Source organism: Zingiber officinale, chromosome 2B, assembly GCF_018446385.1.
Source record: "Zingiber officinale cultivar Zhangliang chromosome 2B, Zo_v1.1, whole genome shotgun sequence".
In the NCBI taxonomy this organism is placed as follows: domain Eukaryota; kingdom Viridiplantae; phylum Streptophyta; class Magnoliopsida; order Zingiberales; family Zingiberaceae; genus Zingiber; species Zingiber officinale.
The window spans coordinates 109677029-109749117 of NC_055989.1; the positions used below are offsets into that span (position 1 = coordinate 109677029).

At 40.9% G+C, this 72089-nt stretch overlaps 2 protein-coding genes across 2 annotated transcripts; one reads left to right on the forward strand and one right to left on the reverse strand.

Moving 5' to 3' along the window:
• Positions 1–24883: 24883 nt before the first annotated feature.
• LOC122048561 (ARF guanine-nucleotide exchange factor GNL2-like) lies at positions 24884–29119 on the forward strand. Its single transcript, XM_042610114.1, has 2 exons — positions 24884–25881; positions 25941–29119. Exons 1-2 carry the CDS (start codon positions 24884–24886, stop codon positions 29017–29019), a joined length of 4077 nt encoding a protein of 1358 aa, XP_042466048.1. The 3' UTR covers positions 29020–29119.
• LOC122046759 (alpha-1,3/1,6-mannosyltransferase ALG2-like) lies at positions 29057–34985 on the reverse strand. The gene is made up of 9 exons (XM_042607614.1): positions 34811–34985; positions 34597–34675; positions 33751–33867; positions 33128–33321; positions 32942–33047; positions 32660–32807; positions 32385–32515; positions 29677–29843; positions 29057–29458 (listed from the first exon to the last, which is right to left on the reverse strand). Exons 2-9 carry the CDS (start codon positions 34664–34666, stop codon positions 29165–29167), a joined length of 1227 nt encoding a protein of 408 aa, XP_042463548.1. The 5' UTR covers positions 34667–34675; positions 34811–34985; the 3' UTR covers positions 29057–29164.
• Positions 34986–72089: the final 37104 nt, after the last annotated feature.

A 72089-nucleotide genomic window follows, 5' to 3' on the forward strand; every position in this document is an offset into this window, starting at 1 on the left:
GTGTGGATATCACTAGAGAAGTATCTACCTTGATACTTTGGAGATCCGACACGTACCTTGGACGAGCGGGATTTGCGAGGGCACGCACCAAAGGTATAAAGTGTTTTCCTTTGTAGATCTACTGTAGATCGTTGTTTATAACTCATACTTGTGTTTTCGAAATTTTTCCTTGCACGGATCCTACGGCTTTGGGTGATTCGGGGTTTCCGCGACGCGAAAAGCGATTTTCGCGGCCCGAAAAACCCAACATAAAACCCATGTAAGTGGCATATCCCAATAATATTCGGATGGACTCTAATCGGGCTACCGGAGCATATGTTTCATCATAATCAAGTCCTTCTACTTGATTGAAACTCCTAGCTACCAACCTAGCCTTATTTCTAGTGACTCTCCCTTGATCATCCAACTTGTTTCTAAAAACTCATTTTGTTGTAACGATTGTACTATCATTAGGTCTTGGAACCAACTCCCACACATCACTTCTTTCAAATTGGTTCAACTCTTCTTGCATTGCTAAAATCCAATCCGTATCAAGTAAAGCATCATCAATTGTTTTTGGTTCAAGTTGTGATATTAGAGCAATTTGACTAGTATGATCCCTAAAGTAGGATCTAGTTCTTACCTCTTGTGTCACATCTCCAACTACTTGATTAATAGGATGATCTTGATGGTGCCTTAAGGTCCTTGAGATAATCGAATCATCATCTTTGGAAAGGTCATTGTTTACATTGTTTCTTTCATCATCCGAACCATCTCTTCCTCCCCCTTGATTAATACCCCCTAAGTGTAGACTTTTCATTTCTTGAGTAATGGTTTGGTTATGTTCAATTATATCCTTGTCAATAGAGAACTTCCTAGGGTAAGTCTTAGTGGACTCATCAAACTCAACATTTGATGATTCCTCAACGGTTTGAGTTCTTTTGTTGTATACTCTATATCCTCTACTAGTAGATGAGTATCCAACTAAAATTCCCTCATTGGACTTGGCCTCAAACTTTCCTAAGTCATCTTTGGTATTGAGAATATAAACCTTGCAACCAAAGACTTTAAAATAGTGAATTGTAGGGATTTTATTATTCCATAATTCAAAAGGTGTTTTCCCTAAGAACTTGTGAATCAAGACACGGTTTTGAATGTAACAAGCAGTATTAACCGCTTTGGCCCACAAATAGTTTGGTAAGGAGTATGCATTGAGCATGGTTCTAGCCGCCTCTTGTAAAGCTCGATTTTTTCTCTCCACTACACCATTTTGTTGAGGTGTTCTTGGACAAGAGAATTCATGCTTGTAGCCATTTTCTAGACAAAACTTAAAAAAGTTCAAATTCTCAAACTCTCCACCATGATCACTCCTAATTCTATCAATTTTGAGGTTCTTTTCATTTTCTACTCTCTTGGCAAATCCCATAATTGTTTCTAAAGTTTCTCCCTTATGTTTCAAGAAATAAACCCAAGAATATCTAGAGTAATCATCTACTATCACCAAACAATATTTGTTACCTACCAAAGAAGGTGTTCTATGACAATCAAAAAGATCCAAATGCAATAATTCTAACGGTAATGAAGTGCTAGTTAAGGTTTTACCTTTGTGTGATGACCTTGATTGCTTACCCTCTTGGCATGCATCGCACAATTTGTCCTTGATGTACTTGATCTTTAGTAGTCCCTTTACTAGATCCATCTTGGCTATCTTGGCTATGTTTCTCATGTTGATATGTCCAAGTCTTCTATGCCATAACCATTATCCTTCCTCTTCTTTTGATATCAAACACTTAATAGGAGGATTAGAAGTATATGAAAGATCAATATAATAAAAATTCGCTTTTCTAAATCCTTTTAGCACAACATTCTCAAGATTTTTGTGCTTAACTAAACATTTTTTGGGATGAAACTCCACATTATATCCGGCATCACATAATTGACTAACACTAAGCAAATTAAATCCCATACTTTTAACCAATAGGACTTTATGAATGGTCATTTTAGATGATACCTCAATTGTACCTTTACCTATAATCTTGAGTTTTCCACTATTCCCAAATGATACCGTTCCCTTCTTTATATAATTTATTGTAGAGAACTTGCTCACATCACCGGTCATATGTCTTGAGCAACCGCTATCCACAATTCACATACTTGCATCCTTCTTCTCCTCTACCTAAGAAACATAAAACACACAACTCTTTGGTACCCATGCACTAGATTCGGAAATATCATTCAAATATTTCTTAGGTACCCAAGCTTGTTTTACCTTCCCTTTAAGATTTTTCGTAACTTTGTTTCTAAGTGCATCATTTCTAGTACCATTGATTAGAGACATATATGCAACTTCCTTTTCCTTAGGTCTATACCCTATTCCGGCTTTGTTGTAAATGTCTCTTTGATCTCTAATGATCATATCTAGATACTTGGATCCATTTGTGAATTTTTCTAAACATGCCCTTAATTCAATCACATCATTCTTCAATTTCTCATTTTCTTCCTTGAGCACATTTGACTCACTAGACATGCATGTATCAACTTTAATGGCCCTAAGTTTTCCCTTCAAGGTTTTTACCTTAGATTATGATTTGACATGAGCATTTTTGAGGTGAGCAATAGTTTTATAGAGAAATTCTACTTTGGGAGATTCTTTTACCTCATCATCATCACTTGACGATGATTCCTCACTTGATGACTCTTCATTTGATGAATCCTCTTCACTTGACACTTCTTCTTGACTTGACTCTTCTTTGTCATCTTTAAAAGCCATAAATGTCATATGTCGAGTAACATGGCATAGCTCATCTTCATCCGATGAGTCAATGCTTGGTGTATCCCATGTAGCTTGTGCCACCATGGCTTCCTTCTTCTTTTTCTCCTTTTCTTCTTTCTTCTTTAATTCCGGGCAATTTGGCTTGATATGTCCTTTCTTATTACATCCATAACAAATGACATTAGGATTAAAACTTGAACTTTAATTACTTTTACCTTTTGAGGGTTGAAACATTCTCTTCACATCCTTCCTTGTGAATTTCCTTGACCTTCCCATCATCTTCTTAACATAATGTGTCACTTCACTTGCCGACATTTCATCATCACTATCCGATTTTTTTTTTCTTTTCCTTCTTTTCTACAACAAGAGTCATACCTTTCTCTTTTGAAACCACATTAGCTTGTTCATGTAGTTCAAACTCACAAAATAATTCATCAAGCTTAACTAAAGAAAGATCTCTAGAAACCTTATATGCATCAACCATTGATGCTCATAAGGTGGTTCTAGGAAAGGACTGGATAACATACCTTACTAAGTCTCGATTGTCAATTTTCTCACCTATTACATGAAGTCCATTCACTATCTCTTTGAATCTACCGTGCATTTGACTCACGATCTCATTGGAGTTCATAGTGAAAGTTTGAAGTTGCCCCAACAAGAGATCTCTCTTGGCTCTCCTTGATTCGCTTGATCCTTTATTTAACTCAATGAATTTTTCCCAAAGCTCTTTGGCGGAGTTGAATGGTCCTACTTTGCTTAGTTGCTCCTTTGAGAGTCTACATTGTAGGGTTGTTGTAGCCTTTGCATTTGCTTGAGCCTTCTTTGTCATCTCTTTTGTCCAATCCTTGGTTGAAAGAGGAGCTCCTGACCCATCCTTTGGTATCTCGAATCCATCTACAACACTAAACCAATTTTCAATGTCATTCATTAAGTAATACTCCATCCTACCTTTCCAATATGCAAAGTCGTTCCCATCGAAGAAGGGTGGCCTTGCGGTGCTATATCCCTCTTGAAATGTCATTTTGATGCTTCGGTTGACGGTGAGGTCTTCCGATGCGAACCTTGCTCTGACCAATTGATAGGACCTTTACTATTGGCTAGAGGGGGTGAATAGCCTTTCTTCGATTTTGCCTACAATCTTGTTAGCGGAAGCAAATAGAAATAAAGAAAATACAAGAAAACAAGAGAACAATGCTAACTCCTTAGTTTACTTGGTCTCCACCTCCTTGAGGTGACTAATCCAAGGCACACACCCACACAATCAAGCTCCACTATAAACTTCTCCTTCTCGAATCACAATCGAAGGTGGAGAAATCCTTGCACAATTTTCTCTTCCTCTTTACAAAAATGGAGACTAGAATCAGAAGGAAGAGAGTGAATATCTGTAGACTTGATGAGCACTTTTTCCAGTTTTTGAACAGTAGTCGTTCTTCAAACTCTGACCATAGCTTTTATAGTTTTCCCGACATCAGTCGACTAGTATACATATCAGTCGACTGATGGGCTTCAACGGCACTAAAGATTTGATGAGATTTTGAGCCGCCACTTCATAACGGTCGTCTACCAGTCGACTGGTACTAGCATCAGTCGACTAGTGCTTGACTCCAATCTGTCTGCTGACCTTCTGTCCATTCTGTATCTTGGTATCAGTCGACTGGTGTGGGTACCAGTCGACTGGTACCTTATATCTTTGAAATTTACAGCAAACGTCCAGTTTAAGATATACATTATTTTACACACTTGAAATACTTCCTTAGCTTAGACTTCATGCCTCCAAGCACCTTTCCTCAGCCTTGCGCCCTTAGGATGCTTCCGTCTCCATGACTCCTCATCCTTGCGCTTGCCTTCAAGGGCTACCGTTGGCTTTGTCATGCTAAGTCTCTATTTTGCCAATAGATCATACCTCCGGAACTTTCCTTGCCAAGTCTTCATACTTGGTCTTTTCTTCATATCTGCTTACTCAATACTTATGTTAGATCACAATTAATACCTAACTTAAACTAATTTAATCAAACATCAACAATGAGTAATGTCTTGAGCAAGATTGCTCCAACACTATCTGCTAGAAAATGTAGCTACTACATTTTACATTATTTAACCAAAAAATTATTTAAATTTATTAAAAAAATTATCCACAATAATATGGGAAATTTTCTAAATATTTTTTAATAGGGTTTATCCTACAACAACATGACGTACAAGCAATAGCAGATATGTTTAGTAGATAGTTGGATAGTTATCTGCTACCAGTTGAAAACTAACATTTTAATGTATGATCAAGATTTTCACTATGATCTGGAGAACTTCTTATCTTATTGTATTGCAGGTGTAGAAGTGTGAACATTGGCATCTAATTGAGCCTTACAGACACCACCATGACATTCCATGAATATGTTAATCGACTAGTTGATCGCCCTTGTCTTTTCCATTTACCTCGTATAGTGGTCATAGAATTTTGGGTGATCAGATCAACATAAGAGGCTTCTAGAAATTCATAGAAGCACATCATCTTGAAGACGAAGTGCTTCTAGAACATGGAATACACAAGCAGATTTCGGACAAAAATATTCCTTTCTGAACCACAAACTGACAGCGTACAGCCATATGAAAGCTTACAATACACTGCGGAAGACAACATGACCGTCTTGTTATTTTCATTTTGGGAGGAAGACACAATACCATATTTCAAACAAAGATAGTGGATGGCATGAAAGGAATGATGAAAGTGGTGTACGGAAGATGGTGACATAGTTATGCTACTCGTAAAAGTTTCATGAAAGTATGAATGACAGTGAGAGTGAGAAGGCTCATAAAAGAGTAATGATGTGGAAGCGATAATGGCAAGCGTCCCTCAGTGACACCATCATTTTATAGGAAAATAAGGTCGTTATAAAATCCAAGAATAGGAGTATCATGCGCTCATAGTTTCCCTTCTACCAAAGTCAGATTCTGCCTATGTTCACGGGCCATGGCTTATAACAAGTATGAGTGGTCATTCTATGGAAGTGACAGATCAATGATCCGGAGTAGGTAGGTCTCCATTAATATTAATTGATGACTCATCATATATTAATTGGTGTCCACTAGCTACTAAAAGATGAATCTGTTATTGTAGGGTAGCTGCTATAATGTGGAGCAACTATTGTAGGGTAGCTGCTACATTGTGTAGCAGCTACTGTCGGATAGCTACTACAAGTTTTTGCAGCTACCCGATAGATAGTTGAGACACGTTGTAGCAATTACAAATTAAATCATAAAACACTAAAATGTATCAACCATGAAAACTATAATACTAGATATAAAAAATGACAACCCAAACAAATATAAATGTCTATTAACTATATAGTAACAAATAGGTAGCTAACTTAAAAAGACTTACCATTGATATGGAAAATGATATTTGGCAAGTTTCTTATAAATTATAGAACAAAAAAATGGTAAGAAAAGATTGTTTGGAGTATTAAAGTAACTGCTACACCATTGTAATAGCTATCTGTCGAAGTAACTACTACAACGATATAGTAGCTAACGTCAAATTAGCTGCTATAACGTTGTAGTAGCTAAACGTTGAAGTAGCTACTATAACGTTGTAGCAGCTAACATTTCAAGTAGCTGCTACAACATTGTAGTAGCTAACATTGCAAGTAACTGATACAACGTTATAGCAGATAGCTGTCGAAGTAGCTGCTACCACGTGTAGAAGCTAGTTGCCGAAGTAGCTGCTACACGGTGTAGCAGATAGTGCAGGAATTTTACATTTTAGCATAAATCCTAATATGTTATTAGGATTTGAAGGAATAAAGACTAAAATTTAAATGTCTTACCATCGAATGAAATGTGGGAAATTGAAGCTCCCTAAATTGGCAAGTTTGCTGCAAATTATACAACTAAAAAAATATAAGGTATTATTTAAAATAAAAAAGATTAATAATGTTGTAAGATAGTACGTTGTAGGCTTCAAAAGCTCTTATTACATCTTATTTATTCTCAAAGGTCTGGTGTATAGTGGCCTTAAATTAATTAACTTGTGTAGATGTTTCTATCCAGGTGTCATAAACACCCGGCTGACGTCTAATAAAGACAATATATGGTTTTCCCTATATTAATTAAATGGATCATTAAGAATCACGTATAAACAATACATATTACAAATAGAGTGAATTACAATTTAAAATAAAAACGACTTAGCAAGTAGTTGTTATACGTTATAGAAGTTACCTTTCAAAGTAGCTGCTACACATTGTAGCAGTTAACTATCGAAGTAGCTGCTACAACATGTAACAGTTAGTTCTTGTACATTATAGTATAAATCTTAATAATATCTTAGGATTAGAGATAATTAAAGATTAAAATAATTTTAAATAAATTTTTACCAAGTTTATATACATAACAAAAATATTTTTAGGTGTATTATCTACTAGAAAATGTAGTTGCTAAATTTTACATTATATAACCAAAAAAATCATTTAAATTTATTTAAAAAAATTTTATTCACAATAATATGGAAAATTTGTCAAATATTTTTTAATAGGGCTTATGCTACAATGACACGACATAAAGGTCGTAGCGAATACAACGTGTAGCAGATAGTTAAACAGTTATCTGCTACCGGATGGAAACTAATATTTTAATGTATCATCAAGATTATCACTATTATCTAATGTATTCCTTTAATAGAATTTAATGGCGAGTCGGAGAATATCTTGACTTATAGTATTGCAGGTGTAGATATGTGAACATTAGCATCTAATTGAGCCTTACAGATATCATCATGACATTCTAAGAATATGCTAGTCCACTAGTTGATCGCCCTTCTTGTCATTTTCATTTACTTCGCGTAGTGGTGGGAGAGGTTTGGCCAATCAAATCAACACAATAAGATTCTTGAAATTCATCGAGGTGCATAGTCTGGAAGATGAAAGATTATAACAATGAATGTTGGTGCAATTTCCACTAGGTCAAGGTTGACCTAGTTGACCAAGCGTAAACCTTGGTCATGGTTTCGATGTTTGACAATACAGAAAGACATGTAGACATGGACAATGCAGGTGCAGTTGTCCATGCGGAGAGATACTGATCAGGGTCTGATCAGGTTGGATGAAGAAGAGTCAAGTAGGTCAAGGTTGACCGGATACTTGACTGGGAAGTCCTAACTGGGATGTTAGGCAGTTCGGAAAGTCCTGGTGAGTGAAACCAGGCAGTTCGGAAAGTCCTGGTGAGTGAAGTCAGGCAGTTCGGAAAGTTCTGGTGAGTGAAGCCAGGCAGTCGGAAAATCCTGGTGAGTGAAGCCAGGTGAAAATCCTAGTGAGTGAAGCTAGGTGAAAGTGAAAGTCCTGGTGAGTGAAGCCAGGCAGTTGGGAAGTCCTGGTGAGTGAAGCCGGGTAAGGGAAAGTCCTGGTGAGTGAAGCCAGGCGGTTGGAAAGTCCTGGTGAGTGAAGCCGGGCAAGGAAAAATCCAGATGGATCAAGGATGATCAGAAATCTAGTGTTGAGAAGGTCAAGTAGGTCAAGGGAGTGACCGGATACTTGACACAAAGAGAAAAGTCCAAGTGGGTCAAAGGGATTGACCGGACACTTGGTGGGGAGTCTTAGCAGGTCAAGGGAGTGACCGGATGCTAAGCATGATGTACCAACAGGTCAAGGTTGACCGGATGTTGGTTTGGAAGGCTTGGGACTTGGTTTGGGCAAAAACCAAGCTCTGGATCGATCAGTGGATCGATCCAGTGATACACTGGGTATCTGGATCGGTCTGGTGACCGATCAGTAACCAAACAGTAGCCTACTGAGTGTTATCTGATCGGTCTGCAGACCGATCAGGAAACAACGATCAGAAGGCAAGAAGTTCGGGAGAAAAGGAATCTGATCGGTCCCTGGACCGATCAGAGGAAGCTCTGATCGGTCCCCAGGACCGATTAGACTGGGGCCTGATCGGTCCCCAGGACCGATTAGAGGTGCTCTGGACCGATCAGGCTTCAGCCTTATCGGTCCAGAACTATCCGTTGGCTCACAACGGTCTTCTATCTTCTGCTGTCTTCTGGCTTCTTCTTCGCAGGTGGATGCAGGTATAAAAGGAGATCGAGGGCGACTCACTCTTTCTTATTCTTCCTCCTCTGAACTGAGCTGCTGTTCTTCTGAAAGCTGTGCTCTTGAGCTTTGCTGAGCTCCAAAGCTTCGTGTGAGCTTCTTCGACTGAGTTGCTTGTTGGCATTCGTCCATGAAGTTGGTGCTTCATCCGGGACTTCAGTCGACGAGAAGGCAAGCGAGTATTTGTACATTCATTGTGTATTTTGTTCTTGCTCTTCTTTGTATCTCCATATTGCTGTTGCAAGCTATTGTGGTGAGGTTTCTCCACCCACAAGGAGTAGTTATTAGCCGGTTCTCCGGGGACTCATCCACCGACGAATTGATAGGCTTCGTCCACCTTACGGACACGCCGAGGAGTGGGAGTATATCTCCGAACCTCGTTACATCATCGCGTTGAGGTTTACTCTTCCTTATTTTCGTTTCTATTGTTTTATTTCCGCTGCGCTAACCTGATTTGTAGAAAGAAACAAACGATTTGGGGTCGGCTATTCACACCCCCCCTCTCTAGCCGAGTACATCGATCCTAACAAGTGGTATCAGAGCGAGGTCGCTCTTCGCCGGATTAACACCCGAGGGAGCACAAGCTAGAGAATGGATCTACTCGGAGAAGACATCACAATTCCACCCTTCTACGATCGCGACGACTTCGCGTATTGGAAGGTAAGGATGAAGTATTTCCTTATGACTAACATTGAAAATTGGAGTTGTGTACAATTAGGTTTCACTCCTCCGATGGATAAAGAAGGAAAACCTCTTGAGAAGAAGAAGTGGACGAAGGAGCAAAACCACCAATCCACAATCAACAACGAGGTAATGAAAATATTTGAATTCTCATTACCTAACGATATATTGTGTAAGATAGGTGGTTACAACAATGCCAAGGAATTGTGGAACAACTTGGCCAAGTTCCATGAGGGGAACTCCACTTCGAGCCATGAAGAGGAGTCAAGTGAGCCAAGGAGTTCACTTCATGGAGGAATGGATTTAGAAGTTGAGGGCCACTCAACATCTAAAGAAGAAGAGGAGGAGAGTTCTTCTTCAAGTTTGGAGCAAGAAGAAGAAGCTTCTACCTCCGGAAGGGATGAAGAAGAAAGTCTTCATCCATCCTCAACCCTAGGTAACTCAAGCATTTCAATTTCAAATAAATTACACATAATGTGTTTTGAGTGTAGGGAGTATGGACATTACAAGAGTAAATATCCAAAGAGGATTAGAAAAACTCCACCGACGCCAAAGATCAAGGAAGCCGGAGTCCCAACACGCAAGGGCAAGGAGCACGTGGTGTGCTTCCAATGCAAGCGAAGGGGACATTATCGGAGCCAATGTCCGAGGGGGAGGCAATCTCACAAGGACAAGAGATCGAGCACATGTATAGGGGGAGCTAGGGCAAACCCTAAGGTAATCTCTAAGGCACATTCTTGCAATTCTAGTAGGATGCATGCTAGTAGCCTTATTGCTATTGTCAAGAATGATAAGCATGTTAACTTTAGGAACCAATACATGAGCTTAGGAGCCAAACATGTTAACTTAGATAAGGATAATACTAGAAATGTCAACCCTAGAATTAACTCATCTAAGGTTAAGGATAATCTAGGTAGAAACCCCAAAACAACTAGACACATGCCTAGGAATACCTCAAAGAAAAATTAAAAATTAAAAATTGAGGTATTAGAGAAGGAGAATCAAGTCTTGAGGTCAAGACTTGATACTTTGGAAAAAGCTCTTAAGAACTTGGAGAAGTCATCTCTAGGGTTTAAGGGTCAAAAACCAATGTCCAAGGACAAGAAAGGTTTGGGTCACAAAACTAAGTCCCAAGTGGTCAAGCCCACTTACCATGATGTTCCATTCGATTATGGAACAAAACCTAGGACTAGGAAGACCATCACCAAGGTCACAAGGGGAGTCACCCCTAGAGTTGATCTTGATGAGTCCCAAATGACCAAGGCTTCAAAGCCTAGGAGGGTCATTAGGAGGGTTGCTAGGGAAGTCATCCCTAGTGAATATTTAGTGAACCCAATGAGCTCAAATAGGTATTGGGTTCCTAGGAGCGTGATTTCATCACGCTAGATGAGTTAGGGTGTGCCAACCTTACTTGAATAGGTAGTTAACCTAATCATGGCAAAAGGTGGTACCTTAGGAATTTTCAAGGTCTAATCAAGCCTTGAAAATGAAAGTGAAAATTATTCCTAAGATAATTAGGATGTGCCAACCACATTTGAGGAATTTTCTAGAGTCAATCTAGTTGGCACATAGTGATCTAAAAGTCTTGAGGATATGATTTTAGGTCTATTACACTTAGGAATATAGAATTTTTGGCAAAATGATCAAAATTATCAAAAATGACAACTAAGGCTAGAATTAGGTATTTTCTATACCTTTATATGCTATTTGCCATATATTGTTTGTCATATGCCATGTCATGACATCATATTTATTTTATGATCATTTAAAATGTCATGATAATGCTTAGGTTATTTATATGTCATGCTCTAGTTAAGTTTCACACTTTATGCCATGACATCATGACATTGGCACATGTTTTCATTTATGATACTATTTTATGCCATGTCATCATCTTTTGTATTTATAATCAATTAATTTGATTTAAGGACAAAAACATAATTTGATATGGAAATCAAATTGTTGTTTAGAAAATGCATGAGAACTTAGCTTAAGATGACCTAAACCCATATCTCACATCAAAATTGACTTGAATGTGTTTGATACACCTTAGATGTGTGTGAGATATTAGGATGATGAGTTAGGATCAAGGTGCATAGTTCTTGTACCTAGATGAGCCTAATTCTAAATTGGGGATCATAGGGAAAGCTTATGTACAAGTCATGTACATTTAGCCCTAAAATTGTGGTCCTAAATTAAAGGGTTTAAAATCATTTCAAAATTGATTTGAAAAACCTTGATGAAGCTTTTCTAGTGATAGCATTCATCATTGAACAAGGTGATACAAAGATGAGTTAACTTTGAGCTATTTCAAAGACTTGTGAACTTTGTATCAAGATTGAAAAATGGAAGCTATTTTCATAGAAAACTATTTTTCTATGATAGTATATGTTATGAGGAATGTATCCTCAAAATTTCATAATTTTTGAAATTTTCTGTAATTTTCTAGAGGTTTCTGAATTTCGTGGAGAGAAATCAGAACTTATCAGACCTTTATCAGGTTTGTGGACCGATCAGAAGGGTTTCTGATCGGTCCAGGGGAGCCTGGATCGGAGTCCTGATCGGTCCGGGGACCGATCAGTGCGTGCCGAATTTCTGAAATTCACCGTTGTCTGAAATTTCAGCTCGGGAAGTGGTGTTTTAGGTTTCTAAAGGTTTGAAACTCTCCAAGACATTGTTGGTGCAATGGTCAAGGGGGAGTTGACCTTTAGGGGGAATTTTACCTATTAGTCAAGGGGGAGTTGACTTTTAGGGGGAGTTTTTACTCCTAAAAGACTTAAGTGATATGGGATTATCACTAAGTTAATTGTTGACTCTAGTGTCAAGGGGGAAATTAAGGGTTTCAATGAAAGGTATGAGACTTTCATTAGGAAGAAACTCTTGACCTTGATTCACTCTTTTTGATGTGTGTCAAAAGGGGGGAGAATGGAGAATGTCTAGAGAATGTTCAAGGAAGAACATTGGAGTTAGTGGGAGAGTTTGTTGATCACAACGAGTGAAGTTGTGAATAACGATAACTTACTCTTCAGGGGGAGAGTTTGTTGATGTGTGCCAATAGGGGGAGAATGAAGGGTTTAAGTTAGGCCTTCATTATCTAAGAAGGAGGTTGCCTTCTTAGAAGGAGAATGTAAGGTTGTAACTTATGTTTCATTACCTAGTGGCATGAAGAAAGTTGAGGCTATTGGATTAGCCTAACTTAAAGGTATTGTCAAACATCAAAAATGGAGAGATTGTTGGTGCAATTTCCACTAGGTCAAGGTTGACCTAGTTGACCAAGCGTAAACCTTGGTCATGGTTTCGATGTTTGACAATACAGAAAGATATGTAGACATGGACAATGCAGGTGCAGTTGTCCATGCGGAGAGATACTGATCAGGGTCTGATCAGGTTGGATGAAGAAGAGTCAAGTAGGTCAAGGTTGACCGGATACTTGACTGGGAAGTCCTTGTTGGTGCAACATTCCTCAGGTCAAGGTTGACCTGGTTGACCAAGCTTGAGTCTTGGTTTGGATTTCGATGTTTGACAATGCAAGGTTGATTGAAGAAGAGTCAAGTAGGTCAAGGATGACCGGATACTTGACTGGGAAGTCCTAACTGGGATGTTAGGCAGGAGGAAAATCCTGGTGAGTGAAGCCAGGTGAAAGACCTAGTGAGTGAAGCTAGGCAATTGGGAAGTCCTAGTGAGTGAAGCTAGGCAGGAGAAAAATCCTGGTGAGTGAAGCCAGGTGAAAGACCTAGTGAGTGAAGCTAGGCAATTGGGAAAGTCCAGGTGAGTGAAGCCAGGCAAGAGAAATCCAGATAGGTCAAGGTTAACCAGACATCTGGTAAGAGTCAAGTAGGTCAAGGATGACCGGATACTTGACTGGGAAGTCCTAACTGGGATGTTAGGCAGGAGGAAAATCCTGGTGAGTGAAGCCAGGTGAAAGACCTAGTGAGTGAAGCTAGGCAATTGGGAAAGTCCTGGTGAGTGAAGCCAGGCATCTGGTGAGTCAAGGCATCTGGTGAGTGAAGCCAGATGTCTGGTGAGTGAAGCCAGCCTGGTGGTGAGTCAAGGTTGACCAGACATCTGGTGAGAGTCCAAGTAGGTCAAAGGGATTGACCGGATACTTGGCAAGAAGAGAAAAGTCCAAGTAGGTCTTAGGGAGTGACCGGATACTTGGCAAGAAGAGAAAAGTCCAAGTGGGTCAAAGGGATTGACCAGACACTTGGTGAGAGAGTCCTAGCTGGTTAAGGGTGACCGGATGCTAGGTCTTATGTACCAACAAGTCATGGTTGACTAGATGTTGGTTTAGGGGGCTTTGGGCTTGGTTTTGGGCAAAAACCAAGATCTGGATTGATCAGCCGATTGATCCAGCAGGTTTGGATTGATCCGTGGATTGATCCAGCAGGTTTGGATTGATCCGTGGATCGATCCAGCAGATCTGGATCGATCCGTGGATCGATCCAGCAGCCGATCGATCCGGTGAGTCCTCGCGAACAGAACCCCTCTGGATCGATCGGTGGATCGATCCAGAGGTCTCAATCGATCAGTGGATCGATTGGGACGCTGCTGCTTCGCGCGATAAGCACTGGATCGATCCGTGGATCGATCCAGAAGTTTTTCCATAGCACAGAGGCGCTCTGGATCGATCCGTGGATCGATCCAAAGCCTCCCCGATCGATTGGGAGCATTCCAATCGATCGGGATTCGACCGATTTAAGCTGTTGGCATGCGATTCCTTCAGCGATTTCACCGATTCATTCCAGATTCATCACAGCTCCTCCCCAGCACTCTCTAAGCTCCTCACCGCCAGTTCTTGAAGGTTCTTGGAGGTTCATCCAAGTCAAGAGGCGAGTTGCAACGAGAAGAAGAAGAAGTTAGGATTTTTACTGCATCTCTTGTAAGCTTTTGCTTATTCTTTACTACCCTTTCTTCTACTTGTATTGAGAGTCTTGTAGGGCTTCTCCGCCTTCGGTAGTTACCGAAAAGGAGTGTTTATTAGTGGAGGTGTGTGTGTGTGCGTGGATCCTTGGACTAGTCACCTCTTGTGAGGTGGATACCAAGTAAAATCCTATTGTTAGCATTGTTGTAGTTTGTTTCTTTGTATTCCGCTGCGCATCACTTTGAAGAAACAAGCAACGAAGCTCGACGAGCACACGCGAAGCTATTCACCCCCCCACCCTCTAGCTACTTTTCGGTCCTAACAAGTGGTATCAGAGCGAGGCTGCTCTTCACCGGAATCATCGCCGGAAGGGGCAAACATATCAAGAAAAGCTAGAGGGCGAAGAAGTTGGAGCAAATTCATCAAAGTCAAACAAATTCAAAAGCTCAACTTCTACAATGGAATTTCGAGATGGGCTCGGATTCGACACGAGGGTGGCTCCACCATACACTTCTACAAGTTTCGATTCTTGGAAATCAAGAATCGAAAATTTCCTTATGATGGAGATAGAGCAATGGTTTGCTCTTATGGAAGGCTTCAAGACTCCAACAAACTCAAAGGGCAAAGTTCTCAAGAGGAGCAAGTGGAGCCAAGAGCAAGTCCAAAGGTGCGAGGCCAATGACAAAGTGACCAAGCTTTTGGTCAATTTATTGCCAAGCACCATCCTTTGCAAAATTGGAGAATTTGAAGATGCAAAGGAATTATGGAGCAAATTAGCCAAGCTTCATGAAGAGATCCCCTCCACTGTACCGAATCAAGAGGAATCCAAAGAGGGAGACTCATTGGAGCAAGATCAAGAGGAGGACTCCGAAGTTGAGAGATGCTCAACTTTCGAAGAAGAGGAAGTCCAAGAAGCTTCATCCTCAAAGGAGTGCAATGAAGAGAACAAGGAGGGAGCATACTCCTTGTTCCATGTACAAGATGATGAAGCCTCCACCTCTAGGATTGAGGGGGAGTATAGATCAATGAACCCGGAGCAAGAAGAGGCCTCCACATCCGGGTCAAGTGAAGAGGAAGAAGATGGTGCCACCTCCAAAATTCAAGAAATAACAAATGGAGGAGCAAGTGTCATCCCTACACGAGAAGGTATAAATGTTTCAATTAAAAATAAAAATCATATAATATATTTTGAGTGTAGGGAAAGTGGGCACTACAAGAGCAAGTGTCCCAACTTGGCAAAGAAGAAGGGTCAAGTGGCACCTAAGGGCAAGGAGAAGCCAAAGGAGATCATCCCCAGAACAAAGAAGAGCAAGGAGCACATTGTGTGCTTCTCTTGCAATAAAAAGGGGCATTACCGGAGTTAATGCCCTAAGGGGAAGAAGATGGTCAAGGCTCAAGGAGGAAGCTCAAGTCAAGGGGGAGCCTCTAAGTTAAAAAGGAAGGTAACTTTTATTGAGCCTACCCCTTTACATTATGGTAAAAAGCATGCTAGCTCTAACTTATATCATTTTAATGCTATTTACCATGAAAATAGGAGGCATGATAAAATTAAAGAAAAACATGTAGCTTATCATGCTAAGACTACCACACCTAGGATTAGGAAGATAGATAAAAATCTAGGCAATCCCACTAAGGATCATAGTTATAAGTCTAGAAACAAAAATGCTCATGGGTGTAATGAAAAATCAAAATCTAAGGATTTAATGATAGAAAATCAAGTCTTGAGGTCAAGGCTTGATAAAATGGAAAAGACCCTAAAAAGAATGGAGAATATCCTAAAAGGGCAAAATGAGCATAGCCTAGGTCTAGGAGCACAAAGGTCATATAATGGCCATAGAGGTTTGGGATGCAAACCCAAGGCTAAGAAGGATGTGCCCTCTTACCATAGGGTTCCATATAGTTATGGAACCAACCCTAGGTCTAGTGGTCAAGTCAAAAATACTAGAAAGGTTATTCCTAAGAGTATTTTTGCAATAAATGTGACTAAGACTTCTAAGAAGTCTAAGAAAGTCACTAACAAGGTCACAAGGGAAGCAATCCCTAGAGTTAACCTAGAAAATATGACCAAGGCTTCTAAGAAGCCCAACAAGGTCACTAGGAAGGTATCTAGGGAAGTTATCCCTAGTGAGTACCTAGAGCATCCAAGGAGCACCAATAGGTGTTGGGTTCCTAGGAGCATTTTCTCTACCCCATAGATGGGTTAGAGAGTGTCAACTCCGATTAGAAGGGTAGTTAACCCAACTTTGAGGAAATTGACACTCAAGGAGCATTTTCAAGGTTTTTGTTAACCTTTGAAAATGAAATTGAATTATCATTTACTCCTTGAAAGAGTAAAATATGCCTAATGGTGGAAAATTGATTTTATCTTAAAAAAGGCATAAATTGGGAAAACCTAGAGAAATACCAAGTTGGGATTTTGGTACTCTCTTAGAAATTTTAAGAAAATCCGGGCCTTGATTTATGTGATTACTCTTGTGGAAGAACGAAATATGCCAACATTTGAGGAATAAGCTTAATTTCAATTGGCATAAGTTAATCAAGAGAACTAGAAATGCAAATTTAGGTTTTGACATTTTCTTGGAGCATTTAGAGGACAATCTAGGGTTAAGTTTTAACTTAGCTAAGCTTTAAGGATACTTAGATAGGTAATCTAGGTATATTTTATTTATGCTAAACCTTGCCATGATTGTTTGCCCATAATATGTCATGACATCATACTTTATTTTGATTTTTATTTTGCATTCATGACTTATCATGAAAAATACAAAAATACTATGTCATGCCATACATACATCATGTAGTTATAGGAATCTTTCTTTTGAAAGCTATTTTATTTTGATGTATGCCATAACATTATCATGCATTATGTTTATTTCCTTAAAAAATTAAGGACATATGACATTAGTTCAACAAGTGGCATTTGTTTACAACAAGTGGAATAAACAAGTGGCATTTGTTTAACAAGTGAATCAACAAGTAACATCCTTTGTGGATGTCTACCTCTCAAAATGCCTAGATAGATATGCATGATCCCTAGAATAGGGCAAAACCAAAATCTTACATCTCACAAAGACCTATAAGATGACTTGTATGTGTTTCAGTGCACATTAGATACAAGTGAGATGTTAGGATGATGAACAAAACTCAAGATGTTGATTTAGTGCATTCTTTTGAGTTTTAAGTTCATCAAAACACATAGTTATGTGTTTTCCCATCATTGGGAAAGCTAATGTACAAGTCATGTGCATTAAGCCCAAGGAACATGGTGGGATATTGGTTTTGAAAATGTTTTTAAAATAATTTTGGAAAACCTTGGTGAAGGCTATCTTTTGATAGTAATCACCATTGAATAGTTAGACACAAACTTGAAGAAAACACTAAAGTTTTTGCAAGTTCTCAAGTTTGTGTCAATCTTTGAAAATATGATGTATTTTCATAGAAAACTATTTTTCCATGATAAATCATACCCTAAGTAATGTCTACACAAATTTTTACGATTTTTGGAATTTTGTAGAATTTTCTAGGGGTTTCTGAAATTGGCTGAAATTGAATTTCAGCAATTTCAGACCTCCAATCGATCAGTGGATCGATTGGAGTGCCTCAATCGATCAGCCGATCGATTGAGAAGGAATTTCTTGCGAGCAGAAGCTCGTTGGATCGATCAGCCGATCGATCCAAGAAGACTGAATCGATCAGTGGATCGATTCAGAAGGCAATTCCTGCGAGCAGAAGCTCGCTGGATCGATCAGCCGATCGATCCAGGAAGTCTGAATCGATCAGTGGATCGATTCAGAGAGGTTCAATCAATTGGAACCCAACTCCAATCGATTCAAGTTGCTAATTTTGGCTGGGAAGGCCTGATTTCAGCATCTTTGAACCATGTTTAGTCTCGGTAACCATTCCTAACCCCTCAAAATACATTTGTATACATAAAAAGGGTGTTTTCATGTTGAAAACTGGGATGAAATGGTTAAGGAAGACTAAATTGAAGTTTAGGTTGAGGTTGATTTCAATATTAAATTTTTGAACCTCAAAACTTCTCAATTTGGGTTTCCTAAAGGTTTAGGGATTCCAAGTCATTGTTGGTGCAATGACAGAAGTTACCACCATGTCTTTATGGGGAGGGACTCTTTAAAGACATAAAAATTATTTTTCATGAACCTTGGAAGGTGGTTAACCTTCCGTTAAGAACATGCTCAAGGTTGAGCGTTTGAACTTTAATGGGAAGTGGATATCCTCATTGTTCAAGTGGTTTCAAGTGGATAATGCTCAAGGATGAGCATTTGCCTACATTGGGGGAGAATGTAGGGTTAAGGTTAATGAAGGGTATGGGACCTTCATTATCGTGCTGATCACAACGAGTGAAGTTGTGAACGACGATGAGCAACTCTTCGGGGGGAGAGTTTTCAACAAGTGAATCTGTTGATGTGTGCCCAAAAATGGGGCATGGTTTGATGTGTGCCAATAGGGGGAGAATGAAAGGGAGTAAGTTAGGCTTTTATCACCTAGAGGGAGTTTGCCCTCTTAGGGGGAGAATGAAGGGCTTAACTTATGTATTCATTACCTAGTGGCATGAAGAAGGTTTAGGCTATGGGATTAGCCTAACTTACATGTGGTATTGTAAGTGATAGTGTTGGTATTGTCAAACATCAAAAAGGGGGAGATTGTTGGTGCAACATTCCTCAGGTCAAGGTTGACCTGGTTGACCAAGCTTGAGTCTTGGTTTGGATTTCGATGTTTGACAATGCAAGGTTGATTGAAGAAGAGTCAAGTAGGTCAAGGATGACCGGATACTTGACTGGGAAGTCCTAACTGGGATGTTAGGCAGGAGGAAAATCCTGGTGAGTGAAGCCAGGTAAAAGACCTAGTGAGTGAAGCTAGGCAATTGGGAAGTCCTAGTGAGTGAAGCTAGGCAGGAGAAAAATCCTGGTGAGTGAAGCCAGGTGAAAGACCTAGTGAGTGAAGCTAGGCAATTGAGAAAGTCCTGGTGAGTGAAGCCAGGCAAGAGAAATCCAGATGGGTCAAGGTTGACCAGACATCTGGTAAAAGTCAAGTAGGTCAAGGATGACCGGATACTTGACTGGGAAGTCCTAACTGGGATGTTAGGCAGGAGGAAAATACTAGTGAGTGAAGCCAGGTGAATGACCTAGTGAGTGAAGCTAGGCAATTGGGAAGTCCTAGTGAGTGAAGCTAGGCAGGAGAAAAATCCTGGTGAGTGAAGCCAGGTGAAAGACCTAGTGAGTGAAGCTAGGCAATTGGGAAAGTCCTGGTGAGTGAAGCCAGGCAAGAGAAATCCAGATGGGTCAAGGTTGACCAGACATCTGGTGAGAGTCCAAGTAGGTCAAAGGGATTGACCGGATACTTGGCAAGAAGAGAAAAGTCCAAGTAGGTCTTAGGGAGTGACCGGATACTTGGCAAGAAGAGAAAAGTCCAAGTGGGTCAAAGGGATTGACTAGACACTTGGTGAGAGAGTCCTAGCTGGTCAAGGGTGACCGGATGCTAGGTCTTATGTACCAACAAGTCATGGTTGACTAGATGTTGGTTTAGGGGGCTTTGGGCTTGGTTTTGGGCAAAAACCAAGATCTGGATTGATCAGCCGTTTGATCCAGCAGGTTTGGATTGATCCGTGGATTGATCCAGCAGGTTTGGATTGATCCGTGGATCGATCCAGAAGATCTGGATCGATCCACCGATCGATCCGGTGAGTCCCCGCGAACAGAACCCCTCTGGATCGATCGGTGGATCGATCCAGAGGTCCCAATCGATCAGTGGATCGATTGGGACGCTGCTGCTTCGCGCGATAAGCGCTGGATCGATCCGTGGATCGATCCAAAAGTTTTTCCATAGCACAGAGGCGCTCTGGATCGATCCGTGGATCGATCCAAAGCCTCCCCGATCGATTGGGAGCATTCCAATCGATCGGGATTCGACCGTTAGCGTCGATTTAAGCCGCAGGCGTTCATTTCCTTCGGCAGTACTTCACCGATTCATTCCAGATTCATCACAGCTCCTCCCCAGCACTCTCTAAGCTCCTCACCGCCAGTTCTTGAAGGTTCTTGGAGGTTCATCCAAGTCAAGAGGCGAGTTGCAACGAGAAGAAGAAGAAGTTAGGGTTTTTACTGCATCTCTTGTAAGCTTTTGCTTATTCTTTACTACCCTTTCTTCTACTTGTATTGAGAGTCTTGTAGGACTTCTCCGCCTTCGGTAGTTACCGAAAAGGAGTGTTTATTAGTGGAGGTGTGTGTGTGTGCGTGGATCCTTGGACTAGTCACCTCTTGTGAGGTGGATACCAAGTAAAATCCTATTGTTAGCATTGTTGTAGTTTGTTTCTTTGTATTCCGCTGCGCATTACTTTGAAGAAACAAGCAACGAAGCTCGACGAGCACACGCGAAGCTATTCACCCCCCCCCCCCTCTAGCTACTTTTCGGTCCTAACAGTCCTAACTGGGATGTTAGGCAGTTCGGAAAGTCCTGGTGAGTGAAACCAGGCAGTTCAGAAAGTCCTGGTGAGTGAAACCAGGCAGTTCGGAAAGTCCTAGTGAGTGAAGTCAGACAGTCGGGAAATCGTGGTGAGTGAAGCCAGGTGAAAATCCTAGTGAGTGAAGCTAGGTGAAAGTGAAAGTCCTGGTGAGTGAAGCCAGGCAGTTGGGAAGTCCTGGTGAGTGAAGCCGGGCAAGGGAAAGTCCTGGTGAGTGAAGCCAGGCGGTTGGGAAGTCCTGGTGAGTGAAGCCGGGCAAGGAAAAATCCAGATGGATCAAGGATGATCAGACATCTGGTATTGAGAAGGTCAAGTAGGTCAAGGGAGTGACCGGATACTTGACACAAAGAGAAAAGTCCAAGTGGGTCAAAGGGATTGACCGGACACTTGGTGGGGAGTCTTAGCAGGTCAAGGGAGTGACCGGATGCTAAGCATGATGTACCAACAGGTCAAGGTTGACCGGATGTTGGTTTGGAAGGCTTGGGACTTGGTTTGGGCAAAAACCAAGCTCTGGATCGATCAGTGGATCGATCCGATACATCGGTATCGGATCGGTCGGTGACCGATCGGAACAAACAAGAGCTCATCGAGTGTTATCGATCGGTCCGCACCGATCAGAAACAACGATCGAAGGCAAGAAGTTCGGGAGAAAGGAATTGATCGGTCTGACCGATCGAGGGCTCTGATCGGTCCCGTGACCGATCGATCGGTCCCGTGACCGATTAGAGGCTCGACCGATCGAGCCACCGATCGGTCTGAACTATCCGCTCTCACAACGGTCTTACATCTTCTAGCATCTTCCGCTTCTTCTTCGCAGGTGGATGCAGGTATAAAAGGAGATCGAGGGCGACTGACTCTTTCTTCTTCTTCCTCCTTTGAACTGAGCTGCTGTTCTTCTGAAAGCTGTGCTCTTGAGCTTTGCTGAGCTCCAAAGCTTCGTGTGAGCTTCTTCGACTGAGTTGCTTGTTGGCATTCGTCCGTGAAGTTGGTGCTTCATCCGGGACTTCAGTCGACGAGAAGGCAAGCGAGTATTTGTACATTCATTGTGTATTTTGTTCTTGCTCTTCTTTGTATCTCCATATTATTGTTGCAAGCTATTGTGGTGAGGTTTCTCCACCCACAAGGAGTAGTTATTAGCCGGTTCTCCGGGGACTCATCCACCAACGGATTGATAGGCTTCGTCCACCTTACGGACACGCCGAGGAGTAGGAGTATATCTCCGAACCTCGTTACATCATCGCGTTGAGGTTTGCTCTTCCTTATTTTCGTTTCTATTGTTTTATTTCCGCTGCGCTAACCTGATTTGTAGAAAGAAACGAACGATTTGGGGTCGGCTATTCACACCCCCCCCTCTCTAGCCGAGTACATCGATCCTAACAATGAAGACACACACCTAGATTTCGCATAAAGATACTTCTTTCTGAACCCCAAACTGGTTGTGTACAACCATATAAAAGCTGACAATACGCCGTGAAAAATAACATGACCGCTTTGTCATTTTCATTTTGGGAGGAAGACACAATATCAGATTTCGGACAAAAACAGTGGATGCCATGAAAGGAATGATGAAGGTGGTGTAGGGAAGATGGCAGCATAGTTATGCTACTCATAAAAGTGTTATGAAAGGAAGAATGACAGAGAAAGTGAGAAGGCTCGTAAAAGAGTGATGATGTGGTAGCGATAATAAGAAGCGTCTCTTAGCGACACCATCATTTTATAGGAAAACTAGGCTGCTAAGTATCACGCGCCCATAGTTGCCCTTTTACCAAATTCGGATTCTGCCTGTGTTCATGGGTCATGGTTTATAACATGTACGAATGGTCATTCTATCGAAGTGACAAATCAATGACCCGGAGTACGTATGTCTCCATTATATTAATTGATGAGTCATCATATATTAATTGGTATCAGTTAGATGCTACAACATGTAGCAGCTAATGTAGGGTAGTTGTTATAACATGGAGCAGCTATTGTAGGAGGATAGCAGTCTACATTGTGGAATTAGCTACTATACAGTTGTAGCAATTAACATTCCAAGTAGCTGCTATGTAATAGTTATCCGTCGAAGTAGCTGCTACAACGATGTAGCAGCTAACCGTCGAAGTAGCTGCTACAGCGTTATAGCAGTTATCTATCAACGTAGCTACTACAACATTATAGTAGCTAACCATCGAAGTAACTGCTACAATGTTGTAGCAGTCTACATTGTGGAATTAGCTGCTACACCGTTGTAGCAGTTACATGTTGAAGTAGCTGCTACAACGTTGTAGCAGCTAGGTGTCGAAGTAGTTACTACATCGTTGTAGCAGTAACATTTCAAATAGTTGCTACAATGTTGTAACAACTAGGTGTTGAAGTAATTGCTACACCGTTGTAGTAATTAACATTCCAAGTAGTTGTTACAACGTTATAGTAGCTACCTATCGAATAGCTGCTACAATGTTGTAGTAGCTATGTGTCGAAGTAGCTGCTACACCGTTATAATAGTTAACATTCCAAGTAGCTATTACATCATTATAGCAGTTAACATTCCAAGTAGCTGCTACAACATTGTAGCAGCTAGCCGTCGAAGTAGCTGTTATACCATTGTAGCAGTTAATATTCCAAGTAGCTGCTACAACATTGTAGCAGCTAGCCGTCGAAGTAGCTGTTATACCATTGTAGCAATTAACATTTCAAGTAGCTGTTACAACGCTGTAGCAGCTAGCCTTGAAGTAGCTGCTACAACACTATAGCAGCTAACATTCCAAGTAACTGCTACAATGCTATTGTAGCTAACATTCCAAGTAGTTGCTACAATATTATAGCAACTATACGTCCAATAAAGACAACACATGTGGGGAGTGGCTGCAGGCGTCAGCTTTGTACATTGTAGCATAAATCCTGCCTTCTAATATATATTAGGATCACAGTCGAGAAATACAACTTAAAATGAAACGAATTACCATTAGTTATGAATTGATGTTTGGGAAGTTCTCTGCAAATTATATAAGCAAAAAATGGTAAGAAAACAGCTAGGGTTTGTGCGTTGTAGGATATAACAGAGCTAAACATTATTATACAGAGCTAAAAAACAGACAGTGGAGTGGAATGACTTACGATGGAGAATGAAAAGGGGCGCTAAGCAAACCAGCGTCGGTTATGTATTCGGTGGCAGTTTCCTGAGCTTCTAGTCAGCTCAAGAACAAGCATGCGACTATAAGTTGTCCGAGTAGCTTGCAGTGCTTTTACTTTTAGTTGGCCGATAGGAGCGCGCTACGACGGAAGATAACGGCGAAGGAAGAGGTGAGAGGGAGAGGGAGTGTGAGGGAAATTTAGATTTGGGAAAATGCATTTGTCTGTCGTTTTGAATAGAAGGCTGAAGTAGAGAGAGAATAAAAGGAATATATTTTTGCAAAGAAATCTTGCTAGCAACGCCATGTATGCGAGCACCTGAAATCACTCAGGGCGCCCGAGTAATTCCAAGCATCTCAAGTTATTTCAATCGTGAAAATGCAATGTAGACGATGAGTCAGAGAGCATATGTGTGTCTATATGTATATATAGTTACCCCTTGGAAGTTTCTCATCAGCAAGTAAAATAAATTCAGAAAACTCAGATAGATAGATTCTGATAAATGGCCCAACATTATAATAAGTGTTAGTAACGGTTGACAACATTCATGTTGATTATTTTGTCGTTATAATTATTTATTAGAAGTTTAAAATCATATATATATATATATATATATATATATATATATATATATATATATATATATATATATATATATATATATATATATATATAAAAGTTTGAACGTATTTTAAAAACTAAATAACGGAAATGGTCAAAAACTCGAGATCTAATAAAACAGATTTTAGTCGGTCAAAATATTTTGATTTTTTTCTAAAAATAGAATTCATCGCAGAGCCACACGAAGAGACTACTTCCTTCTCACCTTCATTTAGGTGGTCTGTCCGCGGCCATGGCCAAGCAACCACCACCAGCACCACCTCCTCCTCCTCCTCGCCACTGCCACCGTCGCCATGGACAAGACCGGCCGACCACCGCGGCGCCGGGAGATCGCCATATCGTGCATGCTCAACGCGGAGGTGGGCGCCGTTCTCGCCGTCATCCGCCACCCTCTCGTAGACAACCTCGCCGGCGCACCCGACGATGCCGCCAACCCGCACCTCGTCCACTCCCTCAAGTCTCTCCGCTCCCTCCTCTTCCACCCTCGGCAGTGGGGCGAGTGGCGCGCCACCGATCCCTCCCTCTATCTGTCCCCCTTCCTGGACGTGATCCAGAGTGACGACGTCCCGGCCGCCGCAACCGGCGTCGCCCTCTCCGCCGTCCTCAAGATTCTGAAGCACGACGTGTTCGACGAGCACACCCCCGGCGCCCGCGACGCCATCCACTCCGTCGTCTTCGCCATCACCAACTGCCGCCTGGAGCACACCGACCCCGCCGCTGAGGACGCCGTCCTCATGCGCGTCCTCCAGGTGCTCACCGCCGCCCTCCGCACCCGAGCAGCCGTCCTCCTCTCCGACCACGCCGTCTGCTGCGTCGTCAACACCTGCTTCCAGGTGGTGCAGCAGTCCGCCCAGCGCGGCGACCTCCTCCAGCGGAGCGCCCGCCACGCCATGCAAGAGCTCGTTCAGGCCATATTTGTGCGCCTCCCCGACGTCAGGTTGGACGTCGCCGACGACGACCCGCTGGCCCCAGCCTCCACCTACGGCGCGCGCTGCATGATCGACATCTTCCAATTCCTCTGCTCCTTGCTGAACGTCGGCGAGGTAGTTGTCGACGTCTCCGACGGAATCGGATCCATCAGCTACGACGAGGACGTCCAGCTCTTCGCCCTCGTCCTGATCAACTCCGCCATCGAATTGGGCGGTGACGCCATCGGAAAGCACCCCAAGATTCTCGGAATCGTCCAAGACGATCTCTTCCACCACCTGATTCATTACTCCACCCATTCCAGCCCTCTTGTCCTCTCCATGATCTGCAGCACAGTTTTGCACCTCTACAACTTCCTCCGAAGGTAAATTAACTCGATTCAAAATCCAACCGAAAGAATCAAACAAAAGATCGATTTTGCAGGTGCCTTCGATTGCAACTCGAAGCATTCTTCACGTACGTACTCTCGCGGATCGCCGACGGAAGCAGCGGCGTTCACCTTCAAGAAGTCGCCGTGGAAGGCATCGCCGGTTTCTGCCACCAGCCCAACTTCGTGATCGAAACGTACGTGAACTACGACTGCGATCCGATGAGGCACAACGTGTTCGAGGAATTGGGGAAGCTGCTCTGCAAGATCGCATTCCCCGCCCCCTCCCCCATGTCGACGATGCAGACTCAAGCTTTTGAAGGCCTCGTCGCCTTGATCAGCACCATCGCCGACAACATCGAGGTCGATCACATCCCCGCTCGTGAGGCCTACAACATCGACGCCGGTGACTACAAGCCGTTCTGGCTCACTAAGAGCGGGGAGAGTAGCTCCGTGAACTCGGACTCGTGGGTAGAGTTCATGAGGATGAGGAAGATGAAGAAAAAGAAGATCATGATCGCCGCGAACCACTACAACAGAGATGACAAAAAAGGGATCGATTTTCTGAAGATTGCGAATCTCGTCCCCAACCCACCTGATCCGACGAGCTTCGCTTACTTCTTCCGCTACACTCCGGGCCTGGACAAGAACAGCATTGGGGACTTCCTTGGTGATCCCGATGACTTCAACATTCAGGTGCTCAAGGAGTTCACCGGCACCTTCCATTTCGAGCGTGTTCTTCTCGACACGGCCCTGCGAAGCTACCTCGAGACGTTCAGGCTGCCGGGAGAGTCGCAGAAGATTCACAGAATCATTGAAGCCTTCGCAGACCAATTCTACGAGCAGAACTCCTTGGGTGCCTTCGCGAGCAAAGATGCAGTGTTGATCCTGTCCTACTCCTTGATCATGCTCAACACCGACCAGCACAATCCGCAGGTGAAGAAGAAGATGACAGAGGAGGACTTCATAAGGAACAACAGGGCCATCAATGGAGGAATGGATCTCCCGAGGGAGTACCTCTCTGAACTGTTCCATTCGATCAGCACCCATGAAATCAAGCTCTCAGGGACTGGTGGATCGCCGGTGGAGCTAAGCTCTGCACAATGGAACGATCTGATCAAATCATCAAGAGTGGTTGAGCCATTCATCCAGTGCGACTACAAGCACAAGCTGAGCAGGGAAGCATTTGTGGTCATCTCAGGCCCGGCGGTGGCCACGTTCATCGCCATTTTCGAGCAAGCCGACGACGAGGAGCTACTCCATGAGAGCCTCGAAGGGCTGATATCAATCGCAAGGATCGCGCGATATGGGCTGGAAGATGTCCTCGACCAGCTCCTCTCCTGCTTTTGCAAGTTCACCGGCATCTTGAATCCGTACGCCACCGTGGAGGAGACGCTGCTCACGTTCAGCAACGAGGTGAAACCGCGAATGGCGACGCTGGCACTCTTCACCATAGCCAACAAGTTCGGGGATTCAATCCGCGGAGCGTGGAAGAACATGATCGACTGCCTGCTGAAACTGAAGAGGCTGAAGCTGCTGCCTCAGTCCTTGATCGAGCCGGACAACGCCCCAGCTCCAGACTCCAGAACCAGCTCGAACAGGGGAGAGTCCGGCGTCATCTTCCCGGCGTCCCACCGCGGGGCGAACAGCAAACAATCTGTGTCGGGATTCATTGGCCGGTTCTCGCAGTTCCTGTCATTGGACAACAACGACACCATGCTGAACTTCGGCAGCGAGTTTGAGAACAACTTGAAGATCATCCAGCAGTGTCAGATCGGCGACATATTCACTAAGAGCAACAAGTTCCCGGACGAGTCTCTGCAGAATCTGGGACGGGCTCTGATCTTCGCAGCTGCCGGCAAGGGACAAAAGTTCAGCACCCCCGTCGAAGAAGAAGAGATCGTCACCTTCTGTTGGGATCTTCTGGTCACCATTGCTCTCGTCAACATCCACAGATTCGCCTCCTTTTGGCCCCAATTACACGAGAGCTTTGCCATCGTCTCGCAGTTCCCCCTCTTCTCCCCCTGCCCATTCGCTGAGAAGGCGATCACCGCGCTGTTCAAGATCGCAATCAAGCTCACCTCACTGCCGTCTCGCCTGGACAAAGCACCAGAAGAGCTCATCTTCAAGTCAATAAACCTGATGTGGAAGCTCGATAAGGAGATATTGGATACTTGCTGCGAGAGCATCATGGATTCCACTATCGTGATCCTCAATGAGAATGGCAAAAATGTGCAGACGATCTTCGGCTGGAAGACATTGTTCCATCTCCTCAACGTCTCTGGGAGACATCCGGAGACGTTCGATCAAGGAGTTGAAGCTTTGATCAAGCTGATGAGCGAAGGAACCAATATCAATCGGCACAATTACGCATTCTGCATTGAGGCTGCCTTTGGATTAGCTACGCTAAAGATCAGCCCGCTGGAGAAGAGCTCCAAGATTCTGAGTTTAATGGCTGAGACAGTGAACTTGCTGGTCCAGTGGCACAACTCCGGCTACTCGGATCCGGGAAGCAGCAGCAGTGGTAGTAATTCATTCGAGGAGCCTCAAAAGGGAGGGAGCAACCTTGCTGCTAATCTGTTCATGAAGCTCGTGGAGGCGCTGAGGAAGACGAGCTTAGTGCGACGCGAGGAGATCCGGAACCAAGCAATTTTGGAGCTCGGGAAATGCTTTGCAGCGGCACAGGGGCTGGACTTTGCGTCGGTGACTTGCTTTTCCTGCTTCAACTTGGTGATCTTCGCCATGGCAGATGACCTGCACGAGAAGATGCTGGAGTACTCGCGGAGGGAGAACTCGGAGAGGGAAATGAGGAGCATGGAGGGAACTCTCAAGCTGGCCATGGAGTTGCTGGTGGAGGTGTTCTTGCAGTTCTTGGTACCTCTGTCGCAGAGCCCTGGGTTCAGGACGTTTTGGCTGGGTATGCTCAGGAGGATGGACACCTGCATGAAGGAGGACCTCGGAGATCACGTCGGCATCCTGCCGGAGATCGTGCCGGCGCTGCTGAAGAAGATGATAGTAGAAATGAAAGAGAAGGAGGTGCTGGTACAAGCTGAGAATGAACTCTGGGAAATAACAAATATTCAGATCCAGTGGATTGCTCCTTCATTGAAGGATGAATTGTTTCCTGATGAATAACCTGCTGGTTAATTAGATCGTTAGGGGGAAAGATTGCTTATAGTTATCAATTTATGATTGCAGAAATATCATCAAAAGAATGATCCTCAGGAAATGAAAGATAATTGTCCAAAGTGGTTTTTAACTAGATGGATCGAAAAGCTCTCTACTCGATTCTATGGTGGTGAATGTCGAGGACATAGTGATTTAGCTGCTCGCCAAAGGTCTCCGTCGAAAACTTCTTCGTTACATGATTCCTTGCCTCTTCACCCATCCTTACTGCAGTCTCGGAGTCGCTCAAGAGCTTCGACATAGCCTGTGCAAATTCAAAAGGAGTGGGTTCACAAAGAAACCCTGTTACTTCGTGTTTGATGGTCTCCAAAGGTCCCCCGCTGTTGCATGCAATTACAGGTTTCTTTGCCGCCATTGCTTCCAGTGGTACGATACCAAAATGTTCATCCTAGATAGATAGAAACGGATTTGTTACTAAATAAACAAGAGGAATTCAAAGGAATTGTGAACTGCTAAGAAATAACTTTATAGTATCATTAGATTGAACTTTTAGCTAGTCACTTGATGAAAAAGAGGAACATTAAATGGCTGGAAGACATGAAAACCTAGCCAATATCATTACTCTTAAGATGATATGGACTCCTTAATGAAGTTGGCAAATGTTACCTTTGGCGTGTATAAAACAGCAATGCATTGTGAAAGTAGTTCATTTCTTTCTGCTGTTGAGCACGAAGTAACAAATTTTACTTGTTCAGATACTCCCTCCTCCTCCGCCAATCCCCTTAATTCATCCAGATACTCAACATTCTCTTTCAGGCGTTTATCATAACCACCTGTGATGAAGAAATTATCATTTGAAAACATTACTTCCCATGATAAGTTTCAGAGCTTTGCATGCTTATTTAGTTGAGACAGAAAACAAGTGATCAGATAGCTTAGGAGTCCCCCGAAAACAAATGAAAAATCAGATCAATACATAAAAGTTCCCTTTGTACCAAAGAAGCTTAGGGATCATGCATTAGGTGGCAATTTTATCTCAACTGATGAATGCAGAAACTTGAGTGTCCTACCCAACTGAGAAGGCTACTGTCCGAGAATTGTGTCCGAGGTTCGTTAAGAGCAATCTTATTGACCAGAACACTGGAATTTGATAAGCATAGAACCTAAGAAAACAAAACACTGAATATAGCTTAACAGGACAAGTTCACAGTGAGCCGCTTGAGGTGATCGGCCACAAAATTCACTTAAGGGAAAACAAACTAGATGCTTACTTAATCATCGAATCTAGGCATCATAGGAATTGGTACTTTGGTCTGACCATAGAGTATATGTACTGAAAAATACACCTCAATATATTAAAATTCAACCAATTTTTTCATATGTAAAATAGAATTAAAGTAAAATGTAGGGTTGTCAACCATGTCATGCTGCCTGTTTGCACAGCACAAGCATATACAACCCGCTAACAAATGGGTAATTTCATACCTGTTAGAGATGTAAACGAGACAAGTCGCTCGCGAGCTATTCAGATCTCGGTTCAAAAAAAAATTTGTTCGATTAAGTTAATGAGCCAAGCTCGAGCCTGATTTCGAGTTCGAAAATATTATCGAGCCAAGCTCGAGCTTAACAATATTTGGTTCGTGAGCTCACGAACGTGTCGTTAAGAGGCTCACAAACCTATTTGTTAAGAGGCTCGTTTATATATATATATATATATATAATAATGTATTATTAATTATTATAGCTAAGTATCTTAAACGAGCTCAAACTAAGCTCGTTTAATTTTTAAACAAGCTTTTTATGAGTCAAGCTTGAGCCGAACTCGAGCTATACAATTTTATTACGAGCGGAGCTCGAGCTTAAGAACTAAAGTTCGAATCAAACTCAAGCCGAGCTAGAGCTTAGGGATAACGAACCGAGCCCGAGCTCAAGCCTCTTACTGTTCAACTCAGTTCGGCTCATTTACAGCCCTACTAATGCTAGGCTTCGCTTATTGAGATTATAGATCCTGTACAACATCAGACCCTAGCGAGTTGTACCAAACCAAAGGCAAATCGATATGTCAAAGGGTGAAATTTGGCCAAGCACGCACAGAACAATTTTACACAGAAAAATCAAACTCAAGCCCTCTTAAACTTACACCTAGCTCCAAATGATCACAAATCTTAAAAATCAAGAGATACAATGGTCATTTGGAAAAATACCTTGCAGATTCAAAATGTCTAACAAAATTAATTAGATTTACATTTTTAAACTGTTCTATTATTATTCCACCAAAAAAATTTATTATTAGCTGTGATGGCCCAATGAGTCGAGCTGGGTAGGGCTCACGCCAACCATTCCCAGGATTGTGTTGGGCTAGTGTTCAATTGGTCTAGGTTGTGCTTGGCACACCACTAGTTAAAGAGGATTCAGACTATGTCTATTACAGGCACAACTGATTGACACGCTTAAGGTGTGTTTGGTTGGAGATTATCCTTGATAACATTGGTTATCCATCTAAAGTTATCAACGAAAACCCTATTTGGTTTAGGTAATCGGCAATTCCCGAGTAATAATTCATGCCCGATAGGTCAGCAAAAGGGACATACAACCCGAAATCGGAAAACTTCGAAAAAATGAAGTTTTTCTTAATTCCGGGGTTAACGAAATTTTTTAACCAAAAAATACCCTAAAATTTTTTATAATGAAAATTTTATTTTAAATTATAAAAATTAAATAAAAAATAAAATATATGATATTTTATAAAAAAAATAAAGTTGTATTTTTCAAAAGAAAAAAATGTAAAAACACATTAAAAAAAGTAAAAAAGAAAAAGAAAAAGAAAAATGTATGGTTGGTTTTATAACCGAGGGTAATACAGTAAAATATTAAATTGGGTTATACATTAAAACCTTCAAACAAACAAGTTTTCGTTACATTACTTAGGTTGAACCAAATAAAATTAGGTTATGTTTTATTCCCCATAACCTTGTTATGTAATTACCTGATAATCACATAATCTTGTTATGTGATTACTTGATAATCACATCACCAAGGTTATACATGATAACTTGAACCAAACACACCCTTAGAGTAATGTCATTCCATGTTGGAGGTAAGCCAGCAAGCATAATATGCAAGACCAACTTTTCTTCTATGACCACACCAAATGAATTGTTTGTCCACGTGTATACTATGCACATGAAACACAGAGATTCTACTCATGCTCGTCATGTCGAGCACATTTTCATATAAGCTTAGGCTCTGTATCACATCATGCCAAGTGCTGACATCTAAAAGATGGATGCCAAACATTAAATTGATTGACATGCTTACTAGCCACGAAAAGTAGACAAAAAGTAATAATAATAGCAGCAGAACTGCATACTCACCAGCAATGGTTAAGGTGGCTTTAGCAGGACTAGGAAGTCCATTTCCAATTGACTGAAGCAATGCAAATGCCGATATTGCTAATTCAAGGTTCTTTTTCTTCTCAAAGCGGTTGACTGAAAGGAAATTCAACCTGAATAATGCACAGAAATTTAAAATCAGTCAGACTTAGCAAACATCATGCAGACAGAGAAACTAATGACCCAAAGAAACTAGAATTGTATTTTAACCCTTGTAGATAACAAGTTATACAGGAGAATGTCAGTTACGTACTTACGTATAAGCGTAAGGCCCTTCAAACTGTTGCACATTGACTGCTGGATAGAGGACAGCAGGACGAATTCCTCTTGAATGGAGACGGCAGAAGGTTTTGGCAAAAACAGATGCAGTGAATTTACTGTTCACTAAGACTAGATCCGCCATACCTGTAAATACCATAATTTCTCTTACAGGACAGCACAAGAATATACATATGGCATGTGCATGTGCGTGTAGATAACTGTGTTCTTGTGCTAAAAAGGCATAGAAGAACATTTATAAACAAAAAGCGAGGACAAACCAGTAGTTGCTTCTTCTATCATGTCAATTGGTCTACGATATAACCTCCTAAGCATAGTTGTATGTTGTGCTAACAACAAATCTGGAAAGTGGCAGTAGAATAATATCTGAAAAAGAATTTATAAGATACATTACACAGATTTCATAATGATTACAATCCCTTCAATCATAAAATTAAGAAATATACCTTAGCTGGGCGTTTTAGTTTCAGCAAAGGAATTACAACAGAAACCTGGTCCGCCAGTATAATGTCGAATGAGGGCCACAATAGAAGAGCGCAGAGTGCAACAAAAATACATCGAAGATAAGCACATAAAGCATGGAACCGGTAGAATATATGGCGAGGTAGGAAATCACCATGTACATGAACAGAAAAGGGACCTGAACAGATGGTGATACCAATATTAGAATCAGTAATTCATTACTTGATTCGGCATTTGACTGCAGAAACCAAAACTAAATAAATGCTCAAGTCATTTTGCGGATGGACAGAATATAAGTTGAATGTCATCTGATATATACGGTGGCAAAATGAATTGGCCCAGTATCCATTATTGTTTGCACTTATCAACACTATTCACCCTCTAGAGAAGTAAGAAGAGATTGATAATTGCATCATAGAATTAGCTAAAGAACCAGAACCTGTCGATCCATGGTTCCTTTAAATATGTCATTTAGAAAGTTCATAATGAGTAGAAAATTTGCAATCTGACAATTGAGAAGTATCTAATTCAACTTGGAATTGAAACACTCAATTGTTAATGGTTTCTAAATATTGCAGCATGATTGGTAAACCCACTATAGACTCACCAGCAAGAGTCTCCTCAAAACATCTATTCTTGTCATGATGTGATGTAAAAAGGTGGACATTATGCCCGTGAGATGCTAGTTGAACAGCCGCATCAACAATCAATCTTTCAGCACCACCTACAAACAGATTAGAATGCTATTAACAGTGTTCTTTATGGACTCTTAATAAGTCAAATGTGATGGGATCTTTAGATGTAAGTGCTGTCAGTTTTACTTGCTTATCAAAACCTAGTAGAGTCACGCTAAATTAATTAGATTTACTATACTACATAATTCCTTTATTTGAAGCTAGAATCTTTCCAAGGTTTGGGGAAAAAAAACCCTCCCGCCCCCTAACCAACTTGGCGGTTGGCTATAAGTTGACCCCATAATTTACCTCCTTTCACATAACCTAGGGACGGGCTATGAGAGACGCCTAGGACGAGCGTAATCACCTTTTGCTACAATAGAATCCTTCCAAGGTTATCATTTACATTTAGAGTACCCTTTCATATATTCTTAAATCTCATTCATTTCTTCTCTTATTGGCTTTTCCATAAGCAGAGTTAAAATTTTTGCTAAGTGGATATATAATAGGCGCGATAAGAGCACCAACTGACTGGATGTCTATAGAATAATACCTTTATTTGACTTTTGATAATCTCTTAATTTATCATAAGTTGTTTATGTCTTAAGATGCAGATTGAAAATCAATTCCTTATGTTCGTAGATAATTAAATGCATAGCAAATGAAGATTGCAACTGGTTTATGCAAACCAAGTTAACTTTGAATGCTGCAAGAGAGCATTTTTATAGTTTTTCTTCTGAAGAAAGGAAAAGTCCTAGTAGGGCGAAAAACACACAAACCAATTCCAAGATCAGGGTGGATTATTGCGATCTTCAGCTTCTTATCCGTTCTCTGAACATTTTTCTCCATCTCCTCCTCCTAACACACCAAAATGCTCTTTATCGCCAAGAATTGATCTCGTTCCATTCGATATCGAGTATAATTGCTCAATTGATGACGAAATAGATAAAATCGAGAGACTTATACACAGCCCCAAAAAAATTTTAAAAGTACCTCCGCTTTCCCAATCGTGTCTCGGTGAGACACTGCTAAAATTCAGAAGAGGAACAAGCACCGCCGCTTGCCGGAGGATCGTTCGCGGACCGATCGGATAACGATCCGGCGCCGCTCAGGAGGGAAGGAAGTGGGCACGAGGGAGAGAAGGGGGAACGAAAGGTCGGGATCGGATAAAAACCGGAGCGGTTTAAATAACTCCTTTTAGCTAAAAACTCCACTGAACCCGAGCAGAAATACGACTACTAAACCGGGTCAACCTAACCTAAATCAAATTTAGTTCAATTTTAATTAAATTTGTAAATAGATCTAAATTAAATCCGATTTTTAATCCAAATAAACCTAATCACAATCATAAGGTCCATTTGATAGGCCCACAATTAATATCCATTTGTTAATAATATATAAATCTCAAAATAAAAATTTTTAAAAAATTTGACTTGAAGAATTTTAAAATAAAAATTAAAAATGGACTTGGAGAATTTTTGGCAAAAAAATTATTAGGGTGTAATAATGTTCATATAACACAAATTCTATATCTTTAAAATTATCTAAATACTTTTGTCTAAAAATACTTGATAATAAATTGCTAATTGGATTAAAATAGGTGGAGTCAATCGTATAAAAAAGTATTTTAAACAATAAATATACTTTTTCATAAATAAAAAATGACCAATAGATATGTTCTTCCTTAAAATGCTAATGATCGGCAAAGCAATCCAGGAGCAGGTCAGTCAGTCAGTGTAAGGCATCAGACTGCTCAGAGAGGTAAATTTTGATCTTTTGATAATTTATTTTATTTATTAAATTTTATAAACTTGATTGAGTAATTCAATTGTATAAGTTTATGATTTTAAAATATTTTTTCTTAGGTTTAATTTAAAACGGCATCCCAATCGTATCAAAGGATATTATTTTTCAAAAAAAAAAAACTTATTTACTTTCAATGCTATTATAGCAGTCCGTCACAGTACTGTAACAACATAGCTACTAAAACGTTGTTTCTTATTTCTAATGCTATTTAATTTTTCTTATTGCTAAAGTATCATGCGTATATGAATTGAATTGAACTAGTTTTGTTACTAGTTTATCAGTTTTATACTGATATTATTATTTTCAATTCCACATGCTAAGGATGATATGCACGATGACCCATTGCGATGTGCAATGGAATGAGCTACGAGAGGAGATTAAGTATGATCCAATTTACAAACTCAAGGGATACATTGGACGGCTCGATCAACTGTTTTAGAAGCTCGAGCAGGAAGAGTCTCCCATCCTCGACAATTACAGGATTTGGGTTTTGATTTGTTCACTGTCGAGGAGTCCAAAGGTGATAGCACATCATATATGGGGGTGCTTTGAAGGACGTATCCCATATGCAGAATTATGTGTGAAATTACTTCACCATGAGTTCCCAAAAGAAGATCCTAAAGAGTCTGAGGAGGATCCAAAAGAGTTTGACAAGGATCTCAAATGTGGATCCAGAGGAGGATTCTAATATGAACCAATTAGAGAATCCTGAAATCGATTTACCTAAGATTGTTCGAGCTGAACCTAGAAAGATAGGACTTGTGATGATTACTACTGTGCTAGTATATTTCTTAGTGGAAGTAGTATATCCTATCAAATACAACTACTAATGTTAGTCCTAGTGGGAGTAGGGTTAGTTTATCTATCAAAATAGAATTCAATTGTTATTACTATCACTATGTATGTATAGTATTAAGCTCATATTAATAAAATCATGTAATAGAAATTGGTTATGTATAAACAATGTTATTTTAATGAAAGTTATATTATGCATTAACAAACTTTAAAAAAGAATATTATGTGTTAACAGTCTTAACAGAACGATTAGTTCATTTAAATAATAAGTTCATTTCATGATTTGTTTACTTAATGATTAGTTCATTTAATAGGATGTGTATAATAGTATTGATCAATGTTAGTTAGATTAGATTATACAAATGATGAGTGGAAACATAGTTGTCACTTGATTTTGTAAACCAACTCAAATTAATATTGAATCAATCGTAAAATATACATGTGAAATATACTAAATTACTAAATAATGTGTTTATTTATTGTAAATTATGACAACTAAAAATATCATAGTTGAACTCAATAAAGGAGAGAAATTATATGGGCATAACTATAAAATATGACACCTCAAGATACAATACGTTCTTGAAGAATAAGAAGTTCTAGAGGTTGTAAATCAGTTCATGAAAGAACCTGCCGATGGTTCTATAGCACAGTGCAAATGTGATTTTGATGCCTATAATGCATGGAAAAAGAAGGACTCCACTGTTAAGGGAATATTGATTAGCTCAATAGTAGATGACCTGGTATTTGAGTGTGAGCCATTACTATCGGCTCATGTGTAAGTACCTTGTGGTAGTTTTGATGTAATTAACCAAGTAAAGTTAGGTCATGTTGGTATTTAACTCATGTGTCTAAGTGTGTAGGAACTTAAAGTACATAAAGTCGAGCAAAAGACGCATCTAGCGAGAAGGACGGCACGGGAGAGAGCCGACGGGCTCAGTGCGTATGAGGTACGAGGTGCTACGGAAGAGTACGTTGGCGGACGAGAAGGAGGCGTGCGACGTTTCCGAGGGACAAGAAGCCAAAGCGGAAGTTTGCTCGAAGGCCATAAAATGGGTTCGGGTGAGCCTTATTCCAGATGGTTAAAATCACCCAAGCGAGGGGAGCCGGAGCAGAAGACCTTGACCAATATTAGCAGAATCGAAGCGGAAGGCCAAGACGGAAAGTCAACAGAATGTTGACTTTCTGAATCCAAACGCCTGGAGCAAGATTTTATCAGGATTGCGACGTGGCATGTTCCATTATGCCGGGGATAAAAGTTTACCCCCCCTAGGCGTCTAGAACCCTTCCAGGCGCCCCGACTAGGACTATAAATACAGCCTGATACAGAAGCTAAAACATAACACTTGTAATCATTTCTCTTTTGAATTAGCTTTCTGATCTGGTGATTTAATTGTTGTAAAGAGGCTTCTCCGCCTGAATGAGAGTTTAGTGAGCTTTCAACTTCCTTGGATTAACAACCTCCCCGGTTGTCACCAAGTAAACCCGTTGTGCCTCTTCATTTTTAGTTTCTTATTTCTTTTATGCAAGTGTTGATTATTGTTAAGCTATAAAGTCAAGAAAGGTATTTTTGTGTTTTTATTATGCAAGTTATTCACCCCCATCTAGCCGGTCGCTAAAAGGTCCAACAAGTGGTATCAGAGTTGGTTCACTTCAGGAGGACTAATCACCGAACAAAGCACACTAGATGGTCGGACCGAGCATCTATCCACCGAAGTTAGAGGGAGAATTTGCGAGCTGGAAGAAAAAGATGGAGGTACTCTTTAAGACAGATTTTGATTTACTTTTAATAATGAAATTTGATTTTATAGCACCTGAGGGTAAAGAAGAATATCAATGGACGAAGAAGAAGCAAGTCGACTTCATGGCAAACGGGAGTTCCATTTGCTGAGAATCTTGCCGCCACAAGAAATCAATAGGATCGAAGCCTACGAGTCAGTCAAGGAGCTCTGGGAGAAATTCTTGGAACTACATGAAGGGACCTCGGAGATAAAACTCGCGAGACGGGATCTACTCAGGAACCAGATCAGCAACATCAAATTAGAAGAAGGAGAAATTATTGGACATCTTCACTCAAGAATAAAGGAACTCATTACCGGACTCATGAATCTCAGAGAAAAGGTAAGCAACCGAGATTCACTAAGGTACGTACTTAATGCATTTCCTAGGACTACTGAATGGACATCATTAGTAGATGCTTATTATATATCTAAGGATTAGAATTAAGTACTTTAGAAGAATTATTTTTAACATTTGAAGTCCATGAAACAAGATGTGCAGATCTGAAGAAAGAGTCAAAGCATAACATTGCCTTAAAAGCAAAAACAGACGAACGAGATTCTGAATCTTCTCTTGATAATGACGAAACGACACTCATTGTAAGAAAATTTTAAAAATTATTTAAAACTAATAAATTTAATCAAGTGTTGGGTAATAAAAGGAAAAGAAAGATAAGATATTGTAGGATCAAAAAGAATTTAGATATCTCCACAATGGTATGATATTGTCCACTTTGGGCCTAAGCCCTCATGGTTTTGCTCTTGGCCTCTCCCTAAAAGGCCTCATTCCAATGGAGATATCTTTTCTCTTATAAACCCATGATCTTTCCCATGTGTTTTCAATGTGGGACTATATTTGCAACCTTGCAACTCCAACAATCCCCCCCTCAAACAAAGGACCACAGGCTTCCCACGTCTGATCCTCGACTCACCAGGTCTTCCTACCCCTCGGTCCACCCGACCTACTAGGACTTCCTTGCCTAGTCGCAACTAGGACTTCCTGCCTAGTGTCTGGTCCTCTTGATCTGAACATAGGAGCCCCCACTTTCTTTGTTCGAGGTCAATATTGTACCCACATGGCTCAATCAAACCATAACTCTTGTGCGCAGTCGGTGGTTAAACCTTCTGGTAGTCCAGGCGCTAATACTAATTGTAGGATCGAAAAGAATTTAGATATCTCCACAATGGTATAATATTGTCCACTTTTGGCCTAAGCCCTTATGGTTTTTCTCTTGGGCTCTCCCCAAAAGGCCTCATTCCAATGGAGATATCTTTTCTCTTATAAACCCATGATCTTTCCCATGTGTTTTCAATGTGGGACTATGTTTGCAACCTTGCAACTCCAACAGATGCTACCACTGAAATGAAAAAGAGCACGTGAAAGACAACTGCCCTAAATTGAAGAACAAGAAGTCAGTCCAGATCAAGTATAATCTAAAAGTGATGCGGGACGAAACGTCGTCTGAATCGGAGATAGAAGCCCTCGCCAGACTTGCGTTAGTGGCAAGTCACAAAGAAGACGAAGATAAAGCAAGCTCATCCGAAATGAGCATCAATGAAGGGGGAGCGACATCAGAATAAAGCAGCACTTCCGGGGAAGCTTTAGATTACGAGATTGACAAGGTAAGTCAGGTACGGTCTCTTTCTCCTAACAAGTTATTTCAGTTTGTAAAAATATTATCGAAGAATTACTGTAAGTTAGAAAAAAAAAAATAAAGAGTTAAAATTAATCTTAGCTATATCTTATCGATTTGAAGACTTCAAGAAAATAAAAATAGAAAATGATAAATTAAAAATAGAAATAGAATATTTAAAAAAACGTACATAGTTAAATAATTAAAATATTAGGAGATATAATAGTTTAAACTGATATTTTAAATATCATAAGGGTCAAATTAGGAAAGTATCATAGAAATACATTCCTAAGAAATTTCTAATTAATCATGTAGGAAGGAACCTATTTTGAGTTTCAAAATCATATTTAGATTAATTATTTTTTTGGCTTTTAGACAGAAAGTTAAATATTTAATTTTTTTAAAAGGCTTTGTCTAGAAAATGGTTGCTGCTCCAATATTCAAGAAACCCTAGTGCATAGCCACAGCCTAGAAGTCAATTATTGAAATAAGTATTTAATTGACTAATTGGTAAGCAATTAGTTGTAAAAACGCTTTCAATTGTTTGTCAAAAATTTTATTAGAAATTATTTAAAAGTTAATTTTTCCAAGAACTTTATCACTTAACTGTAAGAAAATTTTCAAATGTTAAAATTTTCTAAATGTTAATTTTTTTTGAAATTTTTTTAACTATAATTTCAAGTTTAATTATATGAAAAAAAATTTCTCTTCTACCTTAAATATATTAAAAAAAAAATTGAAGCTTAAACTTTAATATTTTTTTAATTGTCCCTTAGACTTTTTATTATTATTAAGTAGAATTTTTTAATGTACCCCATTTTTAATGTAATCAAAAGGGGGAGTAGTAAAGATTAAGTCTAGGGGGAGGGTAGTACAATTTTTAATTTTTGTACTTGTAAAAATCTTATTTTATAACTGTTAATTTTTTATGGTTTTACCCTAACTTAACTTGGAGTTTACTCACATCAAAAAGAGATATTATAAGTACCTCATGGTAGTTTTAATGTAATTAACCAAGTAAAGTTAGGTCCTATTAGTATTTAACCCCTATGTCTAAGTGTACAAGAACTTAGGAGCACAGGAAGTTGAGGGAAAGACGCAGCTAGCGAGAAGGACGGCATGAAAGAGAGCCGATGGGCTCGGTGCGTCCGAGGTATAAGGTGCTGCAGAAAAGTATACGGGCAGAAGAGAAGGAGGTGTGCGGCGTTTCCGAGGGACGAGAAGCCAGAGTAGAAGTTTGCTCAAAGGTCGGAAAATGGGTTCGGGTGAGCCTTATTCTGGATGGTCGAAATCATCCAAAAAAGTAGAGCCGGACAAGAAGACCCGGACCAATGCGAGCATAACATGAGCGGAAGGCCGGGACAGAAAGTCAACAGAATGTTAACTTTCTTAATCTGGGCACCCGGACTCCAAGCGCCTAGAGCAGGATTTTATCCGAAACGCGACGTGGCACGTTCAGTTGTGACAGGGATAAAAGTTTATCCCCCTAGGCGCCTGGAACCCTTCCAGGTGCCTCGACCAGGACTATAAATACAGCCCTGGTCCCAGAAGCTAAAACATAACACTTGTAATCATTTCTCTTTCGATTTAGCTTTTTGATCTCGTGCTTTAATTGTTGTAAAGAGGCTTCTCCACCTAAAGGAGAGTTTAGTGAGCGTTCAACTTCGTTGGATTAACAACCTCTCTAGTTGTAACCAAGTAAACCCCGTTGTGCCTCTTCCTTTTTAGTTTCTTATTTCTTTTATGCAAATGTTAATTATTGTTAAACTATAAAGTCGAGAAAGGTACTTTTGTGTTTTTGTTGTGCAGACTATTCACCCCCCTCTAGTCGGTTGCCAAAGGGTCCAACATCATGTTGTCTAGGTAGCTCTTAGAGAGAAGTACAGTGAAGTAAGTCTCAGTAAAATTCATCAACTGACAATTAAGTTTGACAGTTATAACAAGCATTTAAATGTTACCATGGCCCAACATCTAAGAGAAATGGCTAATATGATTTGAGAGCTTAAGACTGGTGGCCATGAGTTGACTGATGAACAACAAGTTTAAGCAGTAATTGGGGAGATGCGTTATTGTTGCTAAAAGAAGAAATTGAACTCTTCTAGATATGATTAGGTTTATGATGGCTCAAGCTAATTTGTCTATTTCTTATTGGGGAGATGCGTTATTAGTTGCAACTTATATACTTAATCGAATGTTTTCTAAATCTATTCCATCTACTCCATATGAAGGTTAGACAAACAAAAAACCAGATTTGAGTAATCTGAGACCTTAGAAAGACTCACAAATATAGAAAATTAGGACATAGAAGTAAAAAGTGTATCTTTATAAAGTATTTTTGAGACTTCTAAGAGTTATATCTTTATTGGTGAGTGACGAAATGGAACCATCTCTGAAATAGAGTCAAGAGATACTATTTTTCTAGAAATTGAGTTTCCAACATGATGTACTGTTAATAAAATGATTCCTTTATTTGCAATAGAGAAAGAGGTTAATGTTTCTTTATCAATAAATCAGGTATCAAGAGAGATATCTGAATCTAGTCAATCTAGTGGAAGTGATTTACCAATGAACGAATCAGTTTCTCAACAGTCTAACCTATGAAAGAGTAGTCGTCAGATTATTCCTCGGAGAAGATTTGACATTGAGAATGAGGCATTGATGATTCTCCCAGTTGGCCATGAGAATCCTCGAACAGTTGAGGAAGCTTTGAGATGCTCAGTTAGAGAATAATAGAAAATTGCAATGGATGAGGAAATAGAGTTGATGTGAAAGAATCAAGCTTGGGATTTAGTCAATCTTCTTCTGAGCTAAAGGCTATTAGTGGATTCTTAAAATCAAGAGGAAAGCATATGGATTGATTAATTGATACAAAACTCATTTAGTTGCAAAAGGATATACCCGAATGGAGGGTATTGATTTTGAAGAAACACTCTCCCCAATTGTTAAGTTTGTGTCAATATGTGTCATTTTAGATATAGTAGCACAATTTGATATGGAATTGTTGATGTAATTTTAGGTCAAAGTTGACCAGTTTGACTAAACTTGAGTTGGCTCAAGCTTGAGTCTTGATGTTTGAGTTTTGATATTTGATAATAAATGGAGATTACAAGTGCAATTGTTCGTTTAGAGAGATTATTGGTGTAATTCCTCTCTAGTTAAGGTTTAATTAGTTTGATGTGAAGAAGAGTCAAGTAGACCAAGATTGACTGAACACTTGACTGGGAAGTTCTAATTGGAGGTTAGGCAAGGGCAAGACCAACGAAAAGGTTGGCAGAAGAAGAAAATCTAAGTGGGTCAATGTTGACCAGACATTTGGTATGAAATTTTTGGTGAGTCAAGCCAGGCAGTTGAAAATCCCTAGTAAGTGAAGCTTGGCAAATGAAAAATCTTGGTGAGTAAAGGCAGGTGAAAAACCCTAATGAGTAAAGCTATGCAAAGAAAAATCCTAGTGAGTGGAGCAGGTGAAAAGCCTAGTGAGCGAAGCTAGGTAGTTGGAAAATCTTGGTGAGTGAAGGCAGGTGAAAAGCCCTAGTGAGTGATGCTAGGCGGATGGAAATCCTAGTGAGTGAAGCTAGGTGATGAAAAGTCCTAGTGAGTGAAACTAGACAGTTGAAAATCCAGATAGATCAAAGGATTGATTGAACATCTGATGAATGAAAATCCAAGTGGATCAAGACTGACCGGACACTTGGCATGAGATGGTATGTCCAAGTAGGTCAAGGTTGACCGAACACTTAGCATGAGGAGAAAAGTCCAAGTGAGTCAAAGGATTGATTGGACACTTGGTGAAAAAGTCCCAGCATGTTAAGGATGACCAGGTGCTAGGTAATAAGGAGTCCCAACAGGTCATAGTTAACTGGATGTTGGACAAGGATAACCCTAGACTTAGTTTTGGAAGTTAGGGTTTGGTAATCGATTAGGCTAATCGATTACCATAGCTTAAGCAATTACCCTAATAGCTTAAGTCATTTGATCGTGAAAATAGAATGAAGCTGAATTGATTGGGATAATCGGTTCAGTAAGCATTAATAGATTAAGGCTAATTTTGTGGGAAACAGTAGCTACGATAAGCAATTAAATAGGGAAGCTTAATCGCTTATAACTAATTCTCGCGCAAACAGAAAGCTTCCTAATCAATTAAGCTAATCGATTAGGAAGGTTTAATCAATTAGGATAATCGATTAAACTTCAGAAAAATAGTCGTTATGTAAGTTACTGATGTGGTAAGAGATTAAGGAGATTCTTAATCGATTAAGGTGCCAACAGTAACCCTAGAAAAGGGTTTTTCGTGTACTATTTCAGCTGAGCTCTCGTCCACATTTCTCATCGACTTCACACTAGTTCTTGGAGGCTTAGAGTGAAGTGTTACTGTACTTCTAAGTTCATCAAGAGGTGCCTACAAGCAAGAAGAAAGAAGCTAGGGTTTCATTTGCTATAAATCTTGTAAGATTTCTTATTGTATTAGCTTCTTCATGTTCTTCTTCTTGTATTTTTGTGTGTGAGCTTGTACAAAGCTTCTCTGCCTTCGGTTTGTTTTTGACAATGAGCTCGTTCATAGTAGATGTGTGGTCACCTCGCTTGAAGTGGATATCAAGTAAATCGAGGCGTTAGCATTACTTTGAGTCTATTCCACTGCATATCTCATCAAAGCGAAGCAAGAGAGCTATTCACCCCTCCCCTTTCTAGTTCTAAAGTATCCCAACAAGTAGTATCAAAGTGAGACCACTCTTCACCAGACTCATCGTTGGAAAGGCAACGAGCTAGAGGAAGAAGAAAAAGTTGAAGTCCTAAAGTCAACAAAGTTAAAAACTTCATCAAAAAGGAGCTAAACTTCAAAATAGATTTATGAGATGGACTCAGATTTGATACAAGGATGTCTCAACCATTCACAATGACAAGATTCGATCTTTGGAAATCAAAGATTGAAAATTTCTTCATGATGGAGATAAAGCAATGATTTGCTCTAATGGAGGGATTTGGGGCTCCAATGGATAGTAAAGGCAAAATCTTCTCAAAAAGCAAATGAGGCGAAGAACAAATCAAAATATGCAAGGCAAATGTTAAGGTAACTAAAAAATTTTGGTTAATTTATTGTCAACCACTAGTATATACTGTTGGGGTTGCAAGGTTGCAAACATAGTCCCATATTGGAAACACATGGGAAAGATCATGGGTTTATAAGAGAAAAGATATCTCCATTGGCATGAGGCCTGAAGACTGGACAGCAGATTTGAAGAAAAAGGCGTCAACAGATTTTGTCTTGAAAATGGTTACCATCATGAATTTTCATGCCCTAAAACCCCCCAACAAAATGGGATTGTAGAAAGAAAAAATAGAACCTTACTTGAAGCTTCTAGAACAATGTTAAATGAATATAACCTACCTAAATATTTTTGGGCAGAAGCTGTTAGTACAGCCTGCTATGTACAAAACAGAACAACAATAAATAAAACCCATAACAAAACCTTCTTCGAAATGTTTTATAATAAACAACCCAATATAAAATATTTTAAAGTATTTGGGTGCCCAGTTTTCATCTTAAATACAAGAGAACACTTAGGAAAATTCTCCTCTAAAATTGAAAATGGAATTTTTGTAGGATATTCACTAAATAATAGAGGCTATAGAATCTATAATAAGGTTACCTTAAAAATTGAAGAAACTACTAATGTAAAATTTGAAGAAACTAAACAAACCTTTGAACTTACACAACCACTTGAATTTGTTCTAGAAACCAACCAAACTCTAAGTCATGAAGAAGAGGAACAACATCAAGAGAGTCAACCCCCTAGAACAATAAGGGTTAACCCAAATCACTCAACTGATCAAATAATTGGTGACCCAGACTTGAGAGTTCAAACCAGATCATCCTTTAGAAACCTAAGTCAAATTTCTCTAATTTCAAAAATTGAACCCAAAACTGTGGATGAATCCCTACTAGACCCAGACTGGATTATAGCTATGCAAGAAGAACTAGCCCAATTTGAGCATAATGAAGTTTGGGACCTAGTACCACCACCTAAGAATAAGAAAATAATAGAAACAAAATGGGTATTCAGAAACAAATTAAGTGAAACTGGGGAAATCACTAGAAATAAGGCTAGGCTAGTTGCCAAAGGGTTTAGTCAGGTTGAAGGACTTGACTATGATGAGACCTATGCCCCAGTAGCCAGATTAGAATCCATTAGAATGTTACTAAGTTATGCAGCCCACAAGGGATTCAAACTATACCAAATGGATGTTAAGTCTGCCTTTCTTAATGGACTAATTAAAGAAGAAGTTTATGTAGGTCAGCCTCCTGGGTTTGAAAGTCTAGAACACCCTGATTATGTTTTTAAGTTAAAGAAAGCATTATATGGACTTAAACAAGTGCCCAGGGCATGGTATGAAAGGCTAACATCTTACTTAACATCTAAAGGATTCAACCAAGTTCAAATTGACCCAACCTTGTTTGTTAAATCATTAAATACAGACATATTTATTGCACAAATATATGTAGATGATATAATATTTGGTTCAACAAACTCAGAATTTCTAGAAGAATTTATTAATCTAATGGAAAAAGAATTTGAAATGAGCTTAGTAGGAAAATTAACTTATTTCTTAGGATTACAAATCAAACAAACAAATGAAGGAAATTATATTTATCAACACAAATACACTAAAGAATTACTTAAAAAATTTGGAATGGAAAATACAAAAGAAATAAAAACACCTATGGCAGTAAACACAATCTTAGATAATGACCCAAATGGAAAACCAGTTGATTTAAAATATTATAGGAGTGCAATAGGTAGCCTACTATACTTAACTACAAGCCGACCTGATATTTTATTTGCAGTTAGTATGTGTGCTAGATACCAAACTTGTGCTAAGGAATCCCATTTGACACAAGTTAAAAGAATTTTTAGATATCTTAAGGGAACAACAAATGTAGGAATTTGGTATTCTAGGACCAATAATTTTGAACTAATAGGGTATTCTGACTCAGATTATGCTGGATGCAAATTAGACCGTAAAAGCACAAGTGGTGGATGCCAATTATTAGGTTCATCACTTGTCAGCTGGTTTAGTAGAAAGCAACATTGTGTTGCTCTATCTACCACTGAGTCAGAATATATAGCTATAGGCGAATGTGTTGCATAATTATTATGGATGATGCATACTCTAAAAGACTTCAACTTAAATATCACAAATGTAAAAGTATTAATTGACAACATAAGTTCAATCAACTTAACCAAGAACCCGGTGCATCATTCAAGAACCAAACATATTGAAATTAGGCACCACTTTATCAGGGATCATGTTACTAAAGGTGATATTGAACTCAAATACATTGAGTCCAAATTAAATTTAGCTGACATTTTCACAAAACCACTCCCTGAAAGTGAATTTAGCAACTTACGTCGAAAATTAGGGATGTGCTTAATAGACTAGGATTTTTCAAAATCGTTTTCAAAAATTGTTTTCAAATTATAAGTTAAACTTGTTTGTTTTCAAAACTTTCCATTTTTAGATTTTCAAAAACAGTTTTGGCCTTAGACTAGTTTTGAATCCTTAGAAAGTATGTACCCATAGGACTAGTTTTTGAGCATCTCACCACACCTTAGGTTTACCTTGCTTGTGTTTGTCAAACATAGAAAGGGGTGAGATGCATAGGCCACCTGTCTGGACTTAAGATGCTTATTTCAGTGCATCAGCATAAGTCTGGACGTTAAATACAAATCAGACATTAATCAGATTAAGTTCATCAGTCAAGTCAAACACTGACTGCTTATAATCAACTTAATCTGACTAACCAAGTGAAAGCTACTATCTTCTGATAGTTAGTTAGTACCTAATTGGTTAGACAGCTGTTTAATTTTAAGTGTCAAGTTCAGGGGGAGAAATTAATTAAAATTTTGTATGTTTTTGTACATCTATTTTAAAACTAACTCATTTTTGAACACCAGTCTTCAAAACATTAAATTTAACTGAGTGTTTCAAAAATTGGAAGTTTAAAAATCCCACCTAATTTCTAAACTTGATTTTAAAGTTGAAAATTATTACAAATTTAAACTTATTCAGTTTTGTAACATATGCTTGAAAATTAAACTTTCCAAACTTAACTTTTATAAAATTAGCCTTAACAAATTTACTTTGGCTAAAATTTTACTTGTTTCTTTAAAAAATTAAAAATTTTGCTTTGTTTTGAAAAATCAAATTTAAAAACTGGATTCAACTTAGTGTGTGAAAATTAGAATTTGAAAATTAGAATTTACCTTTTGAAAAGTAAATGTTACTTAAAATCTAAAGTTGAAAAACCTGATTTGAAAATTTTACACGTTTGAAAAGTTAAACTTGATTCACTTTAAACTTATACTTTTTTTCAACTTGACTCCCCCAAGTCAACTTGACTATCTTTTTAAAAATTATACTTTTATCAGTATCTTTGAATTTTGAATCAAACTTAGATATTTTTCAAAATTAGCTATTTCTTAATGAATTTTTACAGTAACTCTACACTATGCTTGTTTACACTTGCCTATTTTTGATAAATGCCAAAAGGGGAGGGTTAGGTGGTTAAAGTTAGCTAAACCAAATTGAAAACACTAAAAACTAACTTTAAAAACCATGTACCTGTTTTAATTATTTTTGCGTCTTTTCACTAATTTAACCAGGTTGTCATTCTATCAAAAAGGGGGAGATTGTTGGTGCGGGTAGCACTAACGGTCTAACCTAGGTTTTGATGAATGAAAAATAGGTTAAGTTAGGTTTATTGTTGATCTAACACTCTGATCGAGTGTGCAGGATAAGTCCAGACAGGTCGACGGGCTGACCGGATGTCTGGCACGAAGCCCAGCTAGGTCGACGGGCTGACCGGATAGCTGGAACGAAGTCCAAGCGGGTCGACGGGCTGACCGGACGCTTAGGCACGAAGCCCAGCTAGGTCGACGGGCTGACCGGATAGCTGGCACGAAGTCCAGACGGGTCGACGGGCTGACCGGACGTCTGGCAGGTAAGTGAGGTAAGTCACTGGAGGGGAGTGACTGCGAGGACGCGTTCCCAGGAAGGGAACATTAGGCGTCGATCCGGCTTAGATCCATTTCGGATATCTAAGTCGAGATCGTGACTAGATTCCGGTCTTGGAAAGACATAATCTAAGTCATACTTTTTCTGTTAATTCATACTTTATAAATTGTGCTAACAATCTGTGTTGCAGGATATATTTTGCCTCGGACTAACCTTGTTTTGCAGGAGAAGGAATCTCTGGAAAAAGGAGGTCCGGGCGCCCGGAGGTCCGAGCGCCTGGAAGGGATCCGGGCGCCCGGAGGTAATTTTTATCCTCTGCGTCGCCTCGTCACGTGGAGCATCCTGACTGGACTTGCCACATCGCACCAGGGCGCCCGGAAGGGATCCAAGCGCTCGGAGCAGCATATAAAAGAAGCCCCAGGGGTGGAGCTTCAATATCATCTTAGAATTCCCAGATTGCTTTGCTGCTCTGTGCTCCAGCAACGCTAACAAAGCTCCGACAACGCGCCCTTGCTCTTTAAGCTTTCTCTTCTGTCGGTATAGCTTTGTGTTTTGTTTCATTAGCATTTCTTGTACTCTTTTTGTAATCACATTCGAATTGCTAGTGATTGCCCAACGAGAGTGGTCAAGGACCACGGGCCTTCGAGTAGGAGTCGTCACAGGCTCCGAACGAAGTAAAATCAATTGTGTTCATTTACTTTTCCGCTGCGTACTTTTACACTCAAGTTTTCGAATCGATATTCACCCCCCCTCTATCGAACGATCACGATCCTACAAGTGGTATCAGAGCCCGGACTGCCAGAAGGTTTAACCACCGACCTGTGCACAAGAGCTATGGTCTGATTGAACCATGTGAGTACAATATTGACCTCGAACAAAGAAAGTGGGGGCTCCTATGTTCTAGTTGCGACTAAGCAAGGAAGTCCTAGTAGGTCGGATGGACCGAGGGGCAGGAAGACCTGGTGGGTCGAGGATCGGACGTGGGAAGCCTATGGTCCTTTGTTTGAGGGGGGGATTGTTGGGGTTGCAAGGTTGCAAACATAGTCCCATATTGGAAACACATGGGAAAGATTATGGGTTTATAAGAGAAAAGATATCTCCATTGGCATGAGGCCTTTTGGGGAGAGCCCAAGAGCAAAACCATGAGTGTCTAGGCCCAAAGTGGACAATATCATGCTATTGTGGAGATATCTAAATTCCTTTCGATCCTACATATACAAGATTGGGGAATAAAGACGCCAAGGAGCTTTGGAGCAATTTGGTGAAGCTCCATCCTCAATGAAGTGTTGGTGCAACCTTAGGTCAAGGTTGACCTGGTTGACCTGACTCGAGTTGACCTGACTCGAGTTGTGTTTTGATGTTTGATGATGTTTGACGAGAAGAGAAGTTCTATTCTTGATGTTTGACAAGAATAGATGTTTGGGAGATTGTTGGTGCAACCGTAGGTCAAGGTTGACCTGGTTGACCTGATTCGGTGAAAAGTCCAAGTATGGAGACTTGGCACTGGAAAAGTCCAAGTATGGAGACTTGGCACGGGAAAAGTCCAAACAGGGAGTTTGGCGCAGGGAAAAGTCCTGGTGAGTGAAGCCAGGCAGTCGGGAAATCCTGGTGAGTGAAGCCAGGTGAAAATCCTAGTGAGTGAAGCTAGGTTAAGGTGAAAGTCCTGGTGAGTGAAGCTAGGCATTCGGGAAAGTCCTGGTGAGTGAAGCCAGGCATTCGGGAAAGTCCTGGTGAGTGAAGCCAGGCAAGGGAAAGTCCTGGTGAGTGAAGCCAGGCAGATTGGAAATCCTGGTGAGTGAAGCCAGGTGAAAATCCTAGTGAGTGAAGCTAGGTGAAAGTCCTGGTGAGTTAAGCCGGGCAAGGGAAAATCCAGATGGATCAAGGGTGATCGGACATCTGGTGTTGGGAAGTCCAAGTAGATCAAGGAAGTGATCGGATACTTGGCACGAAAAGGAAAGTCCAAGTGGGTCAAAGGGATTGACCGGACACTTGGTGGGGAGTCTTAGCAGGTCAAGGGAGTGACCGGATGCTAAGCATGATGTACCAATAGGTCAAGGTTGACCGGATATTGGTTTGGAAGGTTTGGGACTTGGTTTAGGCAAAAACCAAGCTCTGGATCGGTCACCAGACCGATCCAGTGATACGCTTGTGTATTTGATCGGTCTGCTGACCGATCAGATAACAAACAGAAGGCACGCATCGATTCTGTGAGTTTACTGATCGGTCTGGGGACCGATCAGCATGGAGCCTGATCGGTCTGCAAGACCGATCAGGTGACGATCTTGAGGAGTGCGAGGAACCGCACTCAATAGGCCCTGATCGGTCAGCAGACCGATCAGGCCATACCCTGATCGGTCCCCACGACCGATCAGAGCACGATCAGTAGCTAGCGAAGTTCGGGAGAAAGCGCTGATCGATCTGTGGACCGATCAGGCGCACTCCTGATCGGTCTGTGGACCGATCAGGGCACTAGCCGTTGCGACACAACGGCTATATTCCTTCGTGTTTTTCTTCGCAAGTATAAAAGAAGCTACAGGGCTTCGTTGCTGACATTGCTTCCTCCTTAGAACTTCTGTTCTTGTGCTCTAGAGCTTCTGCTCTTACCTGCTATCAGAGCTTTGCTGAGCTCCTCGCAGCTGAAGCTTCGCGTGAGCTTCTCGACTGGATTCTCGTCAGCTGCTGCTGGTGTGAAGCTGCTGCTTCATCACTCCAGTCAACAAGAAAGGCAAGCAAGTGTTTCATATTGTCTTTTGCTTTCTTGTATCTGTTGTACTCCTTCTTGTTGTTACAAGTATTGTGGTGAGGTTTCTCCACCCACAAGGAGCATTTATTAGCCGGTTCTCCGGGGACTCATCCACCGACGGATTGATAGGGCTCGTCCACCTTACGGGCACGCCGAGGAGTAGGAGTATCATCTCCGAACCTCGTTACATCGGTTTGTTTGAGGTTTGTCTTCTTTTCCTTCGTTTCTACGTGTTATTTTCCGCTGCGCTAACCCTAGTGTGTAGAAACGCGATGATTTGGGATCGGCTATTCACACCCCCCCTCTCTAGCCTCTGTCAGAAGGATCCTATCAAGTGGTATCAGAGCGAGGCGCGCTCTTCGTCGGATTAACACCCGTGGGAGCACAAGCTAGAGAATGGATCGACTCGGAGAAGACATCACGTTTCCACCCTTCTACGAGTGCTGCGACTTCGCGTATTGGAAGGTAAGAATGAGGTATTTTCTTATGACTAACCTTGAAAATTGGAGTTGTGTTCAATTAGGTTTCAAGCCTCCTATGGACAAGAAAGGAGAAACCCTAGAGAAGAAGGAGTGGACCAAGGAGCAAATCCACCAATCAACCATCAATGATGAGGTAACAAAAATCATTGAATTCTCTTTACCTAATGATGTTTTGTGTAGGATAGGTGGATATAACGATGCCAAGGAGTTGTGGAATAACTTGGCAAAGTTCCATGAGGAGAACTCCACTTCAAGTCATGAAGAGGAGTCAAGTGAGCCAAGGAGTTCACATCATGGAGGAATGGATTTAGAAGTTGAGGGCCACTCAACATCTAAAGAAGAAGAGGAGAGTTCTTCTTCAAGTTCGGAGCAAGAAGAAGAAGCTTCTACCTCCGGAAGGGATGAAGGAGAGAGCGTTCATCCATCCTCAAACCTAGGTAACTCAAGCATTTTAATTTCTAGCAAATTACACATAATGTGCTTTGAGTGTAGGGAATTTGGGCACTACAAGAGTAAGTGTCCAAAGAGGGTTAGGAAGACTCCACCGGCGCCAAAGGTCAAGAAAGCCGAAGTCCCGATACGCAAAGGCAAAGAGCACATGGTGTGCTTTCAATGCAAGCGAAGGGGACATTATCAGAGTCAATGTACGAGGGGGAGGCAATCTCACAAGGACAAGAGACCGAGCACGTCGATAGGGGGAGCTAAGGCAAACCCTAAGGTAACATTTAAGGCACATTCTTGCAATAATAATAAGACTCATGCTAGTAGTTTTATTGCAATTGTCAAGAATGATAAGCATGATAATCTTAGGAATCAATATATGTGCTTAGGAGCCAAACATGTAAGCCTGGATAAGGATAACACTAGGAAAGCCAACCCTAGAATTAACTCATCTAAGGCTAAGGAAAACCTAGGTAGGAATCCCAAATCAACTAGACATATGCCTAGGAATGCCTCAAAGAACAATGACAAATTAAAACTTGAGGTATTAGAGAAGGAGAATCAAGTCTTGAGGTCAAGACTTGATACTTTGAAAAAGGCTCTTAAGAACTTGGAGAAGTCATCTCTAGGGTTTAAGAGTCAAAAACCAATGTCCAAGGACAAGAAAGGTTTGGGTCACAAACCTAAGTCCCAAGTGGTCAAGCCCACTTATCATAATGTTCCATTCGATTATGGAACAAAATCTAGGGCTAGGAAGACCATCACCAAGGTCACAAGGGGAGTCACCCCTAGAGTTGATCTTGATGAGTCCCAAATGACCAAGGCTTTAAAGCCTAAGAGGGTCATTAGGAGGGTTGCTAGGGAAGTTATCCCTAGTGAATATTTAGTGAACCCAATGAGCTCAAATAGGTATTGGGTTCCTAGGAGCATCTTCTCTACCCCATAGATGGGTTAGAGAGTGTCAACTCCGATTAGAAGGGTAGTTAACCCAACTTTGAGGAAATTGACGCTCAAGGAGCATTTTCAAGGTTTTTGGGAACCTTTGAAAATGAAATGGAATATTTACTCCTTGGAAGAGTAAAATGTGCCATCATGGAAAATGATGATGTTAATTTCAATTGGCACAATTTGGGAAAATCTAGAGAACTCTTGAGGAAAAAAGAAACATGCCAAGATTTGAGGATAAATTTGATCTTTAAGTGGCATGGATGAATCTAGAGTTCAAGAAGTGTCAAAATTAGGATTTTGGCATATTAGGGCAATCAAGGGTTAATGTAAGATATCATAAAATAAATAATAAATATTATTGGACGAAAAATTTTATTGGATTTTTAAAAAATTTTCGGGATTTAAACGGAGTCCGTATGACCCGTTTCGAGGAGATGGATTTGGGGTACAGTGGAGGCCTATTTGGAATACCCAATTAAATGGGAGTTGATTTAGGATTTAACTTAAAGGTTTAATAATTAAACCTAAGTTTTATTTTCTTTATTTTGCTTTCCCGATTCTTTCTCCTCCCCTGCCCCCGACTTTCTTCCTCTCCGCTCCTTCTCACGCGATCGGAGCAGACGACGCCACAAGGGAACCGATCGCCGAGGCCTGGTGCACCGCCGGCTGAGCCTCCCTCCTTCCTCTCCCTATCACGGCAGGGAGATTCTCACCCTTCTCGCGATCGAGCTTCGGCCGGCCACTGAACCCGAGCTTTTGCCTCTTCTTGCGATTTCCCCTAAAATCCCGATTTCCTTCTCCTCTGATTGTTGAATGCCGATCCACGCGCCGCCCTCTTCCGACTTCTCATCGCCGCAGACTACTGATCTTCGACGCCGGTGAGCCTTGGTCGCCGATCGCCGCCATCAGTAGCCGCATCTTCTTCCCTTGCACGCGGGCTGCTGACCTAAGGGGGGGGGCGCTAATTCTAGGGTTTCCAGGCATCTTCATTTGCTTGGAGTCACGTGATCACCGAGGGTAAGCTAGCCTTCTCTTCTTGATACTCTCTGACCCGTGCCCTAACACTATAGCTGATCGATCGTCTTCTCCTTAATCTGTTCGCCGGGCATTGATATGTAGCTCCACACCTGCTGGTTTTGGATTGGGCAACAGCATCGGAGGCGACTGATCAAGGTGTCGGATCAACATGGTGATGGATATCCCTTGAGCAGATCTTGAACTTCTTCCTTCTTGCGGCTGACGGGGGTCTTGGCTAAAGAAATAGCGTTCTATTGAGGTGAGTAAGGTTCGATTTCAGCATATACACTGCTGTATAATTGTGTTGTGGGTTGATTCTTGAAAGAGTAGGTGTGTGTGTGCTCTTGTATCTTATGGACAAGGATCTTGGTGCTGTGAGCTACTGGATTTGGTTGCCATACCTCAAGGTGAGTGTTTTCTAGTGATGTACCTATGGTATTCTCATTAGTATGATGCTAAATTAGGTTTTCTAAGGAATCTAGGGTTTTATGCTTGCTTAGATTATAAATGGTGAGTAGATGTATTGATTTAACTCATATGGATATTAGATGGTGGATTTTTGGATTGGATGAGTTATGGGTTGGATAATTGAAGCATGTTAACAAGAAGAGTTAACCAATTGAATTGGAATAATTTATGAGAAGTTTTGATTGGATTAATTGATGGTTGTGGATTATGTTTGGTTTGGAAGGAGTTGGATTAAGGATGGATTTAATATCGTATTGGATTTGGATCACTAGGTGCAGTTAAACATGATCATTATTGGTATGTGTTGGATTGATTGAGGATTGGTTGGAGGATTAATCAGAGATCAGATTTGATTAGAGTGATCCTATTGGGTTAGAGATTTTATTTAGCTATTTAATTCATATGAATTTAGCTAAATAAAATATAAATATATTGATTTCTACAGGACTTGGATTCGGGACGAGCGTCTCGACGCGGGATTACTTGGCACGATCTATATTTAAGGCGGGTATTTCTTCCTTGGCCTCTATGTAGATTTTCTTGTACTTAGTGCATGGTTATTATTAGATGGATTAGGCTGCTTTATCTTATATCATGATCGGTTGCTATTTTTCTTGCATGATACTTATGCTTGACCCTTGTGATGATCTATTTAATTCATATACAGTCTCTACTCTTGATATCTACTCTGTTGTGATTTCACGTGTAGAGTATGTCTTGTAGGGATTGTCGGGTTGTTGGTATTACCATGCTGATTGGGTATATGATGTTGACTGTACATAGGTGGGGATGTGTTATAAGAGTCATCTTGTTGACCGTGCATTTGCATGTTGTATGTACACACGTATTTGTCATGTACTTTTGGAGGAGTGGTGTTGATTGTATGTTTGGAGTATATACACATGTCTATTGTGTTTTTATTGGAGGATATATGTTGATTGTACTTATGTTTTTGTGTCCATGTGTCTGGTGGGATTATTAGATGATTTTGGTTGATTATACATGTGTAGTGTCTATATATGTTTGATGGGATACGTGGAGGTATCATGATGATTACACTCTTGTTGGAGGTATTTTTGAGGTTTGGGGTTGTTGCATGGATGATGATTATATATATATATATCATGTTCATCATTCATTGCATCTGATGACCGTTGTCTCCCTTGTGGTTGAGAGAGTCATCAGTTGGTTTGGTTTAACACCGCACACTCGGCCACTCATGGGTAGTGGTAGTTGGAGCAGTTGCTGCTAGTCCTGTCGTGCCACCCGGTCACGACGTTTAGTGAGATCCGGTGTTGTGAGTAGTCAGGGACCCTGATGCTATGTAGTTAGATAGCTACTAGCGGACTGTCCGCCTCGACCACTATATAGTGGGCTGGAGGGTAGTACAGTCGTCACAGACCCAAGCCTCTCGGCCATACAGGGGTCGTGGTGTCTGGAGAGGTGGCGGGGGTGACCATGGAGCATGCATGCACTTTTGCATATGATGCGCGGTGCATCTGGGGGTTATATTTGCATACATGCCTAGTAGATACTAGTTGCATGTGATTGTCGTTGTTGCACTTGTTTGAGATATGATTGTTGCATTTGGTTGTCATACTGCATACATGTCATTTATTTTACATGTATATGCAGTCGTATTTATATTGCACAGGTGTCACGGGTATATCTGTTGCAGATCCGGTGAGTTTACTGATCATTATACCATGGGTCGATTCCAGATTGGGTATGTATCTGTCATTATGTTAGTTGTGGTTTCTACAGTTTATATGTCAGGTTATTATGTCAGATATGTTTAGGTGCATTGATTATGATAGTATGATCAGGTTCTTTATTCCCTACTGAGACTGTATACTTGTGATCTCCATGTTTTATTTGTAGACCGTGCACTGTCTTTTCTATTACCCGCTGAGTTACCTATACTCACCACCGCATGTATACATTTATGTTTTCAGGTAGCCTGTAAATGGTTGGTGTCGCTCGGAGTATCCTGTCTGCCGGGTCCTACGTCACATCCGAAGATCGTGATTGTTTTCTTTTGTATATTTTTTTCTTATTTTCGGCATTGTATTTGTGTATAGCCATGTGGCTATCTTATGTTTCTGGTGTTGTATTTGTTGTATAAAGCCTAGCCGGCTAGCAGTGTGTTGATTGTGTTGTATTGGGCTTTCCGTTTTAGTTTTTCCGCTGTGTTGGTTTTAGTACAGCCGTGTGGGCTGTTTTATATATAACTGCGTGGTTGTGATTGTTTCATTCCAGCCGTGTGGGCTGTTATTATAACTGCGTGGTTGTGTATATAAATATTCCAGCCGCATGTGGCTGATGTATTTTGCTTGTAGTGATGCTTCAGATTGTCACCGGTACAGGGGAGATGCTGCCGGATTTTTGTCTGGCAGAGACTCCTTTGGGGCGTGACAATTTAGTGGTATCAGAGCGGGTACGATGCCTTCTTTGTTTTTGTTTTAGATTTTCGAGATTTTATCTGATACCAATTTAGTGGTATCACAGCAGGTACGATGCCTATTATTCGTGTTTTGGATTTCGTGATTCGATTTTCTTGATGTGACTTTTCGGGTTTTGGGACCAGGCAGCAGCAGGACATCTTCAGGCTATAGGAGGTATGTTTGCATATTGTTATCATACATTTCTGTTGGTGTATGTATTGTTGCCCATATAGTTATGATGTGTGTTGGTATTCTCTGGTTAGTACATGCCTATTTGTTTGTAGCATGCATTGCAGGTGTTGGGTCAATCACTGATCACGGTTGACCTAATGGAGATCAAGGATTACAGTCTCAGGGGATTCATCATATCATACTACCAGTAGTTTAGTGTCTATTACTACTAGTTGGTTGAGAGTTAGAGTCGTATATCAGTCTTGGTTATCATTAGTTGTGTAGTGAATGATATCTGTATACCCATGTTGAATCAGTTAGTAGAGTATCGGTTTACTCCTGTTGAGGATTGATTTACTTAGTTGACTTGTGTAGTTATGGTTTGACTTATTACCCTTGTTGACTTGGACAGTTGGAGTTTGACTTATCTTAGTTGGTTTTGTGATCCTATTAGTTCGGTCAGTAGAGGATCGATTTACCCTTGTTGACTTGGGTAGTGGTGTATCGATTTATCTTAGTTAGTTTCATCAGTGGATGATTGATTTACTCTTATTAGATCAATTAGTTGACGACCGATTTATTTAGCAGTTCGATCATTAGGGTATCGTCATACTCTATTTCTAGAGATTCTGATCTTTGGGGTTACTTGTGCTTGGTTAAATATTTGGGAGATACATTTGAGTACATGACTTGTACCATCGTGGAAAAGATTGAATTAACCGTATACCATTATCGACTAGGTCAGCCTATAGAGGATTGTCGTATCCTATTTCATGGGGACGTTGACCATGGACTGTCTGCACCTAGTTGATTGACTTAGAAGGTACATTCGGATAGGATACCTCTACTGATGTGGAAAAGTGTAAAGCTACCTGCTTAACACTTATGAGATACAATCCATTACTAGGGTGTATGAGTTGAAGAGTATATTTGGATATATGATTTGTACTGACATGAGAGAGTTGAAGTTAGCTGCTTAACCTTTACGTAACCCGGTACCACGTGAAGGAAGAAGCAGAGAATGTTTTTAGAGATCCGGTCATCACTTAGTGACTTCCTTGAGGTGTTTGGAGAGAGAGTAGTTCTCTACTTCTTTTGTTAGCGTGATGGATTTTAAGGCGATGACTAGTCGACTCGCCTAACGCTGTTCCATGGGAGATCCTGACTCATGGAACTATTGGATATGATTAGATATCCATGATGTACTTAAGGATATATACCCCGCAATGATACGGAGGAAGTGGTATTAGTTGAGTAATACCTAGGAGTTCTGATCGTAACTAGGTATGATTTCAGAGGATGATCTTCGAGGGGTAGAGCGTCGATTGACAGATATTTTGATCAGCTATTTAGTTGTAGTGTTCCTTTATCTTTGTGTTCATTGCTTGATACTGGAGGTTGCTGAACCTCAGGGGGGAGCAATCACAGTATGATGGGGTATAAGACAATGGTTAGACGACTCAGCTAACATTGTCTCTATCAGGTGGCTTAAGACCTTGACCACGTGATCATTTTACCAGATCTTGTAGTCTATATCTCATATTAGAGGGTTTGACCTTTTATCGGTATTTGTCGAGGGATATATATAGGATGATGATGAGAGTTGTGGAGATACTTTCTAGATGGGTAGACTCTTAGTCAAAAGGTTGTGTGACCCTTTGACTTTGGATTGATCTTTTTTTTACTATGGATATATGAGTATCTAAGAGGATGAGATGATGAGATTTAATTTGATAGACTTTTTGGGATACATTTAGTTGTTGGTAGTAAGTGTTGAAGGTTGGATGCTTTCCTTTTTCTCTATCTTTGTGTAGGAGACTATCCGGTATGATTGATTGATGTTGAGGACGATTTTGATTGATGGATATTGTGAGATCATGTGTGGTGATAGGTTGTCTTTTGATGAGTTATTAGTGGATATTTGTTTGGATGATCTATTAGTTAGCGTTGGATGTTGATAGTGACATGAGGAGTGACATGTCTGTAATATTATGGACTGGATGATTTATAGTCGGTGATCAGGTCACAGATTTGTCGGGGATCTTACGGTTGAGAATGTCTGTTGTATGGATATCATGAATCCTTGGTTTTATCATTTAGGTTTACAGTGACCTGGATGTTTTTATGGACTCGATGTACTTGGTATCATTAGGGTGTTTGGATCAGTTTTCATTGTCTTTATTGGCGATGTTATGATCTATTCCCGGTTCGAGGTGGATCACGTACACTATCTTCGCATAGTTCTAGAGATGTTTCGACGGGAACATCTATATGTGAAGTTCAGTAGTACGTATTGTGATTGTTTTCTACGAGATTTCTAGGACATGTTGTCTTTAGTAGAGGGATATTAGTGGATCCGCAGGAGTTGGAGGTTGTTATCAGTTGGGAGTAGGCGTAGTCTATACCGGAGACTCGCTGTTCCTTTGGTCTAGCTGGATATTACGGGAGATTGGTTGAGGGTTTATTCGGCATTATGCCATTGACGGGACTGTTCAGGATTAGTATGAAATTTTTATGGATAAACGTGTATGAGATCAGTTTCAGGAGTTGAAACAAGAAGTGTTAACTGCACTGTCTTAGTTGTACTTTCTAGTGTAGACGGATTTGTACTCTACACAGATGTATCGTATTTGAGGTTTGGTGCAGTTCCGGTGTAGTATGAGCGGAGTAATCTCATACCAATAGCTAGAATTCTCATGGAATGAGAATTGGATTCTTTATTTTCGTGGGAGATCATGTGTGTTCCCGAGTCATTTCTTATCCGGGAGGAGTTACTTCAGGAAACACCTTGACCTGGATTTGCGATACATTCGGGTGACATCTGAAATGTGGAGACATTAGAGCACTCTTGTTGGTGGAACGATATGAAGAAAGACATCGCGGATTTTGTAGCTTGATGTCTATTATGTCAGCAAGTGGAGGCTGAGCATCAGAGATTTGTAGGATTGCCTCCGTTGATTTGGATACTAGAGTGGAGTTGGGAGCATGTTATGACGGATTTTGTTGTGGGATTATCCAGGACTAGGAGAGGATATTTTGGTTTGGGTAATCATTATTGGATGACAACTTGGCTCCCTAACTGTCGATTTGTAAGGCGAATTCTTTTGGATTAAGTAGCAGGATTATACTCTAGAGAGATTATCGGACCTTATGATATATCTCTGAGTATTGTTTTGGATGGAGATCAGTGATTTTATGTTATGATTTTGATTATGGTTACAGTAGACTTTGGATTAGGAGTTTCACTTTAGTATAGATTTTCATCTCAGACTGATGGATAGTTTGAGCGATTTATATTGGTGTTGGAGGATCTATTGATAATAGATTTTGGATTTTAGAGGTGTTTGATTTATCCATAGTAGGGTAGATTGCAGAGTAGGAGTAGCGGAAGTAGGGTGAGTTCATAGCTCACAGAGTTGTCACTAGTCACTTGGAGGAGGATCCCTGAGTTGACCAGTAAATTTGGGGACCAAATTTTTATTAGTGGGGGAGAATGTAAGATATCGTAAAATAAATAATAAATATTATTGGACGAAAAATTTTATTGGATTTTTAGAAATTTTTCGGGATTTAAACGGAGTCCGTATGACCCGTTTCGAGGAGATGGATTTGGGGTACAGTGGAGGCCTATTTGGAATACCCAATTAAATGGGAGTTGATTTAGGATTTAACTTAAAGGTTTAATAATTAAACCTAAGTTTTATTTTCTTTATTTTGCTTTCCCGATTCTTTCTCCTCCCCTGCCCCCGACTTTCTTCCTCTCCGCTCCTTCTCACGCGATCGGAGCAGACGACGCCACAAGGGAACCGATCGCCGAGGCCTGGTGCACCGCCGGCTGAGCCTCCCTCCTTCCTCTCCCTATCGCGGCAGGGAGATTCTCACCCTTCTCGCGATCGAGCTTCGGCCGACCACTGAACCCGAGCTTTTGCCTCTTCTTGCGATTTCCCCTAAAATCCCGATTTCCTTCACCTCTGATTGTTGAATGCCGATCCACGCGCCGCCCTCTTCCGACTTCTCATCGCCGCAGACTACTGATCTTCGACGCCGGTGAGCCTTGGTCGCCGATCGCCGCCATCAGTAGCCGCATCTTCTTCCCTTGCACGCGGGCTGCTGACCTAAGGGGGGGGCGCTAATTCTAGGGTTTCCAGGCATCTTCATTTGCTTGGAGTCACGTGATCACCGAGGGTAAGCTAGCCTTCTCTTCTTGATACTCTCTGACCCGTGCCCTAACACTATAGCTGATCGATCGTCTTCTCCTTAATCTGTTCGCCGGGCATTGATATGTAGCTCCACACCTGCTGGTTTTGGATTGGGCAACAGCATCGGAGGTGACTGATCAAGGTGTCGGATCAACATGGTGATGGATATCCCTTGAGCAGATCTTGAACTTCTTCCTTCTTGCGGCTGACGGGGGTCTCGGCTAAAGAAATAGCGTTCTATTGAGGTGAGTAAGGTTCGATTTCAGCATATACACTGCTGTATAATTGTGTTGTGGGTTGATTCTTGAAAGAGTAGGTGTGTGTGTGCTCTTGTATCTTATGGACAGGGATCTTGGTGCTGTGAGCTACTGGATTTGGTTGCCATACCTCAAGGTGAGTGTTTTCTAGTGATGTACCTATGGTATTCTCATTAGTATGATGCTAAATTAGGTTTTCTAAGGAATCTAGGGTTTTATGCTTGCTTAGATTATAAATGGTGAGTAGATGTATTGATTTAACTCATATGGATATTAGATGGTGGATTTTTGGATTGGATGAGTTATGGGTTGGATAATTGAAGCATGTTAACAAGAAGAGTTAACCAATTGAATTGGAATAATTCATGAGAAGTTTTGATTGGATTAATTGATGGTTGTGGATTATGTTTGGTTTGGAAGGAGTTGGATTAAGGATGGATTTAATATCGTATTGGATTTGGATCACTAGGTGCAGTTAAACATGATCATTATTGGTATGTGTTGGATTGATTGAGGATTGGTTGGAGGATTAATCAGAGATCAGATTTGATTAGAGTGATCCTATTGGGTTAGAGATTTTATTTAGCTATTTAATTCATATGAATTTAGCTAAATAAAATATAAATATATTGATTTCTGCATGACTTGGATTCGGGACGAGCGTCTCGACGCGGGATTACTTGGCACGATCTATGTTTAAGGCGGGTATTTCTTCCTTGGCCTCTATGTAGATTTTCTTGTACTTAGTGCATGGTTATTATTGGATGAATTAGGCTGCTTTATCTTATATCATGATCGGTTGCTATTTTTCTTGCATGATACTTATGCTTGACCCTTGTGATGATCTATTTAATTCATATACAGTCTCTACTCTTGATATCTACTCTGTTGTGATTTCACGTGTAGAGTATGTCTTGTAGGGATTGTCGGGTTGTTGGTATTACCATACTGATTGGGTATATGATGTTGACTGTACATAGGTGGGGATGTGTTATAGGAGTCATCTTGTTGACCGTGCATTTGCATGTTGTATGTACACACGTATTTGTCATGTACTTTTGGAGGAGTGGTGTTGATTGTATGTTTGGAGTATATACACATGTCTATTGTGTTTTTATTGGAGGATACATGTTGATTGTACTTATGTTTTTGTGTCCATGTGTCTGGTGGGATTATTAGATGATTTTGGTTGATTACACATGTGTAGTGTCTATATATGTTTGATGGGATACGTGGAGGTATCATGATAATTACACTCTTGTTGGAGGTATTTTTGAGGTTTGGGGTTGTTGCATGGATAATGATTATATATATATATATATATATCATGTTCATCATTCATTGCATCTGATGACCGTTGCCTCCCTTGTGGTTGAGAGAGTCATCAGTTGGTTTGGTTTAACACCGCACACTCGGCCACTCATGGGTAGTGGTAGTTGGAGCAGTTGCTGCTAGTCCTGTCGTGCCACCCGGTCACGAGGTTTAGTGAGATCCGGCGTTGTGAGCAGTCAGGGACCCTGATGCTATGTAGTTAGATAGCTACTAGCGGACTGTCCGCATCGACCACTATATAGTGGGCTGGAGGGTAGTACAGTCGTCACAGACCCAAGCCTCTTGGCCATACAGGGGTCGTGGTGTCTGGAGAGGTGGCGGGGGTGACCATGGAGCATGCATGCACTTTTGCATATGATGCGCGGTGCATCTGGGGGTTATATTTGCATACATGCCTAGTAGATACTAGTTGCATGTGATTGTCGTTGTTGCACTTGTTTGAGATATGATTGTTGCATTTGGTTGTCATACTGCATACATGTCATTTATTTTACATGTATATGCAGTCGTATTTATATTGCACAGGTGTCACGGGTATATTTGTTGCAGATCCGGTGAGTTTACTGATCATTGTACCATGGGTCGATTCCAGATTGGGTATGTATCTGTCATTATGTTAGTTGTGGTTTGTACAGTTTATATGTCAGGTTATTATGTCAGATATGTTTAGGTGCATTGATTATGATAGTATGATCAGGTTCTTTATTCCCTACTGAGACTGTATACTTGTGATCTCCATGTTTTATTTGTAGACCGTGCACTGTCTTTTCTATTACCCGCTGAGTTACCTATACTCACCACCGTATGTATACATTTATGTTTTCAGGTAGCATGTAAATGGTTGGTGTCGCTCGGAGTATCCTGTCTGCCGGGTCCTACGTCACATCCGAAGATCGTGATTGTTTTCTTTTGTATATTCTTTTCTTATTTTCGGCATCGTATTTGTGTATAGCCATGTGGCTATCTTATGGTTCTGGTGTTGTATTTGTTGTATAAAGCCTAGCCGGCTAGCAGTGTGTTGATTGTGTTGTATTGGTCTTTCCGTTTTCGTTTTTCCGCTGTGTTGGTTTTAGTACAGCCGTGTGGGCTGTTTTATATATAAATGCGTGGTTGTGATTGTTTCATTCCAGCCGTGTGGGCTGTTATTATAACTGCGTGGTTGTGTATATAAATATTCCAGCCGCATGTGGCTGATGTATTTTGCTTGTAGTGATGCTTCAGATTGTCACCGGTACAGGGGAGATGTTGCCGGATTTTTGTCTGGCAGAGACTCCTTTGGGGCGTGACAGTTAAAGCTTAAGTATTAGCTAAGGCTAAGGATACTTAGATAGGTAATCTAGGTATGTCTTATTCATGCTAAATCTTGCCATGATTATTTGCCCTCACATGTCATGACATCATGTTTAATTTTATCATTTGATATGTCATGATAAAGCTTAGGTTCTTTATATGTCATGCTTTAGTTAAGTTTCATACTTTATGCCATGACATCATGACATTGGCACATGTTTTTATTTATGATATTATTTCATGCCATGTCATCATCTCTTGCATTAATAATCAATGAAATTGATTTAAGGATAAAAGCACATTTTGATATTGAGATCAAATTGGTGTTTAGAAAATGCATGAGAACTTAGCCTAAGTTGACCTAAACTCATATCTCACATCAAAATTGACTTGAATGTGTTTGATACACCTTAGATGTGTGTGAGATATTAGGATGATGAGTTAGGATCAAGGTGCATAGTTCTTGTACCTAGATGAATTTAATTCAAAATTGGGGGATCATAGGGAAAGCTTATGTACAAGTCATGTACATTTAGCCCTAAGATTATGGTCCTAAATTAAAAGGTTTAAAATCATTTTGAAATTGATTTGAAAAACCTTGATGAAGCTTTTCTAGTGATAGCATTCATCATTGAACAAAGTGATACAAAGTTTTTGAAACTTTGAGCTATTTCAAAACTTTTCAAACTTTGTATCAAGATTTGAAAATGGAAGTCATTTTCATATAAAACTATTTTTCCTTAATAGTATATGTTATGAGGAATATATCATCAAAATTTTATAATTTTTGGAATTTTCTGGAATTTGTTGTGAGTTTTTGAATTTCGGGAGAAGGAAATCAGAACTCGAGTCTGTCCAAGGCTGGATCGGTCACTGGACCGATCCAGGGAAGGCTGGATCGGTCTGTGGACCGATCCAGAGGGGTCCTGATCGGTCCGGTGACCGATCAGGCGTGCTGAATTTGCTGAATTTCGACTGTGCTCTGAAATTTTAGCTGTGGGAGTTGAGTTTCGGGTTTCTAAAGGTTTGAAACTCTCCAAGACATTGTTGGTGCAATGGTCAAGGGGGAGTTGACCTTTAGGGGGAGTCTTAACTAATTGTCAAGGGGGAGTTGACTTTTAGGGGGAGTTTTTTTTTTTTTTACTCCTTAAGACTTTTGAGGATTAGTGATATGGGATTATCACTAAGTTGAGTGTTGAGTTTAGTATCAAGGGGGAAATTAAGGGTTTCAATGAAAGGTATGGGACTTTCATTAGGAAGAAACTCTTGACCTTGATTTCCTCTTTTTGATGTGTGTCAAAAAGGGGGAGAGATGTCCCAAGGGGGAGAGTGTAGGTTTTGGAAGAATGTTCAAGAAAGAACATTGGAAAACCTAAGTTAGGTTATCGGGTTAACCTAACTTGATTTTGGATTTTGTCAAACATCAAAAAGGGGGAGATTGTTGGTGCAACCTTAGGTCAAGGTTGACCTGGTTGACCTGACTCGAGTTGACCTGACTCGAGTTGTGTTTTGATGTTTGACGATGTTTGACGAGAAGAGAAGTTCTATTCTTGATGTTTGACAAGAATAGATGTTTGGGAGATTGTTGGTGCAACCGTAGGTCAAGGTTGACCTGGTTGACCTGATTCGGTGAAAAGTCCAAGTATGGAGACTTGGCACTGGAAAAGTCCAAGTATGGAGACTTGGCACGGGAAAACTCCAAACAGGGAGTTTGGCGCAGGGAAAAGTCCTGGTGAGTGAAGCCAGGCAGTCAGGAAATCCTGGTGAGTGAAGCCAGGTGAAAATCCTAGTGAGTGAAGTTAGGTGAAGGTGAAAGTCCTGGTGAGTAAAGCCAGGCATTCGGGAAAGTCCTGGTGAGTGAAGCCAGGCAAGGGAAAGTCCTGGTGAGTGAAGCCAGGCAGATTGGAAATCCTGGTGAGTGAAGCCAGGTGAAAACCCTAGTGAGTGAAGTTAGGTGAAAGTCCTGGTGAGTTAAGCCGGGCAAGGGAAAATCCAGATGGATCAAGGGTGATCGGACATCTGGTGTTGGGAAGTCCAAGTAGATCAAGGGAGTGATCGGATACTTGGCACGAAGAGGAAAGTCCAAGTGGGTCAAAGGGATTGACCGGACACTTGGTGGGGAGTCTTAGCAGGTCAAGGGAGTGACCGGATGCTAAGCATGATGTACCAATAGGTCAAGGTTGACCGGATATTGGTTTGGAAGGTTTGGAACTTGGTTTGGGCAAAAACCAAGCTCTGGATCGGTCACCAGACCGATCCAGTGATACGCTTGTGTATTTGATCGGTCTGCTGACCGATCAGATAACAAACAGAAGGCACGCATCGATTCTGTGAGCTTACTGATCGGTCTGGGGACCGATCAGGCGATATCCTGATCGGTCTGCCGACCGATCAGGTGACGATCTTGAGGAGTGCGAGGAACCGCACTCAATAAGCCCTGATCGGTCAGCAGACCGATCAGGCCATACCCTGATCTGTCCCCACGACCGATCGGAGCATGATCAGTAGCTAGCGAAGTTCGAGAGAAAGCGCTGATCGATCTGTGGACCGATCAGGCACACTCCTGATCGGTCTGTGGACCGATCAGGGCACTAGCCGTTGCGACGCAACGGCTATATTCCTTCGTGTTTTTCTTCGCAGGTATAAAAGAAGCTACAGGGCTTCGTTGCTGACATTGCTTCCTCCTTAGAACTTCTGTTCTTGTGCTCTAGAGCTTCTGCTCTTACCTGCTATCAGAGCTTTGCCGAGCTCCTCGCAGCTAAAGCTTCGCGTGAACTTCTCGACTGGATTCTCGTCAGCTGCTGCTGGTGTGAAGCTGTTGCTTCATCACTCCAGTCAACAAGAAAGGCAAGCAAGTGTTTCATATTGTCTTTTGCTTTCTTGTATCTGTTGTACTCCTTCTTGTTGTTACAAGTATTGTGGCGAGGTTTCTCCACCCACAAGGAGCATTTATTAGCCGGTTCTCCGGGGACTCATCCACCGACGGATTGATAGGGCTCGTCCACCTTACGGACACGCCGAGGAGTAGGAGTATCATCTCCGAACCTCGTTACATCGGTTTGTTTGAGGTTTGTCTTCTTTTCCTTCGTTTCTACGTGTTATTTTCCGCTGCGCTAACCCTAGTTTGTAGAAACGCGACGATTTGGGGTCGGCTATTCACACCCCCCTCTCTAGCCTCTGTCAGAAGGATCCTATCATGAAGTACAATGATAAAGGAAAATAAGGAGCATACTCTTTGTTTCATATACATGGGGAGAGATTCTCAACATCTAAGGATGAAGATGAAGAGACATCCACCTCAAGAATGGGGGGGGGGGGGAGTATGGACCATCAATGTCGGATCAAGAAGAAGCCTCTACATCTAAATCGAAAGAAGATAGTGTCATCCCTACAGATAAAGGTATAAAAATTTTAACCATTAAGAATAAGATAATATCATTTATTTTGAGTGTAGGGGAAAAGGGCACTACAAGAGTAAGTACCCCCACATTGACTAAGAAGAAGGGTTAAGTGACACCAAAGGCTAAGGAGAAGCCTAAGAAAGTTATCCTTGGAGTATGCAAAGGCAAGGAACCTATTGTGTGTTTCTTGTATAAGAAAAAGGAGCACTACCAGAGTCAATGTCCAAGGAGAAAAATTTCAGACAAGAGTCAAGGAGGAAGCTCAAGTCAAGGGGGAGCTCTAAAGAGCAAATCCAAGGTATCATTCGTTGATACAATTCCTCAAGTCATGATAAAAAAATATTCTAGTTCAAATTTATATCACTTTAATACTATTTATTATGAAAATAGCTAGGAAGCATGATAAATTCAAGAAAAAATATGTTTCATATCATGCTAGGACTACCTCACCTAATTCTAGGAAGGTAGATGATAACTTAGGCAATAATTCTAAGGATTTTAGACACATGCCTAAGAAAAAAGAAAACTCAAGGTTTTAATGAAAAATCAAAATTTGAGAACTTAAGGAGTGAAAATCAAGTCTTGAGGTTAAGATTTGAAAATTTTAAGAGGACCCTAGAAAAGTTGACAATTAGTGTCAAAGGGTTAAAGAAGTCAAACCTAGGTCAAAATAGGTAAAAAAAAATCAAATGATAGGAGAGGTTTGGATTACAAATCTAAAGCCAAAAAGGATGTACCGTCTTATCATAGGGTTTCATATTGTCACGCCCCAAAGGAGTCTCTGTCTGAAGAAATTTCGGCAGCATCTCCCCTGTACGGGTGACAATCTAAAGCATTACTACATACAAAATATACCTCAGCCACACTCGGCTGGAATATATATATACAAAATATAAACAATAGAACACACAGTTTAATATACTCAGCCTACCCGACTGGACAAAAATAAATACAACCACACAGTTTAACAAGCCTACACGGCTGAACGTAAGCACACAGCAGCGGAAGACATAAAACGATACGAACGTAAAACCAACGACACTAACCAAAATACTTGTCATCACAGACTTGACCCAAAATTCACATCGACTTATTGAAAAACAGAATACACAAAATCAATATACCACCCCAAACGATAACAAAACCAAAACGAAAACTATCCTCGAGTGTGACGTAGGACCTAGGACTGGCAGCCGACATCTCCCCAAGCATCCATGACTCATCTACATGTTACCTAGCGAAAGAAAACCATTTTGTGGGGTGGTGAGTATTGGAACTCAGCGGGTAAGGAAAGAGATAGTGCATGAACATAACATATAAGTAGAGAGTGTCAACAGTATACAGTCTCATAAGAACAATAGCAGATACTATATATAATAGAACCAAAATAAATGCTCATACCTGAAACCATATCCTAGGCTAGGTATAGTAGGTCAGAACTGGTACTAATCTGCTACAGTACTGCTCATACTACAGAGGTAATAAGCAAGGTATATACAAATTTCCAATAACTAAACATCTACAATGAGAATATATCTCAACATAAGTAGGCATATCAGCATATGTGAACAACAACAGTAAGTAAGTAATATCATCATATATAAACAACAGCAGCCAAAACAAATATAATAACAACAGCGTATGCACGGATGATCACTCCCGCCCACCTCTCCGCACCATGACCCCTGTATGGTCGAGAGGCTGGGTCAGTGACAGACTGTACACCACTCCAGCTACCACTCACACAAGTGGCCGAGGGGACAGTTGCATAGTAGCTAACTAGCTACATCTGTGACGGGGTCTCTGCTGCTCGTACTCCAGCTACCACTCACACGAGTGGCCGAGTGCGGCACGACAGGACAAGCGGCATCAACTCCAGCTACCACTCTCTCGAGTGGCCGAGGATACGACATGCATGCAATGACATGATGCGAACAATGCAACAGTCATCATATATATATAAGCAGAAACAGGTATGCTACATGAAGTCAGCATGCTCAATATAGTACATAAATAAACAATAGTCAAAGTATACAAACATGGTATCTAGTATCTGCTACTGATCATGTATAACAACAAGAGACTGTATAGATTGTTGGTGCAATTTCCAGTAGGTCAAGGTTGACCTAGTTGACCAAGCGTAAACCTTGGTCATGGTTTCGATGTTTGACAATACAGAAAGATATGTAGACATGGACAATGCAGGTGCAGTTGTCCATGCAGAGAGATACTGATCAGGGTCTGATCAGGTTGGATGAAGAAGAGTCAAGTAGGTCAAGGTTGACCGGATACTTGACTGGGAAGTCCTAACTGAGATGTTAGGCAGTTCGGAAAGTCCTGGTGAGTGAAGCCAGGCAGTTCGGAAAGTCCTGGTGAGTGAAGCCAGGCAGTCGGGAAGTCCTGGTGAGTGAAGCCAGGCAGCTGGAGAAAGTCCTGGTGAGTGAAGCTAGGCAATTGGGAAAGACCTGGTGAGTGAAGCTAGGCAGGGGAAAGACCTAGTGAGTGAAGCTAGGCAGTTCGGAAGTCCTGGTGAGTGAAGCCAGGCAAGGGGAATCCAGATGGGTCAAGGTTGACCAGACATCTGGTGAAAAGTCCAAGTATGGAGACTTGGCACGGAAAAGTCCAAGCAGGGAGCTTGGCACGGGAAAAGTTCAAGTATGGAAGCTTGGCATGCGAAGTCGGAGAGGGCTCGGTAGCTCGTTCTCTGGACCGGATGGAGTCGGAGAGGGCTCGGTAGCTCGTTCTCCGGACTAGGTCAGAGAGGGCTTGGTAGCTCGTTCTCTGGACCGGACGAAGTTGGAGAGGGCTCGGCAGCTTGTTCTCCGGACTAGGTCAGAGAGGGCTCGGTAGCTCGTTCTCTGGACCGGATGAAGTCGGAGAGGGCTCGGTAGCTCGTTCTCAGGACCAAGTAGGGTTTAGGGCTGGGAGCTCTAAACCTGGATCGGTCTGGTGACTGATCCAGTGATACGCTGGGTTATCTGATCGGTCTGGTGACCGATCAGTAACCAAACAGAAGCATTCTGTTGCTTATCTGATCAGTCAGCAGACCGATCAGTGATTGATCAAAAGGAGAGCACCTTCGGGAGGGAAAGGTCCTGATCGGTCATGGGACCGATCAGGGAAGGACCTGATCGGTCACCATGACCGATCAGGGAAGGGCATGATCGGTCTTGTGACCGATCAGGACCCTTGTGGACCGATCAGGATAAAGCCTGATCGGTCCACGTCCTAGCATTTGCGTAGCAACGGCTAGTTTCTTCTGTGTCTTCTTCGCAGGTTATAAAAGGGGTTGAGGAGCTACTATTCAAGAGTTACTTCTTCCTTCTTGCTTCTGCTTCTTGCTGCACTTGAGCTTTGCTGAGCTCTCTGCTTCGTGAAGCTTCGTGTGAGCTTCCCCGGCTGGTCAGCTGCTGCTGTTCTTCCGTGAAGTTGCTGCTTCGTCAACGGAAACCAGTCGAAGGCAAGCAAGGAGTTGTTATTAGCCGGTTTTTCGGGGTCTCATCCACTGACGGATTGATAGGCTTCGTCCACCTTACGGACACGCCGAGGAGTAGGAGTATCATCTCTGAACCTCGTTACATCGACGAGTTTGAGGTTTGCTATTCTCCGTTGTCGTTTCTTTTGTTTATTTCCGCTGCGCTAACCCTAATCATAGGAAGAAACGCGAAGATTTGGGGTCGGCTATTCACACCCCCCTCTCTAGCCGCGATCATCGGTCCTAACATAGATATGGTATGAATTTCTCAAAGATTGCGTGGAAGTATCAAGCTCAGGAAAGTAAGAGTGGAGTCAAGGTAAACAATCCTTATCCAAAATAATTTATGCACCAAGGTCAAAGTATAAGAGAAACAAAGCAAGAAGTACCCGCCTTAAAAGAAAATCGTATCAAACCAATCCAACGTCAAGACGCTTGTCTCGAATCAACGCCCTGCGATCACATAATGTATAATTTAGCTAATTTCATAACGACACTAGCTAAACCGAAAACCCAACTTAATTAGGGAAAAAAATCCTAATCCAATTGTGAATCTCGATTCACCCACTATCAACAATT

Coding starts and splice junctions, on each gene's coding strand:
- LOC122048561 (XM_042610114.1), top strand. CDS start 24,884: ATGGACAAGACCGGCCGACCACCGCGGCGCCGGGAGATCGCCATATCG. Junction 25,882..25,940: donor CTCTACAACTTCCTCCGAAG/GTAAATTAACTC, acceptor TCGATTTTGCAG/GTGCCTTCGATTGCAACTCG.
- LOC122046759 (XM_042607614.1), bottom strand. CDS start 34,666: ATGGAGAAAAATGTTCAGAGAACGGATAAGAAGCTGAAGATCGCAATA. Junction 33,868..34,596: donor CCACCCTGATCTTGGAATTG/GTTTGTGTGTTT, acceptor ATCTGTTTGTAG/GTGGTGCTGAAAGATTGATT. Junction 33,322..33,750: donor TTTTGAGGAGACTCTTGCTG/GTGAGTCTATAG, acceptor CCATCTGTTCAG/GTCCCTTTTCTGTTCATGTA.